General features: G+C 32.7%; 4 protein-coding genes across 4 annotated transcripts in view; 3 read left to right on the top strand and 1 right to left on the bottom strand.

The window, feature by feature from the left end:
* LOC133195668 (metallothionein-like) overlaps window positions 1-3,887 on the top strand; it is a 4,443-nt gene extending 556 nt beyond the window's left edge. The window contains exons 2-4 of the mRNA XM_061331561.1: window positions 945-999; window positions 1,406-1,528; window positions 3,705-3,887. Of these exons, the coding sequence (XP_061187545.1) occupies window positions 972-999; window positions 1,406-1,528; window positions 3,705-3,781 (228 nt within the window). The 5' untranslated portion in view covers window positions 945-971 and the 3' untranslated portion in view covers window positions 3,782-3,887. The remainder of the gene's footprint in view (window positions 1-944; window positions 1,000-1,405; window positions 1,529-3,704) is intronic.
* A 7,688-nt stretch (window positions 3,888-11,575) lies between these two features.
* Window positions 11,576-21,104, top strand: LOC133195045 (uncharacterized). The gene is made up of 8 exons (XM_061330930.1): window positions 11,576-11,670; window positions 11,811-11,861; window positions 11,960-12,076; window positions 12,551-12,619; window positions 12,732-12,792; window positions 20,196-20,227; window positions 20,354-20,470; window positions 20,960-21,104. The coding sequence occupies exons 2-8, from the start codon at window positions 11,834-11,836 to the stop codon at window positions 21,037-21,039; spliced, it is 504 nt and encodes a 167-aa protein (XP_061186914.1). The 5' UTR covers window positions 11,576-11,670; window positions 11,811-11,833; the 3' UTR covers window positions 21,040-21,104.
* A 6,997-nt stretch (window positions 21,105-28,101) lies between these two features.
* On the bottom strand, window positions 28,102-33,062 carry LOC133195667 (caveolin-3-like). Its single transcript, XM_061331560.1, has 3 exons — window positions 32,507-33,062; window positions 31,827-31,904; window positions 28,102-28,604 (listed from the first exon to the last, which is right to left on the bottom strand). Exons 1-3 carry the CDS (start codon window positions 32,642-32,644, stop codon window positions 28,338-28,340), a joined length of 483 nt encoding a protein of 160 aa, XP_061187544.1. The 5' UTR covers window positions 32,645-33,062; the 3' UTR covers window positions 28,102-28,337.
* Window positions 33,063-44,460: 11,398 nt separating this feature from the next.
* LOC133195664 (adhesion G protein-coupled receptor B1-like) lies at window positions 44,461-71,214 on the top strand. Its single transcript, XM_061331558.1, has 16 exons — window positions 44,461-44,530; window positions 48,758-49,387; window positions 51,749-52,036; window positions 56,025-57,443; window positions 63,553-63,684; window positions 64,077-64,279; window positions 65,130-65,270; window positions 65,391-65,485; window positions 66,940-67,099; window positions 67,536-67,757; window positions 67,874-67,913; window positions 68,063-68,154; window positions 68,257-68,381; window positions 69,435-69,703; window positions 69,811-69,883; window positions 69,997-71,214. Exons 1-16 carry the CDS (start codon window positions 44,476-44,478, stop codon window positions 70,667-70,669), a joined length of 4,617 nt encoding a protein of 1,538 aa, XP_061187542.1. The 5' UTR covers window positions 44,461-44,475; the 3' UTR covers window positions 70,670-71,214.
* The last annotated feature ends 875 nt before the right edge of the window (window positions 71,215-72,089 follow it).

Raw genomic sequence — 72,089 nt, 5'->3', positions numbered from 1 at the left:
CACAATACATACATTTGTGTTAAATATTAAAGAATTTCATTGAAAAATAAGAGAGATGTAACCCTTTAAGTATTAGCCATTCAGAATACAGCATACGCGCATGCATTGCCTTGCATTCAATTTTGATAGTATCATAATGTAGGAGCTCTATGTGCCTATCCATGTCGTAAATTTCATCCTGTTTTGTTGAAAACCAAGGGAGTTATGGACGTTCAAAGTTTCAACCAATCAGATTGCAGCACACCTGCATGCGCGTGTTTTCAAGAAATTTCCTATACAACATGTTGTAGCACCTTGTAATATATACTTATATTCTAAATTTCAAAGTATTTTGTCAAAAAACAAGGAAATTATTGAGATTTTTGTATCAGCCAATCAGAGAAGAGCGCACGTGCATGCGCGTGAGTTCACGCTAATTTGACCATGTTATCTTGTCTAGACTACTAATATATCTTTATATTTTGAGTTTCAAAGCAATTCTTCAAGGAATATAAAAGTTACGGCTTCATCGAGTATATCAGTCATTTCACTCATTGCACGCGCGCGCACGTGCATGCATGTGCGCGCAAAATGACCTTCGTTCCGAACACCTACACAACATGCCTATTAACCCTAAAAAGGTTTCATGTCAATCGGATGAGTGGTTCTATGAGAACACTCCCGGACAAAAAAGTACCGGAGAAGAAAGTAGAAAAAAAGAATAATAATAATAAGAAGAAGAAACAGAGTAAAAACAATATGTTCCCAAACTTCGTTTGGGGAACATAAATATCAGAAACACCATCCTCTGGTATCTTACACTAATGCCTGGTAAGATACCTCATTTTTTTTGTGAGGAACGTGTCGTCTGACCTTAAGTGAGCGACCATGCAGACCATGTGTATACATGTAGGAGTGTAATTTTTTATGTAAAAATTGAATGCTTAGTTTTAACTTTCTTTCAGAAGGTATCCACCAATAAAGAAGAAAAAATGTCTGACTCATGCAATTGCCGAGAAAGTAAGTATTCAATTTGATATTTCCAGCTGATTAGGACCCATGACAAAAAGATGAATGCACATATTCCTGTATACATGTATTTTTGAATATATTTTGTAGTAAATGATACATAAATCGTATCTCTAAAAAAAGAAAAAAATAATAAATGTAAACTTTTTATGATGTTCAAATTTCTTCCTTTCTGGCACCATCCGTATGAATCTATACAATTTTGTATCGCTTCATAGGACTTTTTTGAGAAACTTTGAATGAAAAATGAAAGTTTATGTGGTTAAATTTATTCTTTTTTACTTACATAAACATATATAATTTAGTTGTATTTTTAATATACGCAACAGTTAGCACACGTCTGACATGAAAATTGTTAGAGTTATCGCTCTTTGATCAAGGGTGTTATTTTTCTTAGGTGGAATGTGCCAGTGCTGGGCAAGTCAAACCTGTCCATCCAGTGTATGTAAATGTGGACCCGGATGTAAATGTGGAACTGGATGCAAGTGCACCGGATGTCAAGTGAAATGCAGCTGTAGCGGTGAGTTGAATTTTTTCATATGAATTAAATTGATTGATTTTGAAGATACATGTACATATGTATGAATTATTTAGATTTGCGCAACATGATTAATTTCTTTGCATCGTCGCAAACCAAGGCTAAAATGTACGATCCTCTCCCATTTTGGAGAGGGCTATTTGCAGACTTCGGACCGTGGCTCGAGACATTTTCCTTGATACTTAAGGTATTCGATACATAAATATCAAAACAAAGAATCAAATGAAGGAAAATGTATAGTGTTTCATAAATCAAAATACATGTAAAAGAAGCTTAACCAAGATATTTTTAAGTTTAAGATTTTTTTTATTCATTATATACAGATAAGAGATTTTTGCAACAATATCGAAAAATAGATAGACATGACAATTTAGCATAGAAAAGTCATTTTACAAAAACGTGACCAAATATTTTTCACGTGGCTAACACATTTTACCGTTGTAACATCATATCTATAATTTAAAAGATCGACTTAAATTCTAAACCTCTCTTTGATTTCGTATTAGGATATTAGCTGCAATAATGTAGCCCTCTCCGATTATTTAGCTCTACTGGTCAGAGACCGGAAGAGCTTATGGGATAGTAGGGTGTCCGTCGTCCGTTCGTCTGTCTGACCAGAGGCCTGTTCAACAGAGCGAACGTTCGCGAGCGCTCGCCTAAATTCCTTATCCTTTCAACAGAAATGTTGGCGAGCGCTCGCGAACGTTCGCACTGTTGAACAGGCCTCAGCTGTGTCTGTCTAGCCGTCTGACAATGTTAATAAACAGTTCGCCAGTGCATTTCCTCTGAAAGTGTAAATGAATGCGATTCTGGGGAGGGGGATATTCCATGTAATTCGGAGACCGGGAGTTATGTACCTTGTGTTACCATCATACTATGGGTTGAAAAATTATTACCGAAACAAGTGCCTGTGCCTCTCCTGAAAAAATCAGATAAAAAAATCGGAGGGCTACATTATTGCAGCTAATTTCGTATATACTTAGCCATAATATAATGTTTAAAAAATAAATACTATTTCAATGCAAATCGTCATGTCACTTCACTCATTCAGATATTTTTACTTCCATGCGTTTCAACTTAATGCATGGAATATTGAAGAAAAGTTCATTTTCCCGATATGAAAAGAAAAATAAAACCTCGCCTTTCAAAGAAATGCATGGTTCCCACTCGGCACACCTCGGCCAGGGTTTTTTTAGGGGTCGATTGTAGGAAGCCTGTATTCTGCCCTATTTTTCAATGGCAAAAAGTATGTTATTTTCCCCATTTCATGCAGAAAAGAAAATTCACAAAAAACAACCAAAACAAACAAATATCGTTAAAAAAAAATGTCCAAACTCGGTATAATAAAAATGATCGACTGAATTCAAAATAAGTTAATAACTTGAAAATGAAAAAAAAAACTCTTAATTGAATTTAGAATTCAGAAATATGTGAAATATTTTCCCAGTTTCAACCAAATGTCTCTATTTTTCCCAAATGGAAAGGCCCGGGCCCTTGATTTTACATGTAAGACCTTAAAAAAAACCCTGTATAATGTTCAGTTGGCTATTTGAAGCAACTTTTTGCATTTATATACCCTGAATTGGTTCTTTATCGTACAATGATAGAGATGCCTATGGGCAAAGTGTCATTTTAAAAAATAAAATTTATAGAAATTGATATTTAGAAAAGAAGCATTTGGTCTAGAGGTCCATAAAATATTCTTCATAATTTTTTATTAATATTGAAATGCATATGGGTCATCATGCAAATTTTAGAGAAATTTTTAAGAGATTTTTCAAGGGGAAATAACAGTACTAGTATACTCTTATAATTAACACTGAATGCTAATTAAAGAATTCTTTTAGATCCTGTTGTTTGTTCTTGTTATCCCCTCGCAAGGAAGTTGGAGGGGATACAGTAACGTACTTGTGGGGGTGGGGGTGAGTAAGTTCATGCGTAACGCAATAATAATTTATATAGGGATTGATATATGCTATTTTGCGAGGGGATGCTCCGTTTTGCGATGCAATTGTTGTTCATTCAATATCATTTCATAAGCATTAATTTAGCTGAAAATATATTAAAATTAGCAAATATCCCTCTGTTATTCATCAAATACCTTAATGCACGGTATTGTTTTAAAAAAAATGTTCAAAATTTCTTTCTTTTTTGGCAGGTAATTGCGGATGTGGAAAAGGCTGCACCGGACCTGAATCTTGCAAATGCGCAAATGACTGTAGCTGCAGAAAGTGACTAAATAATAGTCCTGAATAGTCAGGAATATCTCATGTTTCAAAACCAAAGAACAAAAGAAATAGATTTTCCAGTTAGATAATAAAATAAATAGATTTTCCAGTTACATCTGTCATGTTATTTGTAGTACTAGTATATGTACATGTGATTTTTCTGGAAAGGAACACTTCTTTATAAATAGAGTTTGGAACTTCGAGTTTGATATCTCGAAATGTTACTTGATTTTTCCCTTACTTTTCATTGTAAATAATGGTAATGTCTATGTGTCTTTTCTTGATATGTGTTAATTTTATACAACACATATGCATCTCTGTGAATATAATAAAAAACATGCCGTTAATGTATACAAAGGAGATGGGCGAACATAGCGTGCAGAGAGCCTAGAGCTTCAGATACATGTATATAAAAGTCATGTTCAGTTTGTGAATTTAGTATTTAGAGTACATTAAGTTCTCATTATTGAAATTTGTGAAATTATGATAAACAAAACTTTTCTGAGGAAAATTTTCTCAGCAAAATTTATTCTTTTATTAAAAAAATTTGTGTGGGGTTCGAACTCTAGCAATAAAAATCCTGAGTATTATTTTCTTTCGAGACTAGCACGCTAACCACTAGACTACACAAGTCTTGATGAAGAGTGGCATTTAAATCATGTTTGTGATATGACCCTTGACTTAATGGACTTAAGTATTTCTCGAAAAGATGCGAATGTTATGTCATAGAAGTATATTTTTAAGGTTTTGTGGGTCATTGCTCCAGATTTTTGGTAAACAAAAAATGTATATTTTTATGCAAACTTTGAGGATTAACTTTCAAAAAGGTGGAGCGAAGACCCACTCATATCGAAAAATAGTATTATAGTATGAGAAAATGACTCTTTTTGCCCTCTTTAGTGTGTGTCTAATATTTCACAGGCAAATAATTTCAATCTTTGGGGGATTTTTGCAAATTATAGAGATTTTACATAAAGTATATTTTAATGTTAAACTATATATCAAGGAAAATTTTAAATATAATTGAAATCTAATTTTTCATCTTCATGTTTGTCACACTATGGGCTTATCGCTCGTCATGTTCACCCATCTCCCTATTTATGAAATCCAAGGGAGTGCAGATACTGATATGTAATCCTCCTGTTTGAAAACCTGAGATATGAAATTAGAACATTGACTCAGTACATGTATATATTTCTAAATATATTAAACTCAGAAAATACAAGAAGTATACGTATACCTTTCAGCGCAATAATGCAGACGTGTACTAGTAGTGCAGGCGAGAATACAGGTTGTATCGAGTAACACAAAGTGAATTTATATAATACAGTAAATTTATGCTCGCCATTTCTCAAATTATTTTATTACAAATTAAATCAAAAGGTGGATAAACTTCCTGTCCCGCAGCTTTGGTATTTTTCTTTGCCATAATAAACAAAGAACTTCATGATCAGACTTGACTCTCAATGAGTCTTTACTCAATCACGGCCATAGACAAAGATAATGATACGTGACAAAATGAACAATTATAAATGGTTGCTGATGTTGACGTATAAAATTAACCTTGTAGATCCCGTAACATGATTGGTTAACGATTATAGAACAAGTACATACGTAACTTTAGATCCACCACATCGTACATGTAATCTTTAGATCAAATGCTACACAACTAAGCATGTATACATTTACATTATATACCTTGTGAATCGAAATGCTCACATAAAACATATTATTGAAAATAATAATTCTTTTCCTATACTGAGGTATAGTTCCGCTTGATTTTTACTTTTTAGTTACAATGGAATTTACTTTCTCTTTAGTGTCTTTTATATCAAGAATGAAAATGCGTAAAAGATAGATAATTGAAGGAGAATATTGAAAACCCTATAAAAATTAAAATAATCGTTGAAAAGGCAAGAATTTAAAACAAAAAAGTGTGGCACCAGGTGGATTCGAACCACGGATCTAAAAAAGAATCTGCTGTGTTAATACTTAGCTGTTTCACCAATCGAGATATTCTGGCTTTGAAAATAACAGGTATAAATGTGAGCCAGGTTTTCGAAAACAGGATTTCTTATTTTTTGTAAGTTTTTTTGTGGATTTCGACCCTAGGGCAGTGGTGCCTGTAAAAAATTCCTATCTTAAATTATTCCTTACATCACATACTATCAAAATATCATATGTTTTTAGGGGCAGACCTGCCCTGAAGGACCTCTAGGCCAAAATCATGCAAAAATCAGTGCTTCAACGGACAAAATGCTGTTTTGGCCAACTGTGAAGGTTAACTTTAAAATGGTAAATAATAAATTTTAGGTTTAAAAAACAAAATCTCTTTCCTTTGTGGAGTAAAAGTAAATGTCTCTGTCAATAATTTCCAAACAACCAGCGTTTGTATAGATTATACTCTATATTGAGAATTCAACGTACCGATAAATCCTACAAGAATAAAATTTAACAAATGTAATTAGTTCATTTTCCCCCTATTTCCTCGATTATCCTTTTTGTGTTCTCTGGAGTAAAACAAGTTCAATATTTTCGCCGACTTGATTCTCAAATTAATACGTTTTCTATTGTTTGCTGTTAGAGAAGAGAGTTTGAAAAAAATACTTTTGCATCTTTCGACTTGTTTAAGGTGCGTTTGAAGCTGATCTGCCTTAGGGTAATTGGGGTTTCCTAGCAGATGTGGCCATTGCTCACTTCATGTATAACTACTAGTATAGACAGTACTGAACTAAGTCGATGCGAATAAAATCACATTCTCTATCCAGAGTTGTCGCTCCTGCTACGCTCCCACATACACCTCTGTCAACTCTTACAAAATTTGTAAATGGTGAAGAATTGTATCAAAATCGTTTTTAATTATATTTATTTTCAGTAAAAAGGATTTATTTTTAATCTGTCATCCCTTAAAAGATTTTTTTCTAATTGTTATAAATTTTTACTCCGTTTTACTCCGCAAAATATTTCTTTTGAAAATAAATCGTTTTAAACAGTTAAAGAAAGATAGATTTATAATTGATAAATTATCATTTTTATCGATAATTACAAAAATTAATCATGATCATAATTTCAATTTTTAGCCGTTTAAAAATGCGTTGCCAGAGGTGTATGTGGGAGCGTAGCGGGAGCGACAACGATAAAATCAAAATCTATTTCATGCTAGAACCAAATTAAACAGAATCACAATACCTGGGGCCAACTTTAAAATGATGTTTGTTTGCCCTCTCCCGACTTAGGATGAAAAAAATTGGGTCGTTAGGTAGGTTAGATTTTTTTTCTCAGAAAATTTTAATTTCAAGGCTGAATTTTCAAAATCTGTTTTCAAGAATGCATATAAAAATAAGTGCTTCCGGAAGGATAAAGTTTTTAGTCAGGCCATTTTCAGCCAGTCGGTCGGGAGAGGGCTACCAACAATTATTTAAAGATGGTCTGGACATGAATTTGTGCATTCAAATATGTATTTTAATGGATACTACGGTTGATTTTAATATATTTGCCCAAATTTAAAAGAATTTTATAATTATTAGTACTTTACAGTTGAATAAGTTTAAAGACACTAGGCTTAATATAATGATACTTTTCCAATTTTTTTTCTCTTATATAGATCGTTATACAAAGGGCATTTCAAAATAAAATGAAATTCGTCTTCTACATCATGGAGATTACAACATATACGTAATCTATTAATCTTAGGTACATGTATGTTACGGTGTCGACCTATTTCAATATTCAACGTATGATTTGATAACCTAAATTTTGTTAATAATTGTTTAAATTTTTTGTCAATAGGTTTTGTTAAATATGATTGCAAACAGAAATTGCCTTACATTAAAACCATAAATAGAAAATGTCGTCTATTTATAAAGCCATTTTGGGTGGCAAGAAAATTCGGTCCAACACGCTTCGTGCAGATGTCAACTACGAGAGAATTTGTTAGAAGGCAAAGGAATTTTTTGAAGTCGAGCTTTTGTGCAGTTGAGGTAAGACTGGAGATTAATAGATTCAGAATCGAGCGCAACTTTTTGTGCGCAATAAATATACATTTTTTTATGGGTGGCACTGTAGCTCTCCGGTCTGTCAATTTTTTTTTGGAAAGCTACATGCTGCAGATACTGTTCGAAAAAACGGAGAATATATCACATATTTGTTTAAGAGAGAAAGAATGGCCTCTCTTCTCCTCTGGCTCTGTTTCTATTCGGGTCTATCTGAATTGAAAAGCAAACGAAGAATACTAGACACGTGTATAAATGATAATGACCAAGTTCCTTTTCCCAGAATAGAGCCATAATATAATTTTTTCCGAGGGAGGGGGGTTTTAAAGCCATTTCGAATTTTTTTCCCGCTAATAGATATATGATATACATGTACATAAAACTTATTAAAGGTTTTGTGGACAAAAACTTTGAAACCCTGGCATTTTTATAGTTCAAGGGGGAGGGGGGGGGCTTTAAAGAAATTTCGAATTTTATAGATATATGATAATAATTATTAATAAAACTTATTAAAAGTTTTGTGGACAAAAACTTTGAAATTCTGGCTTAAGGTATATTATTAAGCCTTTGTGTACTATAGGAGATTTTTAGCCAAAATAAGGACCAAAAGGTACTGGTCATAAATGTATTTGATCGAATAAATGTGTTGCATCCTCAGACACGTAGTATTTTGGGGGAGGCAGGGGTTGATTTTTTACGGTAAATTTAGTATGACTGCCCCCCCCCCCCTTTTTAAGCGGTTAGCGTATACGCTAATCGCTTTATGTCATGTAACCAAAGGTCTTACGCAATTTTTGTCAACACCGGAATCTTCGTCAAAGCGCTACCTATGCAACACCGGAAGCTTCGTCAAAGCGCTACCTATGCTCTGTTTACCATCGCTACCTCTACTGCCTATCTGACTCTGACAGGCTAACACCCGAGATAATCGCCCGGCTTAAATTTTAGGGGTTACTTGCAGAGTATAACTCGTCGGTAAATCCTGCAGTCGTGATTATTTTTGGGAGTTGAACGATTTTGCATCAACTAGGTCTATATAGCACCCCTCATGAACAATATGTAGACCGCCATAATTATTTGACCCAATTATGCCTCGATGGGCACTGGATGGACGGGTTCATTGCTGACTAAAGGGGTTAAAGGATATTACCGACTGCAAAACATCGGCGAGACTCTCGTTTGATTTTCTCATGCGAGTTTACCCTGAAGTAGTTATAGATATACTTTTTATTAAGTGAAGAAATATATGGGAAAAAAAGCTTTTATTAAAAGCATTAAATACATTTTAAGTTTTTCAAATTTTTTGTACAACTATTTTAATAGAAACAATGGAATTACTTTCATAATAAAAAGTTATTTCTTCTCTAATTAAAAGATAATAAAAGTTTAGCTCACAGGAGCACATTCTGTACTCTTTTTATTATAATCATAAACGAATACATACTTTTATTTTTGGGGGAAATTTTTTTTATCGGAAACTGAAAAAAGTTAAAATAAGAAAAAAAAAATAGAAAACCTCTAAAGGCTTTAATCGCCATTGTGATCCTCTTCTAAAATTCATCAACCTTTTTAAAATATGCAAAGATCTAGCTGAGAACGTTTTAAAAAGATATATAATGAAAGAGTGATAAAAAAAATCTTGGCAATTAACAAAAATTTTAAATAATAATTAATTTTTATTTCAGAACTTGTTAAATGTCTTTTGAAAAATATGTAAGTTGTAAACATATTTCTTTTTAATTTGTTCAAACTTTATTATAATTTTTATTTTGAATCTCTGTGAATAAAAAGAAAAATACAAGTGTAGGCATTTTAATAGAAATTCATACTGTTATAAATAAAAAATATCAAATTGATGTAAATTGCTTTGCTAACATATTAATTTGAACATTGAAGTAAGTGACATTGTTAACTGGAAAATTCTTGCGAATGACAAAATCTGTTTATCAAACAATGATTTTAAATGTACATGTGAAATAATAAATTCTAGTATAGTTGGATTAGATAACAACTTTACTTTTTCTTTTTACGTTTTCTTTGATATCAAGAGCATTGCATGAAAAGTATATGCCAATAACTCAGTATTGTCCCTATATATATTGTGCAAGACCTTTTTTTTTTAATTTTAAATTCTTGTCATACATACCATTTACTCATTTGAACATTTAAATGGTTTGCATGGTCAGTAATGTACATTTCTTAACACTTGATTATTTAGTTTACTTGTCCGTCTTCCAGTGAGGGTAGTACCGTAATAGCACATAATACTAAACGGAAGTACTCAGTACCTCAAAAATACAGAATCCCTGCAGTAATGAACCCCAACATTTAAATGTAAAAGGTAAAGATAACGAACAGTGATTGACCTCAAACTATCAACAATATAAACAATACAAATATGTTAAAATGGCATAAAACACGGACCTCTGAAAATTCCAGAGGTGGGATAAGGTGTCTAGGAGAAGTAAGCATCCGCAGTTGACCGGTCACACCCGCCGTGTGTAAAGTACTTGTTTTGTTTTGAACCGACTAGTTCAACTTTTCTTCAGATTAAAGCTACAGAACTGAAGGTCTCCGAAAAAACACTGACAAAATCTCTTCATCTATCCCAATTTTATTAGACCAGCGAGTTAAAGATCTGCAGCTACTCCAAATTCATATATCTAAAAATTTTGATTTATCACAAGTTTTTCTTTTTAAATTGTGTGCTAGCAACCTAACAATTACCTGATTTCAGAAACCATACAGCATGACAGGTAAATCTACATCAATTTACTTTTTTTTCTTACTGAGCACTTCCGGTCGCCACCGAAAGTGAATTTTAAAAATTGCACTTTCTGTCTTTCAAACTCAGGAAATCACGTTTTGATATTTTAAACATGCATTTGTGACATCAATCGATAAAAAATATGTCTAGGTGTACGAATGGAAAGTTATTGGTTTTGTTATTTAGTAAAATAATCCAAAGTTCGGAATGTCTGCTTTTACTCTGATTCTCTGATGACATCAATTGAACAACAGCTATATGTACTTTAATATCATTTCATGCAAAGTTTTTTTTTGGTCAATCTTGAAAGCATGCTAACCGCTTTTCAGTACTTTCAGTACTTTGATTTTTTATCGCAGCTTAGTCAAATTCTCCCATGGTAATGTATTTTTAAATGCCCCCATCCAAGAAAAAAAAAGCACCACGAAAGAATATTTCCGTGTTTGGGATAATTCTCTCTATTTTGTTTCTTTTCTTTTGTTTATTTCTTTTGCTGGAGAGAGAGAGAGAGAGAGAGAGAGAGAGAGAGAGAGAGAGAGTAAAATAAATTAATACATATAATACATGAAATAAACTTACTACAATCGACACGCGGTACACGGTTAAGTATATTTAACTTATTTCATGAGACATAATTCTGAAGCTCTTTACGCTTTATCATCATTTGAATAAAGTCCAAAAAAGAAATCAAGCTAAAAATACTTGTCTGGAGATTTGCCAAGAACAGGAAGTTGGTCACACCATGTGATTTCGACATTTAAAAAATAATTGATACAGTCAGTGAATAATTTAGAGAACGTCTTGAAAATATAATTATATAAAGTCCAACTTTTTTCCTGTTCAAATTTCAGAGACTATATGTAATTACACTCAATAAGTTTGCAGTAAGATATAAATATTTATACATCTCCGCTACATTAATTCTCATCCTCTTATCAACCATCATTGTATAGGCTCTATACATTTTGCACACGATGCTGTGTATATATACAACTTATTGATTTTTGCACACGATACTGAATATTTGTATAACGTGTGCATATATTCGTATTATATTCTATATTCAACTGGAGTGATATCGATACTCATTAGCGCTTAGAAATTTGTACAAGGAATATATATTTTTTCCTCAAGAAAGTAAGTTCTATTTTACTACTTGAATACGGAGGGGCTTTACGATACGGTATGTGTGGTGAAAAAATGTGGGGGGGGGGGGGATTAAATATTTGTTTCATTTCTATCATTGCATTAAATAAGTTATACTTTCTCCTTTTCAGACAACACCCTAAAACACAGAAAAATGTCTGACCCTTGCAACTGCTCAGAAAGTAAGTTATGTGAATTTCCTTGTATACATGTACGTTGTCCAAATACCGATTGTGAATAGTTCGAGTTGTCGTTCTTTATACGATTTACATGTTTCTAGCTGGAAACTGTTTGTGCGTAGCCACCTGCCCATCAACTGGATGTAAATGTGGGGGCGGATGTAAATGTGGACCCAGCTGCAAGTGTCCCGGATGTAAAGTCAATTGCAACTGCAACGGTAAGTTGGTATTCTCAATGTAAAAAGAAATATGCATATAAAAAATACCATATTCACATATATCTACCAGTAGGATTTTTATTGTTCTCAAAAATGTGACAAACGGGCAGTATTTCAACTGAAACAAAAGCACCAACAAAAATCATTGCCTAGCAATTTTTTTTCCAAGGTAAGCCAAAATTTCTTCTTCTTCTTCTTCTTCTTCTTTTTTTTTGAACCTACATGTAACTTAACACTGTACAAAGATTTTGGCGGGGGGAGGGCGGTTGTTTTCTCTTCACTGGTTGTGTTGCATTTATTTGACTATTAAATGTGTCTGTTATATATATATATATATATATATATATATATATATATATATATATATATATATATATATATATATATATATATATATATATATATATATATATTCTTGTCAAGTATTTACGATATACTCATTAATTAAATAAAAATGTTTTGTTTAATTTGCAGGACTCTGCGCTTGCGGAAAGGGCTGCCTTGGACCTCAATCATGTAAATGTACGGACAGTAACTGCGTCTGCAAAAAATGACTGCCTGGTCACGTGACAGAATTCCATTGTAAAGAACAAAATAATAAATGCATAATATATCGTAAATGGAGTGATTGTTTATTTGGTTTATTTTCTTTAAGGGAATGATGGTAATGCAACACAGCGAATCCCCAAAATAATTATGACTCCCCACTCTGACATGTAAATTTAAATGTAAATGATGGGAAGTATGTGTATGTGACATTTTTTTTTATAAGAAGTTAGATCTCACATTGAAGGGTAATATTTGTGTGCGTACAAGTATGTGTTGAATAGTATACTAGTACAAATGTATATAAAATTGATGAGGGATGCCACACAAGATGCAATATTGACAATTTTCAAAAGTGCCCACTTACTATACGTAGGGTATGAAGGAATCAAAGATTTTATTAGCTCTAATTTTGATAGATGATGCATGCTAGTGAACGAGGATCCGAATATTATAGAAGGCTAAATAAGCGAAGTAAATCCCTTTGGAGAATTTTTATTTCTTTTTTATTTTATTTTCTGGTCAAATAATTTTCTAAATTTTCAAGTCTTTTCTAAAGTGGTTATGGACCACACACAAACTTCCTCGATCCGCGCATGACGAGGGCAAAACAAATCTAGTAATACTCCACCCCCGCCTCAGCACAGGGACACGAGGAGGGCACTGATATAACTGGTTATTCTATAGCAGGAAATCTCTGAAAAATAACATGTATGAACACTGTATAGTAATGTTAATGAAAATTTGATATTATGAATCAGGTGTTATAATACATTTAAATCTGAAGTGAAGAATTAAGGTATCATTGAGTCATGTGCCACATGTAGTGAAAATCTTAAATCAAAGGATATCATAGATGTAAAATATATTACGGGGAAATGTATAAAAAAAAAATACACCTATATACTGACACTTCTAAAACGGTGGAATTATTTATTGTTTCTAGAATATAAAGTATAAAGCACATTGTTACTTAAATTCTATCATTTGCGCGGAGAGAAGGTATTTTTAACTACAGGGTAATTCTGAATTCTATTAAACTCTTCCATAATGTTGTAATTAAATTGTACAAGACAAAATATTACAGTTCGATAATGAGAATCGAACGTTCCTCGACAGGAAGTGGTACCATTTATGGCATGAAGTGTGGAACCTGGAAATTATGCGGTTTGGGGTGGGGGACGGAGGCTCAATTGAGACATTTCATTATGTAACTCTTAATAACACTAAGAATCATAGGGCGTCCGCCCCCGATAGCCCCCTCCCTGCTGGATCCGCCCTCGGGCCTTATAAGCTGTGGCGGAACACTGTACGGAAAAAGACACAGCATACATGTAGCACTGTATAAAAATTACTTGTATCCCTGCATGGAAACCTTTCGTATATATACTAATAAGCCCATACATTATATGTAAAGAAGAATAATATATGTATGTATAAATTGAAGTTGAATTTTACAGAATGAATGTACATGTACTCTCATAAATTTTACAATGTATGTGTCAAAATGGAGAAAAAAAGGAATACATAAAAAAAATATGTGACATTTATCGCACAGAAATAATTAATTTATTAATTCTAGACACTTAAGTCGCTTAAATTCTGATTATTAAGAAGAAAATGTAATTTTGTACCCTTTAACTCTTTCATACACCTTGTACCCATTTGAAGTTTACCTGTAGATCTCTATTATATGTAGAAATCATGCCTAATTTCTTAATATACACTTTTGAGTACATTCTTGAGCTTTTATTACAAAACTTCGAGATTCATAAGAATATTTATCAAAGAGTGAAAAAATAATGAGGAATTTCCTATTTACAAGATTATTGATTAAAATTTTAAAACGTCTCACATAAATAACTGCTAATTTAAAGAAAAGATATACTCTCCCTATACATATAAATCATCAGTTGAAATTTACACATTGTAAATAGATAGTGCCGTGTGCAAAGTGAATATACAATCATTTGTATATTGTTATCTCTTGTGATACTTCCCTACCCTGCTATAATAGAACCCTATACATTTTACACACGATATTAAGTAAACATCTTATGACGGTTTGCACACGGTACCGAATGTGTCTGTACATGTATAAAGTGTGATCATGCATTGCATACATGTATATACTTTATTCAATCAGAGAAACACTGTTTCACGTAGTGTGAACCTGTGATCTATAGCACAGACATGCAGCACAGTGAAGCCCTATGAAAAAATTCTGATTCCCCAATCTCCCGTTATTTTCAATCTGAATGAATGTAATAAATAAGTATCTGTGTGTGTGTGTGTGTGTGGGGGGGGGGGGGGGTAATCGTATACACATTAGTATATGAAATTGAGGAGAGAGACAAGTAATTCAATATTGTGAAATTTCAGTAGCAGACACTTTCTACAGGGTATCGAATACTTAAGCGGATCAAAGATCTAGATTTAATTTTAAGAAGGTCATCAATGTTAAGGGCGAGGATCCGAATGTTGTGGAAGCCTAAACATGCTGAGTAGATCCCCCTCCCTGCTTAAGGACACGAAATAAACAGATAAGGGTAGCAACCCCCACCCAGAACAGGGAGGAAATAAAACAGGTGATTCTTAGGAACATCTGAAATGAAATATCTTATATCTGAATGATGTTTAATCATGTAAGTGAAATTTTTCACATGGTGGATCAGGTGTAATATATTTTTATGCAAATGAATACCTGTATTTGATATGAAAAGTTATAAAATATCAAATATGTTAAATGTAGTTAAAATCTTAGATCAAAGTAAATCCTAGTACAATATCTTACAGAAAAATATGAAAAAGAAAAGTTAAACATGTACATATATACTGACACTTCGAAATCATAAAATCATTCATTGTTTAAAGATTGCACATTATGTAGCATAGTGTTACTCTAATTCAATCTCGAGAGAGAGAGAGAGAGAGAAACGCCAGTAGTTTTTAAACTAACTTAATTTAAATTCTATTAAATTCTTACTTACAACACAATATATTGAGAATCGAAAGTTTCTTGACAGGAAAGTGTATCATTCATGAAGTGTTGATCCTGGAATTTTTCCCAGGGTGGGGTGGGGGTGGGGTCTAGGCTTTTGGGCATTATAATTTATGGCAAAACACTGTAAGGATAAAAGACAGCAAAGCACTGTCTGAAATTACTTGTATCAGTGCAAGAGAAAACCTAAATAAATAAACAAACTACTCTATTAATACAAGAATGATATAAAGATGTCGTATGCCAAAATAAAAAATATGAATATTAATTTTCTTTTCAAAAATGGTGTGACATTTATCATTTAAAAATAATTTTTATTCCATTTATTGAACAGAGGTTTGAGTTCATAATTTTTTTTTCATTCAAGAAGAACACGTAAAAGTAACTTTCAAATGTATATACAGTATTTGACGTTGAATTATAAACGGTAGATATCAAATATAAGTAGTAATCAAGCCTGATTTCATATACACTTTTGAGTACATTTTGGCCTTTTATGAGATTCATAAAAATATTCATCAAAGAGTAAGCAAATGAGAAATTTCCTGTTTCAATATTATTGATTGATATTCTAAATGTGACATTTATATCTCAGCTTCATCTGTAAATTTCTTTTAAAAAATCAAAATTAAAATAAAAAAAAAAATATTAGCTATTTTTAGTGCTTTTTCAAAAATGTTTTACTAAATTCTCGTTGTATATGTTTCCACAGGAAACATCAAGTTGGAATTTATATGTTGAATAGAAATAAGCTTATTATGATTTCATTGTCACAAGATACAAGCACGAAGTCTTACGTTGTACAGATAAGGCCATGTGCAAAGTAAATATAAAATCAATATCGTATAGTGTTGCTTCTGTCTAAACATGATTAACATAATTCCCTTAATATGCTGTACATGTATACATATTGCACACGATTAATGGACTTATTATACATCTTATAATTGTTTGTACACGATAACAAAAGTTTGCGTAAAATGAGCTTGTGCATTGCATATACTTTACTCAGTCTGCATTATTTCTACCCAAACACCTTTCTGTCCAGGAATATTGCACAGTTTTGGGGAGGTATGTCCATTAAATACATGTATTCTAAGCTTCACAAAAAAACTTACTAAATATTTTATGGTGTCATTGAAATATAGTTTATAATAGTCAACATTATATTTTTACGAAATAGAATATAGTCTTTTGTTTAGTGAAATAAACAAATGCAGCTTTCTTGTATTTTTATTTTTCAGGAAACAGCATTAATAAAGAAAAAAAAGTCATTTGATCCATGCAAATGTCTAGCAAGTACACAATTTCGAATTGGTTCAGTGCAATTAGAGTTGTCGTTCATTGTTCTTAAATAACAAGATACAGTATAGATTTATGTTTAGAAATTTAGCATCTTGCAGGTTTTCCTGATGGTATTGGTGCAGTAAATGGTAATCAGATTAGAATAAAATTTAACAGATGTAAGTGGTTCATTTTCCCCTCATTTCCTAATATTCCGTTTGTGTTCAAGTTCATTTTGCATGTCTTGATTCTCAAAATATGTATTAAAATTTTTTTTTAAAAAATCCCTATTTATAACCGTTGTTATAAGCCCTCGTGGGCCTGACATTGAGACCATAGAAAATTTCACCTATTTATAAATTCATTTTGGGTGGCAAGACAATTCGGTCCGACACGCTTCGTGCAGATGTCAACTATGAGAGTACTTCACAGAGGGCTTTATAGAAATTTCGAGTTTAATAGATATATGGTAATAATTATCGATAAAACTTATTAAAGGCTTTGTGAACAAAAATTTTGAAACACTGGCTTAAGGTATATCGTTAAGCGTAAGTGTACTATAGGTGATTTTTAGCCAAAAAAAGACCCAAAAGTACTGGTCATAAATGTATTTGATCGAATAAGAGTGTTGCATCCTCGGGCACGTAGTATTGAGGGGGGGAGGGGATGATTTTTTTACTGTCAATTTAGAATGAAAGACTGCCCCCCCCCCTTTTATCGCAGCTTAGTCAAATTCTCCCATGGTAATGTATTTTTAAATTTGCCCCCCCCCCCCCCAAAAAAAAAACAACACCACGAAAGAATATTATTGTGTTTGTGAAAATTCTCTTTTGAGAGAGAGATAGGGGGGAGAGTGAGAGAGAGGGAGAGAGAGAGAGAGAGTACAATAAGTTAATACATGTAATACCGGTACATGAAATAAATTTACTACAATCGGCACACGGTTAAGTATATTTTACTTATCTCATGACATGTACAAATCTAAAGCTCTTTACGCTTTAACATCATTTGTATAAAGTAAAAAAAAATCAAGCTAAAAGTACATATTTCCTATGGATATTTGACAAGAACAGAAAGCAGGTCACACCACCATGTGATTTCGACGTTTAGAAAATAGTTGATACAGTCAGCGAATTATTTAGAGAACGTCTTGAAAATATAATTATATAAAGTCCAACTTTTTTCCTGTTCAAATTTCAGAGTCTACCTGTAATTTACACTCAATAAGTTTGCAGTAAGATATAAATATTTATACATCAACATTAATTGTTTACATTCATTCTCTTATCAACCATATTTGTATAGACCCTATACATTTTGCACACGATACTGTGTATATATATACAACTTATCGATATTTTGCACACGATACTGAATATTTGTATAACGTGTGCACATATTCGTAATACATTCTATATAATCTGTCGAAATCACATTTTGTGACCAGCTCCCCGTTCTTGGCAACTATCCATATATGTACTTTTAGCTTGATTTTTTTTTACCTTATACACCCCACCCCAATTAGTTTTTCGGCTTTGGAGAATTTTTCAGCTTGTCAAATAACTTTTGAGTATTTTCTTAAGTGGGTATGGACCATACACAATTCCTCCTGGGAAAAATTTCTCGATCCGCGCATGAGGAGAACGAACACATATTAAGCTAGTAACACCCCCACTCCACCAGCAGAGGGACGCGACAAGGGCTCTGATATAACTGGTTATTATGTAGCAGAAATGTAAAAAAAAAAAAAAAAATACGTATACTGACACTTTTAAAACGGTAAATCATTTATTGTTTCTCAAATGTAAATTATGCAGCGCAGTATAATTAGCGAGCGCGCGCACACACACACACCCTCACACACACAGAGAGAGAGGAAGAGAGAGATTTTACTCAATCCATTAAACTCTGAATTACAATACGTGATATCCCAGTTCGTTAATAAGAATCGTAGCTTCCTCGACAGGAAAGTCTATCATTTATGGCACGAAGTGTGCATCCTGGAATTTTACGCGGGATGGCGTGGGAGACGGGGGTTCAAGATTTTTTTCAGCATGGTGCACTATGAAACTTTTAATAACACTAAAAATCATAGGGTGTCCAGTCCAGTTACAACGTATGTGTCAAAAAATAAATAAATACGTTTGTAAATAAATAAAAAATTGTGTGAGAAATAATATTTTCATTCATCCTAAACGTACATACATCTTGTATACATTTGACGTTGACCTAAAGATCTCTAGTATAGTATGTCTAATTTTATATTCACTTTCGAGTACATTCTTGAGCTTTTATTTCAAATCTTCGAGATCCATGAGAATATATATCAAAGAGTAAAAAAAAAAAGTAATGAGGATTTCCTGTTTACAAGATTATTGATTAATAATCTAAAAACACCTCACATAAATGACTGCCAATTTAAAGAAAACGGTATGTACTCATGTTATACATATTAATCATAATCTTCGCTAGCCAAGGGTTTTCGGTCCACTCCGCTCCAGAGTGGACCAATAACCCTTGGCTAGCGTAGATGATTAATCGTCAGTTGGAATTTACACATTGTATAGGTAGTGCCGTGTGCAAAGTGAATATACAATCATTTGTATATTGTTATCTCTTACGATACTTCCCTGCCCTGGTACAGTAGAACCCTATACATTTTTGCACACGATATTTAGCAAACATGACGGTTTGCACACGGTACCGAATTTGTTTCAAATTGTATAAAGTGTGCTCATTGATTGCATATACTTTATTCAATCTACGTTATAGCAAGAGAAAGCACCCTTCTGTGCATAGTGACCTGGTATTACACGATTTCAAGAAGGTATGTCCATTTTATAAGTACGTAAAAGAAACCTTCTTAATACTCTGTGATGATACTGAAATATAGTTTAAATAATAGCCAACATTAATTTGACGAATTTAGATAAAATACATGTAATCTTACATTTGGCGAAAAAAGTTTAATAAAATAAGCTTTGTAATTTTGGGGAAAAAAATTGCATTTAGCTTTGTAGTTAAAAAATGAAAAAAAGATGTTGTAAACACAATCTTCGATGTGTCCTATCTATTTATGGATTCATAAGCTACCGGTATTTACAATGTTTGTGTTTACTTATTTATCCTGTACAGACCGCCATACCATACCATTTTCTCTGTTGTATAAATGTTACTAGTATATAATTGTGATATTACGTAAGTATTAAGCAAATGAAGAAAAATGACAGTAATTGATAATAAATTATAATAATTGATTTATTTTTTCAGGTAACAGCGATAATAAAGAAATATGTCTGATTCCTGCAACTGTCTAACAAGTATGTTCTCTATTTCGAATTAAATCAATGTACTCTCTTTGAATTGATTCAATGTTCGTAATCTGAGTTGTCCTTTCTTGTCTGTATGAAAGTTTACACTTTAGATATCTAAAAATTTTCTTTCAGCCGGGAAATGTTTGTGTACAGACTCCTGTCCATTGAGTGGATGTAAATGTGGAAGCGTATGTAAATGTGGATCCAGCTGCAAGTGTCCCGGATGTAAAATCGATTGTAACTGCAACGGTAAGTTGTTATTCTCACGGACAAATACATGTACAGAATGTTTGTTAAAATGAAGTTGCTTATAAAATACTATAATACTGCATATAGAATACTATAATACTGCATATAAAATACTATAATGCATATAAAATACTACAAGACCCATGCATAAGATTTTCTGAAAGCTTACTGTGTTAAAATTTTGGGAGGAGCGGTATTCCAAAATCTTGAATTCATACAAACACACAAACAAAAAGTATTGCCTACCATTTCCCCCCAAGAAATCCAAATTTTATTTCTTTTTTATTATAACTATGATCTTTTTGGCACATAACATTACTCTATAAAAATATTGAGGGGAAGAATCTTCCTTTTCTTTATACTGATTGTGCTACAAAAATATTTATCGACTTTAATTTTTCTGTTTCACTTTTATATACTTTATATTTTTGCTGTCAGTTATTTAGGTCAAATTCATCAATTGGATAAAAATGCTTCTGAAATTTACAGGAATCTGCGCCTGCGGAAAAGGCTGCATCGGACCTCAATCCTGTAAATGTACCGACAGTAACTGCCTCTGCAAAAAATGACTGCCTGGTCACGTGACAGAATTCCATTGTAAAGAACGAAATAATAAATGTATAATATTCCATAATTCAGGTGTTTGTTATTTCTTTTTAGGGGGATCAAGAGCTTCCATAATTATTTATTTTCCAGGTATTATAATTTAGGAAAAAAACATCTACATTCCTTGATTTATAACTGAAGCACAGGCACTTATTTCTTGTTTCTGTAATAAAAGTTTATCCAAACAAGATGTATTTGTGAAACACTGATGCCCCCGTATGGCAACTTATAGCGAAGGTTAAACTTTCTCAAATGCAAACCAAATACGTTGGTACCCAAAGTAAGGTCTTGTCTTGAGGAATATCTATACTTAAAAATTAATAAATTTTGTAAATAAACTCCGAAACGGGTGCACCAGAGTTTTATACTCCGCTAAGAATACACTAGATACAAGATGATGTCCGTAAACTATCATGTTATAAATTTTGAATTTACATGTACTAGGGGGAGGTAAATGCAAAATTTACAACATGTTGTAAGTTTTTCATTTACCTCCCCCTAGTAAATTCAAAATTTACAACATGATAAAACTATATTTAGATTTCACTCGCATAGTAAGTATCGTACATTAAATTAAAAATCTACTTTCATTTTCTATAAACAGCCATGAAATAGCAAAAACGTGTGTACGGTGGCGGCTCCGGTTGGCGGATCTAAGTTACAGGCAATTTTTAATGAAACTGACAATAAGCGATTTTAGCTGCATGAATATTAAAAAAAACTTTTGTGTGAATGCTCAATGAAATAATGGTAAATCATTGATAACACTATAAGTTGTGAATATTTATATTTATATATCGAAAGACTATTAGTAGGTTTTCCTAATAAATTTATCGGTAAAATTTGTATATTCCTCACTGAGAACATCGTGGCAACGAACCCGAAGTACAATTTGTACTTCGTAATAAGCTTGCTTAAATGAAAAGAGAAAATTAATGAATAAGGTATTTTTCAAATACAATTAAAGCTGTAAAATTTTGTGCTTTAATCAATGCATTTTAGTTTTTTCCTGAATACAATCTTTTGTATCAAACACTCGCCCTATTCATAGGGCATTAAAAGCTAATTTTTACCCCCCCCCCCAAAAAAAAATTCAATTTATCAGTAAAATGTGCATATTCGATGCTTTTATCCTTGACGGAAATGAAATAAGAGCACCTGAAGTACAATATCCATATAGTATGACATGTTTCATAATAAACGTCAATGAATGAAATAGTTTGTTTTTCAAGTTTTTACAAAAAGTGGGGGTGGGGGAGGGGGTGGAGACGTACATCTACTTCATCCGGGATTTTGAACAAAGTTTTTCTTCCTGCTATGAACCTGTAGGTTTTCAGTAGAAACTACAATATATATTATTGGAATTTTTCTGTCGGTAGTAGTATAAATTTAATTCCCCGCGCTTGCGCGGGATTTCTTCTAGTACCTGTGAGAATATGAGAGCCCTAGCAGCATCCATTGAAAAGATATGGAAAACGTCAACGTTTTTCAAAAGTACGTCAAACATCAAGGTCAAGGTCAAATGGTCAAAATAAAAAAGGTGAAGATAACGGACAGTGATCAATCTCAAAAATCTTTTAAATTATAAAATTTGTGAACAGATTATAAAACAGGGACTCTTGGAAATTTCATAGATGGAATCAGGGGTCTAGGAGGAGTAAGCATCCCCTGTTGACCGATCACAAAGGAGTTCTTATTTAATAGTGATTTTTCAAAGAATTTTACACAACATGTATGAAAAGTTGAAGTGGGCGACGGCTGTGCACACTATTTTGTTAAGGAAAATAACCCTGAAATAAGTCATTTTGAGGCTTTTTCTGTTTAAAATGGAGAAATGTTTCAAATAAATGACGTCATATTTCCGGAATGGTCCTCCCTCACCCCATATTCTTTCATGATTTATCACATCACATTATATTTTAGCCAATTTTAAAACTGTTTGAAATATCAAATTTTCAGGGCACAACAAAGCCAAAATCTTTCCTTGTGTCTCGTTGAATATTTAAAATTTGCATAATGTTACTTCTGTTGTAAAGTTTGATAAGTCAGATTATTTCCCTTGGGGTTTTTTACTTTAAATGTCATAATATACTGTCAAGGTCTGCTTTCAAAGTTTCAAAATCTCCTACACTATTAGATATTTTGTTATTCATATCCAGTATCTTCAAAAAACAATATAAAAATATGGCATCTTGGTCTCTCAGAATTAATTTTTTTGCACAATTATTCATGTTTGTCATTCTATTGCTATCTGGTGATATTGAAACAAACCAAGGTCCACCTGCTCCAAACTCTCTTGATATCCTGCACCTTAATATTAGAAGCATCAGAAATAAGATTGATTCCCTAATGTATTTAGTTCAAGATTTTGATATACTATGTTTTAGTGAGACTCATTCAGACACACATTTTACAAATGAAAGTTTGTTCATAGAAGGTTTTAAGAATATCTTCAGAAAAGATCGCAATTCTTATGGTGGAGGTGTAATGATTTATGTTTCAAATTTAATTAAGGCTAGTCGAAGAGAAGATTTAGAACCCATTGACACTGAACTCATTTGGATAGAAATACCACAAGTAAAGGGAAATCTACTTATATGCTGTATTTATCGTCCACCACACACTAATAGTGTCTTTTGGCAAAAACTATCTTGGTCCTTTGAAAAAGCTTGTGATATCTCCAGCAATATTGTAGTACTTGGTGACCTTAACACTGATTTCTTAAAAGTTAACAACTCACATGAGATTCTTACAATTATGAACAGCTGTAGATTAACAAATATCATACATGAGCGTACAAGAATTACTTAAAATACAGAAACCCTTATAGATCCTATCATTATTAGTGACAATATACATGTACATGATTCTGGAACATTAAAAGTTAGTAATACAGTTAGTGATCATAAAGCAACTTATATATATATATATTCACCAGAATACCAATGTTAATGCGGCATATAAACGTAAAATTTGGAACTATAAGCATGCAGATTTAGAACTTCTTAATGATTTAATCCTACAATGTGACTGGAATAGCCTTATTGATGCTACAGAAAACATTAATACTGCAATAGCAAACTTCACGGAAAAGTTTAATTCTATTATTCACCAATGCGTACCCGAAAAAACTGTAACCATAAGGCCAAATGATAAACCATGGATGGATTCTCTTCTAAAGAAAACTTTGCGTATTCGCAATAGGCTAAGAAAAATAGCACAAAAAACAAAAAGAGAATCTGATTTGGAAACTTTTTGGAAGGTAAGGAATAAGTTTAATAGCATGAAAAAATATGCTATCAAAAACTATTATGACAATATAGATTCTCATCTTAAGGATGCTAGTCTGAACAATCAAAAACTATACTGGAAGTTACTGAAAGACACTTTTCACATTAAACCAACAAATGAAATTCCACCTATTCAGTTTACAGCCAACAATGGCACTGAAAGTTTTGCATTTTCAGACATAGATAAAATTGAGCTATTGAACAAATATTTCACATCAATTACAGTCTTAGATGACAGTAATCAGGAGCTTCCAAATATAGTGTCTAGATGTAAGGATAATTTTCCGGATATAAAAATACAAGAACAGAAAATTATTGATATAATTTCTATTATTCCTGTTAATAAAGCAGTTGGTCCTGATTGCATCAGCCATAAAATGATAAAATCTTGCAAAGACGCTATCTCAAAACCTCTTTGTATACTTTTCAACAAATCCCTAACATTAAAAACTTTTCCAGACTGCTGGAAACTAGCACATGTTCTTCCACTATTTAAGAAAGATGACCCGTCCATCACTACAAATTATAGACCCGTTTCCTTGCTGAGTTGTATAAGCAAAATTTTTGAAAGAATCATTTTTAAACATGTATACAATTTCTTGTATTCACATAATATATTTTATAAATATCAAGCAGGTTTTTTACCAGGTCATTCCACAGTATATCAACTTTTAGAAACATACCATTCTATAGTAAAAAATATTGATGAAGGTAAATTCTGTTGTATGGTGTTTTGTGATTTATCCAAGGCATTTGATAGAGTCTGGCATAAAGGCTTAATTTACAAACTAAAAATGTATGGAATCAATGGTGATATGCTAGATTGGTTTGATAGTTATCAAGGGCTCAGTACTCGGTCCCTTGTTATTTTTATTGTATGTAAATGATGTGGCTGAAAATATGATATCTGTTTGTAGATTATATGCTGATGATAATTCCTTACAACAATGTTCAGATAATTAATCATATTGAGCAAAATCTTAACCATGATCTTAGAATACTAGATGAATGGTCAAAGAAATGGTTATTGGAATTTAACCCACAGAAAACCAAAGCTGTATTTTTTAATTCAAAAAATGTGCAGCAGTTTCCTAAATTATTTTTTGACAATTGCCAATTGGAATATGTTACAGAACACAAACATCTTGGGATACTTCTGTCGTCCAATTTAGGATGGTCTGATCATATTGATATCATTATAAAGAAAGCATACAAAAAACTGGGGCTTCTTAAAAAACTAAAATTTACTGTGTCAAGAGATATTCTATCCCAGATGTATATATCTTTTATTAGACCACTACTTGAATATGCTGTTGAAGTTTGGTCTGGATGCACAAAAACAGACATTGAGAATCTTGAAAAAGTACAATTATTTGCTGCAAGAATAGTTACTGGGCTTACAATTATTGCTTCAAGAAATTCATTATATTTGGAAACAGGTTGGGAACCATTGGAATACAGAAGAAACAGAGCAAAACTAATAACAATGTATAAAATGCACAATAATTTAGTACCTAATTATTTACAAAATTTAGTACCTGATACAAGAGGCAATATTTCAGGATACACTACCAGGAATTCCTTAAATTATTCTTTGCCAAAATACAGATTAGAACTGTATAATAAATCATTTATTCCTGATACTGTTAGAAAGTGGAATTCTCTTAGTCTTAAAACAAGGGAGGCAACTTCTATCAAAATCTTTAAAAACTATCTGCACAACAGTATTGTAAAACCTCAGAAATATTTTTCATATGGAAAAAGGTTTTTGAACATAATTCATACAAGATTAAGACATAATTGTATTTTAAATTCTGACTTATATCGCTGTAACCTAATAACCAATCCTAATTGTTCTTGTGGACTACTAGAAGATGCATATCATTTGTTTTTTGCTTGTAAATATTATGTAAAAGCAAGGAATTCCTTATTGAATAAGCTATTGTCATTTAATTATTTATATGTTATAGATGTACATTTAATGCTATGGGGCGATGATTCTCTTACTATTGAACAAAATGCTGAACTTTTCAAAATTATTCAAACTTTCTTAAATGAATGTGGTCGTTTTTCAAAATAAGCTTACTTTTTTCTTTTTTTTTTCTCTTCTTACCAATTCAAATTATACTTGTACACTTAAAGAACTTATTTTTGTTCTTTCTATTACTACGATATATATGTAGTATAGACCATATTATGTATATATGTTTTTATTTTGGCAATTTTACAAAATGTTGTACCAGGAGAAGACTATCTAAGTTTCTGAACTTGTGTCCGTTCCATTTGACTTTGTCAATAAAATATGTTCAATTCAATTCAATTCATTATTTCCCTTTGAACGACGTAGGCACAACGTCTCTACATTATGCAAATATTCAGTTCTCCTTAACGAATAGCGAGCTTGTATCCTATATATATCTAAGACTTTAGAGTGGATTATAGGTCAAGCAAGCTTAAGAGTAAAATTCACAATATTTAACGGGAAGGTAAAGTTAAGAAAAAAGATAAGCAGAAAAGAAGCAACTGAAATGTATAAAATCATTGTTTCCATTACAAAAAGGGGTTTCAATACATTTGAAATTATACTAGGATAAAATTACCAGCATACTCCATATCAGTCAGTATCGTGCAAAAACTGGAAGCTACACCAGTTTTTATTTCCCTCTTTATAATGTAAAGAATAAATAAAAAAAAATAATAATTCAAAGATATAATATAAGGCTTAAAATTCCTCGCTTTGTTTTTTTTTTCGCAATCAATTGCCGTTGTTGATGCTGAGAAATGTCAATAACCGTGGATTTTTAGTATTGGATGAAGAGACATCATGTAAAAATGAAAGCTTTTTTCAGTATTGTTCTCCCTCCAGTATATATATCTAAAGAATAAATAAAAAAAATTGATATACACCTTAAAGAGCTTCATTTGTTTGTTTTTGTTTGGAAGGGGGGGGGGGCATTCATTAGCAGTCGTGAGTTCTATCATGAAATATTCTGGTACATGTATTTAAACCCAGAGACATGCCACAGAAGAGACAAAATAAGAAAACAGCAAAAAGAAACATCATGCCCTTCTCCATTCCCTGCAATTGTATGTTGTTTTACGTCCCATTTGAGAAATTGCACTCATAAAGAGACGTCATCGTATGCTGGTGAGGGACTTCAAATTTCGACCTATACTCGGCACCCAGTGCCTTTGAGCAATGGGGATTCTTTATCCTGCCAACGCCTACTATGACACGGGACCGGTCTCGTCCGAAAGACCCGTGATTTTCACTTTTAATTCTTGGCGAAGAAACAGTCACTACCTATGTTTACCCCGGCCTCCCGATCACGAAGCGAACGCCCTACCACTCGATCGGCTACCTTGGCTTGTTCCATTCCCTGCCAAGTGAGATATAATAGTTTCACATTAACTCAAATATTGAAATCTTCTAACCGCTCTTTTCCCCAGAAAAGGACAATTTATCATTCATGGGATAATAAAAAGTGAGAAAACTCATCCAAGGAGAAAGAAAATCTACGATTGTCTGCTGAAATCCTCGATTGTGTGAAAATAGTATAGATGATAAAGGATATATTATTTTAAATCTTAAATAATTTAAAAGGGGTGTCCTAAAGATACATCAAATAAAATGTTGGTGTAGCATTCCACCTTAAGAGGGTTTACGCCAAAAAAAAAAAAAAAAAAAAAAAAAAAAAAAAAAAAACATATGTAGCTGATTAAAATTTTGTTTATTTTCACGTATATTCCATGCATAATTCAGTATCACACATGTAATATCATAAACTTTATGATACATGTGTTTAAGTAAAACAGTAAACATACAAAGAAATTCACTAAAAGTGTACAAAATGCGTAGATGATGGTGTTAGTGCCCTGTTTCGTATATACAAAAGAATTAAAACAAACGAGTATTGAACAGTACAATATATTGTGCACATATTTTGACCTATTTTACAAACGTCTACCCCTCAGTCACCACTCCCCTTCGTTATCCGAATATTATAGAAAATATAACCGGCCGCCAGATAGCAGGGCTTGACGAAGGTCTCTATAATACTGTTGAAGCAGGATCTAAGAATACGGAGGTTCATTCCATAGGCTTTCAGGCAGGGCATAAGGATCCATATGTTATGGAAGGCGAAACAGGCGAAGTAGATCCCCCAACAAAACGACACCGGGAGGGCACAGATGACGCTAGTGATTCTGTAGCACCAAATCTTGGTGTTTGTGAAAATCTGAAATCGAAAGATAAAGATGTTATAGTTACATGTCTAAATGTCTTTCTGACATCTATATTTATCAGTAAGAATCTGCATTATGACTATGCTTTTTAAAAGTCTGGATAAATTTCTGAAATCAATAGAATTGATTTCATTGTACCGTATTTTATTATTAGTGAAAATGTTAAAACGGGAGCCATATATAGTATTCTCAGTAAAAATCCGAAATCAAATAATAAATTTCATTGCATCAGACCATATAGTGTAAGTAAAAAATCTGCCGGAAATTAAAAAAAAAATCTTAGTGCCAGTCAAAAGAATGAAGTGTACCATTGCACAAGTTACTGATTAGACGTATGTATACGCATTGTGTACTTTTAATTATTCAATTTATCTGATAACACTACCTGAAGCAAGCATTTATACAAGTGTTATTGTTAATCAGGGGAAGTTCTTTTCAATTACACTGTAATTAAACACATACATGTACGTACAAAAGTACGTTTTTGTAGGAAAATAAATCATCGATTGAAGGAAAATTAATCATTGAAATTCCCTGGTGAAATAATGTGAAATATTGTTGAAAACAAAATAATTCAATGATCATATATTATTTAACTATCTTCAGATATTTTCTTAGGGTTTTTTCCCTTTATTTCAAGGAACGCCAAGAAAGAAAAAAAGAAATGTCTGACCCATGCAAATGCCTTGAAAGTAAGTACAATGTACATCACATTCAACTGTTTGTTGTTATGAGTTGTCCTTCTTTTGGAATCATAAGAAAAACCTGATTTCTTTAAGGGGTAACTGTCTTTGCTCGGGCGCATGCCCATCGACTGGATGTACAATCATTTAGACACGGATGTAAATGTGGAGACAGCTGCAAGTGTCCCGGAAGTGAAAGTTTTCTTAACGTTTCATTTAGCAAGTATTAAGCGTTTTCCCTAATTACGTGACTGGGTGTTATTAATTTATAATATCCTTGTTAAAGTGAAGATAAGGTTCACACAAACAATCATTAATTTTGAAAACAAGAAAAAAAAAATAATTCTTAATCATAAATGACAGTGAACAAGAGTCTATTCCCTGCGTCTATGCATAGGCGTCGGAAGCAAATTAAAAGGAGGGGGGGGGGGAGGGGCTAAACTAACATAAAAGTTTCTACGTCGAACACACCACAAGTCCCAAATTCCATTGCCTACATGTATATTATATGTATCTTTGCAATATTATGTCTATCTTAGCAAAAAAGGGGGCCTATAGCCCCTACCCCCACCCTCCGGTTCCGATGCCTATGTCATGTGTACATTTTCGAACAAAATGCAGAATATCGAACAACATGTTGCAATTAAGGTCCATTGACCCTATGATAAGTGAGATAACTCTAGCTGGAATTACTCACTCTGATTAGGACTACCATTCCCCTAAAAAATTGTGAAGTTAAAAGACAAGTTTTATTAATATTTGCACTGCAAAGTATGATAAAATTGTTTGCACTTCATTTATGATTTAGATTTCTTTTGGAAAATAATTGATTTTGAGAGCAAAAAAAAAAAAAAAAAATTAAATGAGAGAATAAAGAGATGATGAACATTTGCTACAAATATAAACATTTACAATGTATAATGATTCACAGTTTGTTGACAAGGAAAGAGATTTTCCGAAATAGTTACTTGTAGTGTTCAACAAAATAAAGACATACAATTTGATATAAGAAATATCATTCACTAACACATTCTTCGATGGGGATACATGCCATACTTTTTTTGGTGGGGGGGGGGGGTAAATTTCACAAGAATGAATGATAATTACGTGTAGATTTCTGTTTGATTTTTTTTTCATTTACATACCATATTACATGTATAAAATTATGTACAATATATGGTATTTATTAATAGTATACATATACAGTTACATATCTTCTACTACCGACAATCAGAATGAAAATGTATCTTTACACATTTTTTTCTATTATTGAACTACGGTCTGAATAATCGATCTATGGATAATTTATAACAGGCAATTTTCCTTATGTATATGCACATGCAGAATAGGTTGCATTGGCCCGAAATCGTGCAAATGCACGTACTGTGGCTGCAAAAGGTGACGACATCTCGCGTGACATAAAGAATTCAGAACCAAAAAGATAATTTAGCATAATTTTATGTAATAATTTCTAGGTGTTTGTTTTTTTTTATGTTCATATGGATTAATTTCAGCAGGCATGTACATATATTATGATTTATTGGCAGTATGTTATATGTGTTCTTTGATAAAATCTAAAAATTTGAAACATATTTTATTAGACAGTACAACACATTGACACTTCAACCAAATTAAGCTTGGCCTAGAAAGGTAGAATGATATCTATTTAGAGTATTCTTGTGCGATAGAGCTTAAAAATTTTGACAGTCCCGGGGCTATATCATTTAAGGTTTATTGCGTTCAGATTCAGTAAGACATAAAAAAATGTATTCGGTATTTATGTTTAGATTCGGTGAAAATCAGATGTAAAAGGAATCAATGTCACAAGTTTTAAGGTTTTTTAAACTACTAACGATCAAGAGTTAAAATGACCTAGTTCGCTAGTATAAAGTGTAAAGTGACGTCGTTCGAGACACGGATAAACCTGCGTGTTCTGCAGACGTGTATGTATTCATATCGTAGTTGTGTTGCTTCCCAAGAGGTGGCGCTATCACCGTCCGCCATTTAGTAATTTGTGATGGGGAGATAGACGTTTTATTGATGAAATGTCCCACGCATCCTCATGCTGAATATTAATACGTAAAATAAGAAAGTAGTGAAAAACATGGCGTCCACGGCGCTTTTCTGCAGCTGTCAACAGAAAACTTTGTGTATTCAGAGCAATTAGAAAATTTAGATGTTACCCTCAAAAAATGATATACCATGTTACCAACTGATAGTCAATAACGACTTTTAACGCGAGCAGCACATTTTCCCTTTAAACCGAAGCCAGCTGATGCTAATGTAAATAATTACCCTAGTCAGTTACACAAATAAATCAATGGTATTTCGATTATACCTCACAAGCAATTCTACTGTCGAATATCTGGAGGAAACTGTATTAAAGCTGAATAAGAAATTGGACAAACAGGTTTATTTAAGGAATATTGGGTTTTTACTGACATGTGTATGTCCACTTAACGGCCAATCAACTGATAAATAATGAAATAGCTGGTCCCTGGCTTAGAATACCAGAGTAATGGTCGTACAAACCTTATAACTGTTGACCCATACACAGTCAAAAGAGAACACATCTTCATGAGGCTCGCCTATAATTTCGTGAAACTGGATCTGGAAAGAATGTTAAAATGTAAACAATTTACACAGAAATGAGAGGAAAAAGATCCCTAGCCGCAAATAGATCAGATTATTGGAGATTGCTGGTAGATTAGGTGGTCATTTTCTTCAAGAATTCAAAAGTGGCAATTCAGTTTTATATTACGTGACTATTCGCTTTTTATGCAGAAGAAAAATTGCTCGTGTTAGCGCACAGATAAATTATAAGATAGTAAAGCGGTTTACGTTGCATATGCATGCACTTGCATCAAAACAGAAAGATAGCTATATTCTTGTTTCTAAATAAATACTCTGTTGTTTCTTTTCGCCTTGAAAGTATTTCAGTTATTGGGGGGGGGGGGGCAAGAGACAGCATATTAAGCACAACATCCTATGTTTATCAATAAGAAACTTCCCGTGCTTTTACTTTTTCTTGGACACGCACGTCAATTAACCTGCATTCTTAATGCTTAAATTATTTTCAAGAAAATATTTAAATTTTGCAAGAAAAAGAAGAGGAGTTTTCACTAGGAGAGCAAATTGAAATCAATCAAGCTATTTATCTGCAGTATTTATAGAGCTTAATTGATATGCAGAAATAGTAATTCATAATTTACCTTGAGATCTTCATGTAAGTTGTTGGGATCCCTTTCATGAAGGTCAATTTCTTCTCCCTCCGTAACATCTCGGGTTTTAACATTTTCATTTGTGATGGTCAATTTCACTTCGGACGATTTGGTTTCAGAGTCCGCCATTGCTTAAATTTCCTTTACAAAATTCAAAATAACTTTTTAAAAAAAAGAAATGATTTTTTGCAAAAAATTCACACGATCAACGATGCCTTTCAAAATTCAAATAAAGCGGTCACAAATACCTCAGCTTGGCTTACACACGTGCCTGAATTGAACAAAGTCGCCTACAATGTTTAAAGAACGTATTTTTTCTCCATTCACTAAATATTTTCCCTGTTTAAACGTCCACAGATGAGTGATTTTGTGCGCGGGTATGTTTTTGTTGACAAACGCCGCTGTCTGTTCTTTGTACAGAAGGACGCGCCCTCTTTATCGGTCAGCGTGGTAGTAATTATTCCAATAATGTCCAATCTGGGCTAGCCTGGATCTTTTTATTTGTCGAGGGATTAAGAAACCTTGATAATAATTCTAATGAAGTTAGATATGAGTCTGTAGAAGGCTGGTATAATTGACCCTGAAGATAAAGATGGGGGAATGTAAAATCCATTATCATTAAATGTTCACGGTATTTTAACAATTGGGATCTTTTTTTATAATCTTATAAAATCACACGGTGATTAATTGTAAACTTCTTGAATATCAGTGAAAAGGGTTACCCAATGTCCACGGAATGACAGAGAATTGCCCAAAAGCAAAATACTGATGGTTTAATAATAGGATTTGTATAACTATGTGTACTTATATATTGTAATAGGTATGTGACATGGTACATGTACATGTACGAGGCCTTTTTTTTAAAATCTTTACATATAAATTGAAAATCTAAGAAGGAAAAAGTGTGCACTTAGTCTAAAACATATTCTCAGTACCTATATATATATATATATATATATATATATATATATATATATATATATATATATATATATATATATATATATATATATTCTTACTTATTATCTAATTTATCTACATATACATCTTTATTCCTCAGGTCAGATGGTCAGTGTATACGTAATACAAACTTCGATATCAAGTTCATCTTGCGAAACTCATTATCTCTGTCCATATCATTATGTGGTAAACTTTATCGCTTGTATTTTGCAGTCAACACTCCCAAAGAAAAGTAAACAGACAGACATTCCTCTGGATCATCACGTTTAAAGACCATTTTCTACCACAAGGGAAGTCAAAGGTTAAGTGATCGAACGACTGAAACGAATAAATGTTTCACCGAGTCAACTTTGGTCTTACATTGTACATGTATACTCGCATTTGATGGGGGGTAATTTGAAAGTAGAGATTTCCTAACGAGACAATATCGATAATGAAGTGGGAATATGCACTCAAAAACAAATTATTTCAAATACTGCATAGATAGAACTATCCGCAGAAGTTATGTTAAATTAATATTGTATATCTCTTATAGTTACATGTAGCTTAAATTGATCTACATGTAACACACAGGCACCTAAATTTTATCAGAAAATTACTAATAAAAGTCCTAGAAGGAAAAACCCTGTCCAGAGGTGGGGATTTTTTGATCTTGGACTTATTTGCAACTTACTGATAAAATTACAGGTGTCCGTTATCTAAATCTTGTCTTATGTCACTGGAATGAATATGTAGGTCAGATGCAGCATGCATTTCCTGCATGTTAAACTCAAAAATGTTTAAATTTGCACAAGATTTTATATCATTCGAGATAAGCTAAAAACATGCCTTAAGGTAAACCTTAACCATAGCCACGCCAGCATGATATATCTCAGTCAGAGACAGCATCCCATGCTATTAAACTTCTTGATGCATCACGAGTGCATATTTGGTTTGTGTATCTCTTATGTGTTAAGTTGTAAACTGGTTTAAATATATCGATTTGCTCAGACATAGAATGTAGGTCAAATGCAGCATCAGAAGCATACGTCAGACTATATAAGCATCCATAGATGTACCATATGTTCACACTGACGAACAGAGGAACACGGTGATTCCAGGTTAACGCTCACACATATTCCTTTACTGTTTATACTATATTACATCAACCCTATACATGTACAACATACCCTACAGCAGTTCTTCGAAATTGTCATTACCATTGAAAACGAACTTAATTTTGATCCTTCTAAGCTATAAACTTGGTACAGAAAATAGCGTCTTAAATTTTCAGAATGAGAAAAAAAAGTTTACTACCCAAAACTCTTACTTCTTCCAGCAAAGTCAACTAGAATTCGTTTCCTCATACATGTATAGACATTTTAGGGATTATTTTTCCTCATGATCTTAGTTGGTCTACACAAATTGATACATGTATCATTCTCTTTAGCAAATGAAATTGGGTCTCTGAAAAAAACTTAAATTATTAGTAAACTGGAAATGTACACAACCTTCCTTAAACCACAATTAGAATATGCTTCTTTGGTATGGGGACGATGTAATATGGGTGGTAGTGAAAAAATAGAAAAAATTACAACTATGTGCTGTCATGGCCTAACTTTATTTGCTGCTAAAGATTCGCTTTATTTTATAACTGGGTGGGAATCTTTACAAGAAGGAAGAAAAATTACTAAATTAACAACAATATTCAAAATTTATAAACTATTTCCTGATTATCTGAGTGATACATGTATGCCCCCTGCTATGTGTTGTAATTCAACCAACTACAGTACGAGAATTTCACAAAGTTACAATATACCTATATTACAAACATAAGTCAATGTTTGCTCCTGTAATTATTACTGATAAATGGAGTTCACTCCCCATGACTGCAAGAAAGTTTGCATTATCTATTTTTAAAACATCGATTTCTAGTTTCTACTAAAAAAAGCAATGTCACTCTCTTCCTTAGATTATGGAAATGTTATACATGTACATACTAGGCCTCGTCACAATTGTGTGCTTAATAGTGACCTCTATCGGCTAATATAATTTTCAGTAAATTAATGCTAACTGAGAAATCAAGCTATTAAGTGCTGCTTAGAGATAAGTGAGGACAGATGAACAGTGCATTTCTAATATTTGACACTAATAGAGTTAACACGTGACTTCGCTTTTTGAGCAACGGCAAGAAGGACTTGGAGGCAATTCAACGGAGAAGAACTTCCCAGTGTAGGAATACCTACACAAGACCATAAAGTTACAGCGTTCTTTCCCGAGGATCGAACCCTTGTCCGAGGAACCAAAATATGGCTTTAGTACATTGAAGTGTCCCCGACAATAACAGACAAAACTCAGGGACACGACATTTTTCGGGGACCAAAGGGGTTCTGTCACCGTGTGAAAGGGATAGATTTTTGAGGATATTAGTTCTTTTGTACACTGTATATTCTTTTGATATTGCTAATTGTTACGTAAACTTGACCATAGGACCTGTAGCCTAGCTAATCCTTTAATTATAATTCCATGATGTCAATTATGTCTTTTATATTCAGAGTTTCTTGCCATTGTTATTGATTCTATTATAATTGTTATAAATTTGTTATTTACTACAAGATGTCAGAACGTGTAGAAAACACTAAATTTTGAATGTCAATTAAATGCTCAAAGAATTGTCGACTTGAGTTTTTCTATCAGTTACAATTCCTCAACATTCTGACTGATGAAATTGGCAAAAAGTGAAAAAAAATGTTGAGAATTTTTTTTATATTTGGAATGGTTAAGCAAACAAGTGGGCATGTTCATGAAGCAAGCTATCTTTAATATAATTATATATTTTGCTTTTTTTAATTAAAAATATGTGCTAAAAAATTGAAAGTTTCGTTTAAGATTAATTCTCTTTTTAAAATCTAGTACATGTATTTTGAAAAGGCAAAAACTCAACAAAAGACCTCATAAGAGATGGCTTCTATTTACATCCGAAGATAAGGTTTCGAGTAAGACATGTCTTAAGATGCCCAGTTTTTGTTTCAGGGGCTTCTCAGTCACAAGAAATTTAAGGTAATACGCACCCTTTTATCCAATCCTTTAAACGAGGACTTACACGTAAGGACTCCTCCTAGCCAACCCCTTTGTGACGTTACAAGCAGAAAGGTCTGATAGACAAAAAGGATTGATGGATGTACGTATTGTATGTTGTTTTACATCCCATTCGTGAATTTTTCACTCATATAGAGACGTCATCCTATACCGGTGGAGGGCTTCAAATTTAAACCTGTACTTGGCACTCAGGGCCATTGAGCAGAGAGGGTTCTTTATCGTGCCAACGCCTACCGTGACACTGGACCTCGGTTTTTAAGGTCTCATGAAAAAGACCCGTGACTTTCACTTCTAATGCCAGTCACTATCTATGTTTACGTCTTAGGTTTGACGCGGCGAACGAGAATCGAATCCGGTCCTCCTGATCACGAAGTGAACGCTCTACCACTGGTCAGACATTAACGAAGAGAGCAGGGAAAGTGTCTTCTCATTCACGCGACAATCGATAGGCTACTAGTTTATCAAATCAGAACTTATCCATTTATAATTACAAAGTTTATGACTATCAAGTAAGGGATTATTAAGATATTGAGTGGACTGTAGTTGAAATGGGTTTAACACAAAATCAGAGGTCCTTTAACATTTTCAATTGGAAAAGAGTCATTTACATATCATCGCCAACCTGTTATTGAAGTTTGATTTATAAAATAACGAAAACTTGATGTGCATAGCAGTGTCAATCTTCTTCAAAGGGAAAAGGAAGGAGCATAATTTTTTTTCCCTAAAGGAACGTATAAGATTCCTCATACATACATGCATACGGGCAGAACAGAAGAGCTTTAGAAAAATACTTTTAAAAAAAATTATCAATGCAAGTGATACACCTGTCTTTTCATTGCACTTTTAATATTAGTACGGAAGTGAAACATCCGCCATTTTCTCTGTACCTATGAGAAAAATCGAAAAACAATTTTTAGATGTCCAGATTATAAGGTAAACAAGTAGGATTTCACAATTCAATGACATCATGATTGCACTTTATATCCGTCAAATTTTGCACAGTTTTGATGCAAATTGCTGCATTTTAGAAGTTTATTGATAAGCTTCAGAAATACGTCACGATTTTTATAGTCACGTGACTGATGGTGAACGCGTTATCAGAGGAAATGTTAAATGTTTTGAAGAAAATCTAAATTTGACGATTTGAGCGTAATGGCATTGTTGACAATAAATTTTATACACGGTCATTTTCAATTCAGCACGCTAACACCAAGAAATAGAAGTCACCAGAAAATTCCGAAAGACATGAGGAACAGTAAGTCTCAGTTGCGTTAAATATTTAATTTATATGTCAAATTTATTTTTTTAAAATTTCTTAACTGTCCTTTTACGACCTAAATTTTCCCCCAGAGAAACTTCCCGAATAGAAGCGCAATGTACCTGTATATTGATGATTTCAGTTATTTCTCATTTAAAACTTCACAGTTGTACAACACAAAATTAGTACGTAGTGTTTTTTGTTTTTTTTGTTTTTGAAGCAAAGAATTCTAAATTCATCTTTCTTTTTTTCTTATAAAACCCAACGCTAGAATAGAAAAATAAATTTCAAACAGAAAGATTTTTTTCGGGGGAGGGAGGGGGGATGTGAACCTCTTTGTTCCATCATATTCTGATAAACATATTAAGAAGTGTTACTTCTCAGAAATATTGGGCAGGTGCATAGTAACAAAGATACGGGTTTAAACATGATTGATCCACCAAAACAAATCATATGATTGAAATCTCATGGTGCGAAACGAAATTCCAAAATTCCATGAAAACAAGGTATACATTTTAGGTTTTTTTTCTCTCGATTTTCTCAGGCTTTTCAAAATTATGCTTTTTCCACTGAAAGTGATCATAAAATTAATCAGAAAATTTTGAAAATCAAAAAATATATATGGCATTGTTCAATAAAAAGGATCTCTTCAAAATAATTCAGTAAGAAAATGCTTAACCTTGAATTGTTTTCTTATAATTTACTTTTTTTAAGTATATACTTAACTTGTTATTTATCATTTTCGTTGCTCATTGAGAATCCAAACAGATTAAAAATAATTCATCGTATATGAGACTGAAACACTTTAAAGTGGAGATATTTTCTTTAAAAAAGGATTTAATCGAGGTTGATTTTGAAAGAGGTTTACATCGTGCTAGAGCACCTTTCAGGTCACTTTCATTTTCTCACGATGACCTACTTTCGTGTTTGATAAAACAAAACAGACGTACACTTAATCTAGGCAAGTTTTTCTTCGCCATTAATCGACTTTGGGAAATCAAACAAAGAAACAACGCCACACTGAATCATATCAACCGGATCCATAGCTAAAGAGGGTTGAAACTCCCCTCTGCCAATGCTTTCATTACGTCAGGGGAGTGTTTGATATGAATTTCCTTCGCGTCCAAGATCTCTGACATGAACTTCAACAAATCATTTCAATGGTCTCAATTTGCAAAGATTTCGTAAGAAATATCTAAACAGCTGGATTTCTGGTATTGCTCATGATCAGCAGAATCGAAGTAGGGGCATACAAATTGTTGAAGAATCTAAATATTAAATGAGGCCTATTTAGACGTCTGCTGGCATTTTAACTCAATCAGTTTGCGACAAAATATATATAGTTCCTGATGCAGTCTTTTCTGTAAATAAGCTAGGTTACATGGTATTAAAACTAACAATTAAGGATCCATAAAATTGATATGGATGGTCAGCCATCAGAGCGTGACGACTCCAGAAAACACTAATTCTTGGTGATTGACGTTTATTTCTATGTTTATAACCGATTAATACTTCTTCAACATAAACGCCTGACAGTCAATAGACTATCTGATTATGTGGTTGCGCGTCACGGGACTTCTCCATGCTAACATTGTAACCATTTCTTTCACAGGAACCGGACGTAGCATCGTAAAGTGCAAAATGGATATGGTCAACTTTTGAGGATTTCATTTCAAACTGTTTTTAAAATTTTGTTTCTTACTGGATTATGACTTAATGTGTAATACTGGTGAGTACTTTTTCTGCAATATTGTCGTCCTTTTTTTAAATTCTAGTTTGTTCAGATGTACTACATAAGAAAAAGTTTTCATTAATTTGAAAGCATTTCTTAAAAAATTCCCTAGGCTCGCCTTATATAACAAGATCAATGTCACAAATTTGTTTATTAAAACTAATATAACTATGCAAAAGGATTTCAAAAGTAGAAAGGAACATCATTTGAAAGTTCAGTTAATCTAATGCTAATGTCACATACATGTACATGTATTTAGTAATTAGAAAATCTTAACTTATTAGTGCTTAATTATTGTCATTATCATATTGCATTGCTTTATTGCATGGATCTTCTTCGAAAATATGCAGAACTACATTGCAAGACTTCCATGACTCCGATTTTTTAAACTATAAGAATAACTTTACAAAAGCAAACATATTTTTAATTGCAGCGCGTTTCTAAGAATTCATTGGAATATAAATTCCCATCCTCATTGCGGTATCCTTATAAGAATGGCCGTATCTCCGGGAGAATAAATGTCTACAGGCGTGAAACATAGGTTACCTGTCAAAGCTAACAAGGTTTTACTTCTCCAAAAACTGACCACTATCACTTAACGGGCGGAAATGACCGCTTTGTGGGTTTTTTCTCTTCTTGTTTTGCTTTCGTCCAATCAAATCAGATTTAACATCTGAATGTTGTGTAAATGGTAAATCTCAACTAATGAATATTTGTACATGCACATTTTATTAGCTATAAAAAGATGTACAACTTTGTAGACAAATTCCTTTATCCCCCCCCCCCCCCGAAAAAAATATTAAAAATTATAATAACAAATAAAGTAAATAAAAATATCTGACGGAAAAGACTGTTTACAAAGAAGAAAATCGATTTTTTTTTTAAATATACATATGCCAGGTTTATTGTACAATTTTGACATATCCTATCAGATTCAATTTAACTAAGACAGAGAATTATACGTTTTCGCATATGCGAACACAAATAGAAAGGAACAAAAAATTCATTAAATACGAACATTGTTAATTAGTTTCCATAAATCTCTGAATTTAATCCCTACACAAATTGTGGGATAGCGATGGACATTAGCCCACATGAATCACTTTATTGAACTGATTTAGTCGCTACACTTACAATTCACTACGCAGCGAGATTCCTAAACCCGATAGAGCAAACACCGAAAAACCATTTTACTGAAATAAGCACGATTGATTTGATTTTAAAGATAATTTCTTTTCATTTAAGTTTGAATTAATGTTATTGATTACCATTCTTAGCGTTTTTTGCACACCTCGGTAATATAGTTTTTCGATTAACGGTACTTTACACACTTTTAATTGCTAGATTTGGTCACCTATACGAATTGAAATGACGCAGTATATGTCGTCCACTAATCGCTCTAATTCACATTCAAAATTTGCAAATAAAATTCATGAAAGTAACATCCGGTTGCGGAGGAGAGAGAGAGAGAGAGAGAGATTTGCTTTTTTCCCTACATCTTCACAATACCCCATCTTATTTAGAAACATACTTTGTCATTTTATTATTGTTAGGTTTTATAAAAAACATTAATTAAGGTATTTTAAAAAAATCATTGACATATATACATATATAAAAAGTGGTTGCAATCAAATTACATTTTGATTGATCAAACTTTTCGGTTGCGAATTAAAGCGATTGGTATAGCCGTGAGTATGCCTCTTCAAAAATTAGTATATAATTGAATACAAATTTCAACATGAATTTTGTCTGCTGGTTTAACAGGAGATCAATTCAATGGGCCACGACGCTCAACTGAGTAACTTCTCTGTTCTTCACTAGCAGATTCTTTTTCCTATATATTCTTATATAAAATTTGATCACATATTATGGCCCCACATTACCCCCAGGGGGTCACGATTTGAATAAACTTAAATCTACACAGCCTGTTTCCATACAAATTTGACCAATCATGGCTTTGCTGTTCTTCAGAAGAAGATTTTAAAAGATTTTTCCCTATGTTTCCAATGTTAAACTTTGATTGCCTATTGTGGCCCCACCCTACTCCCGGGGGTCATGATTTGAACAAAATTGAATCTACACTACCTGCAGATGCTTCCATATAAATATGACTAACCATGGCTTGCTGTTCCTTGGAAAAAGATTTTTAAAGACTTCTCCTATATATTCCTATGTAAAACTTTGATCCCCCATTTCTGCCCCACCCTATACCCAGGGATCCTAATTTGAACAAACTTCAATTTACACTACCCGAAGATGATTCCATATAAATATGACTGATTATGGCTTTGTTGTTCTTCAGAAGAAAATTTTTTAAGATATTTCCTGTATATTTCTATGTATAAATTTGATCCCCTGTTATCGCCCCACCCTACCCCAAGGGGTTATGATTTGAACAATCTTGAATCTTCACTACTTGAAGATGCCTTTTGATGAATATGATAATGATGAATTTGTTGTTCTTCGGAAGATTTTTAAAAGAATTTTCCTATATATTCCTAGGTAAAAATTTGATCCCCTGTTGTGGTCAAGCCCTACCCCTGGGGGTCATGAATTGAACGAAAATGAATTCACAGTATGTAATGAAGTTTTCAAATAAGTTTCATCTTTTCCAGTCCAAGTGGTTCTTGAGAAGATTTTTAGAAGATGCCACCAAATATTCACGAATTCTTAATATCTCTTGAAAGAGGACGCACGTGGCACTTCCTGTGAACAAACTTAAATCCCCTTCACCCAAGGATGCTTTTTGGCATTTTGCTCGGACACTTTTCGATCAGATAAGCTCATTTGAGCCTTCAGCTCATGTGAGCTAAAAACAATGTCTTTTGCATGAGAGACGTTCACATTGTATGCATATAATTTAATCCTTTATGCAAGAGGCAGACACCTGCTGAACGTGTAAATAAAATATTTCTGTGACATCATTGAAATATCTAACTTTATTGACAATCTCATTCTATATTGATAATTGAGGTACATCATACAATGAATTCTTTGGCCTAGGCTGATAACAGGGGACAAGTTGCATCCAAACTGACGCACCGTTTTAACGGTAAAACGCTAAAGGGATTCCCCCAATTTCTTGTTTTTCATACTTGTAGTTCTGCACAAAATTAAAGGGGGCACTTGAATCTTCAGAAAATCCATATTATACTGAAACTATTAAAAAATTTTAAAACTGCATACTTGGGACTTTTTTAATATTAATCTTCAAATTTTTTTTATTTTCTTCTAGTTTATATTTTTAACAAATAGAATTAAAACCAACGTGTATATATAATGGTATAGTTCATAATCTTTTTTTCTGTTTGTCCTTTTTACTTGACAGGGTCACACTTGTTAAAAACAAGATACTATAAATTCCTTTCCATTAGGGACTACAATGCACTAATTATAAACACTCAGCACAAAACATCAACGCTGTGTTAACCTCTGCATGTTCAAGTATTGCTGGGGGTCACAATAAAATCATTAGGTGTCCAAAACTGTACTAAAAAGACAATTAAAAACATACTGTCATGCCGTAATTAGATAATCGATCGATTTGTTTTGATGTATAATTGTCATCGATATTGTTTCTCAATAGAGAACTCCACGCAGAGCAGCACAGACATTTAGGCTTTCGGTCGTTTACTGTCAATGAAGACTCAACGTGACCGGTTCTTTTCCTGGTCGATATTGAGCTCAAAATATACCGATTTCTTGGGAAATATCTTAATTTATTACATAAAACTTTCAAAAAGTTTATATATATGAATCATTTGTTCATGTGCAACCCCCCCCCCCCTTAATCAATTTACAGTTTTAAAAACTAGATGATAAAACAAAAAGAGCTGTATTAATATGGGTAACTTCACAAATTTTCTTTGTTATTCTCTATAAATACAATAAATTTTAGTTAAATAGAGGTTCATCAGACCCCCCTCCAGTAACAATGAAAAGTCTCAAAAAAAGATCGAACCGTCAGAAAGGACGCATTGTTTTGAACATATTTTATTGAGCACATGAAAAGGATTGGAAACAAGTTCTATACAACTTACTAAGTTCCTCTCTTTCGCATGTATGTACATTGTCAATTAACCTACACAGATCCTCTCACTGCCCATTAATATTTTTCTAATATGGATAAAAAAAAAAATCGATGTTACTACACTTTCTTAAGTGTATTAAATTTTGAATTTAAAAAAAAAGACAGATAATGACAGCCCACATATACACAAAGGCTAATCTGTAGACGTCAGGGAACTGCATTTACGCATCTATATTGACAAAACTGAGGACTTTAAAAACCAAAGGGACACCATTTCCTATCATTTTTCATTTTGTCTCCTTAATACACAAAATACGTGTTAAAATCCCGACCGTGATTAGGGGAACGGAATCAATACTATGGTGTTTGTTTTGTGTTTACTTCTTATCTGGGTGTCGGGTGGTCCATGTTAGCTGACTTTCGGGAACCCGGGGCATCGATAAAAACTTTAATTTAAAAGATGGGAGATATCTATTATAAGCATGTGAATATGTGAGTACTGATATCCTAACTTTTTTTCAACCTGTTAAAATTAAATTAAAAAAAATACCTTATGTGTATGAAAAAAATCGACAAATTGAATATTTTTCATTCTTATTAGATTTCCAAGAAATAATAAAAATGATGAACATCGTCTGAGAGAAAATCGTAGATACTTTGTTATATATTCCTATATCTATATGGACATATTGAAAACTTATTTGAATAGATATAAAGAAAATAATTAAAATTGCACATCAAAAGATACTTCGATCGTATTCCTGGGAGACATTGTGTTAATTAAAGCCAGAGATATAGTTATTCAAACAATAGGACGAAGAATCGATTTAAGCTTAGTTTTTTTTTCTTTTTTGTTTTAATAATAAACTCATCAAATTTGTAGGTAACTCCACAACCGAGCCATGTTGACTTTCCTCAGCTTTTCCATCATAGCAGCACTTCTCCAAGATACTATAGGTGAGTACATTTCTCTCTTCCCTTCCCTTTATCTCCCCCGCCCTCTCTCTCTTATGATCCCACACACCTACAGATCGAAGTCAATGTATTCAAATTACTAACACAAAATCCTTTTTTTGAATATTTAACTTATTCCATAATATGTAGCTTTGTAGATAATTCTATTTTTAAAAAAATTCAGAGACAAAAGATGCGTGTGATAGAAATGGAAAACAAAAGATTTTCTTTCTTTTGCAAATTTCATAATATGCGTTTTTAATGCCGGCCTATTGTGTATTTGGGCGAGTCATGTTCTCTTACAATTTAAAACATCCTTACAAAGTTTTTGTAGACACGTGTAATATCAATGTATAATGTACACATGCGAATGTATAAATGTACCGAAAAACAAAACCAGAGGCATTTCAGAGAAAACCGGACGCATTTCAATAGTAAATTGATGACTGACGTCCCAGAAAAGTTTCGGAACTATTGGAGGGAAAAGGGGGTTCAGCCCCCCCCCCCCCGAATTCATGTGTTGTTAAAATTCTAATTGTTAAAATTTGACCCCTTTTGTTTGCTTGCTTCGAAATTAATGAGAAGTACTTTTTAAAAAATAAAATTCATATCAATCCCTCTCAGAAAATCTGTCATTCAAAGATTTGTAAAACTTAAAATATCTTTAACCTCTGATCCTGAATGGCCTTTAAATATCAAAATATACATGAAATGTAATCCTTTCTACATGTGAATTACAGTGAATCTAATTTTAAGAGATTATTCCCATGCTGTACATACATGCACTTAAAATGCTTTTGGCGATCTGCTGTTTTAATTCTGTATAAATATGTCTTCGAAAACAGACACATGCAGAGACCGAGGCTGTACCTGCTCTTGGTTTCATGTTTATCGCATGTTCCTGGATTTTTGAGTTTATCCATCTCGATGAAGTTTCTGTTTTTTCGTGGCCATCCATTTAAGCCTTCGGCCGTTGGAGTGTGTTTATCTTCTAAAGTCAGGCGTTGCCAATGTTTGCCCTGCTGAATCCCATGAAATGTTTGTAAAAACGAGATTCATCAAACTTTTTTGTCAGAGAATTGTTGCCCACTGCATTAACGCATACCAAGAGTGATAAAATTGCCCTGGAGTCTGTCAAAAACAGGCTTCTATGTGTTTGTACTGTTTATAATACACAATGATACGACGGTAGATAAACGACTCAATTTAACATATGTTTGTTTGCAAATTAATTGACAACAAAATAAGATTTGTACTTTTGTACTTGTGTAGGAAGGTTAAAATAATATATATATATATATATATATATATATATATATATATATATATATATATATATATATATATATATATATATATATATATATATATATATATATATATAATTGGTGTCTTGTGCCCTTTTCACCCGAGTCCCGCAGTGTGTGTATCTAAAGACGTAAAACGCTTTAAAAATCTTTATTTGTGCATGTTTATTTTATTTTGCTATTTTTTATTTAAACAAGTATATTTCAGCTTCAGTGATTTCGCCATATACAATGACATTGTAATTTCTCCAATGAAATACTTAGTTGTGTAAAATAAACACAAGAATTTTTGAGTAAAGAGAGATAACTCTGTAATCTTCGCATAATTTTTGGCGCAATTCTGTCACTTGACACTGCAACCGAACACGCGCGAAACGTGAGCACCGACACACTAAAGTTTCCAAAATACATACACACTTAGTGTTGATTACCCCTCATAATGAACAGAAAAAGGAAATATAAACTCGATCGGTATGCAAAATTGCTTTTAATTAATGACTAATCGACACCAGAGTCGAAATCAGTTTCAAACACCGCCGGTTTTAGCAGCCCTGGAAAACGATCCCACTCGTTTGAAGACATTATAGGCGCGTGTTTCTGTATACCTCTTCACATTAATAGCCCGGCCAAAAGCTCGAGGAAGATATAGTTTTAGATACAGAGGCAGATACGATCTCCTAGAATAATTGGAAACTGCAAGTGATATTTCAAACATTATCACTGCGCATCTAACTGGAATAGTTTAAATAATCTTTAAGCGTCCGAATTTTTTCTTTTGTTTTTGTTTTTCCTTGATAATCTTGTGCACAAATGTGAATGAATTTTTAGAATTGCATGGATTTATATTTGAATGAAGATATTAATCAATGTCTAATTACAACAAACTTATGCCAGATGGTTAAAATTCCTGGAAGTGAAATAGTTATAATTTTTTCGAAATGTTTGTGAAAATTATTGAAAAAATCTTGATATCACTTTTAACTTGGGTTAAAATATCAGAGAGTGACATTATTCATGATCACGAACATCACTTGGGGAATCGGACTTCAGAAATAAGTTTAAAATCCGGAAATAATTCACTCGCCCTATATGGTATTCTGGTTAATAGTCGATGGACCAGACCGGTTCCTGATACTTTTGTACCTCGTAAGTATTTATATGTAAAAATATGTAAGTGAAAGTTAAATTGAATTTGAAAAATCTCCAGTTGGAAAATTAATTTAAATGAAAATCTCCTGTAAATGAGATGTCTTATAAAATAGTCATTAAATTTAAGAAGAAAATAAATATAAATGTTCGATCTGCAATTAATCGCAAATTCTAAATGAAGGACCAGAAATAGCTTTCGATAAGAAGAATTAAAGAAAAACTCCATTTTCAAATATTGTTAATTCCCTTAATTCTTAATTTTCGTCATAGAACAAACGACCTCCCCTCGCAGCACTAAAGGAAAAAAAGATCATAATGATAATAATAATGACGATTAATAATTACAAAATCTGGTTAACTGCAATTGAGGATAACTTTTTAAAAGAATGTGCTGTACGGTGGCGGATCCAGGAATCTTGAAAAGGGAGGGGGGCCAAACCAGTTTGAAGTCAGGGTAAGGGCCCACGGCCACACACAAAAAATTGATTTATTAGATTTTATGTATATCTTGGACACAAAAGGGGGGCCCGGGTTCCCTCTAAATCCGCCAGTGCTATAAGTATACTTGTGTGAAGTAAATGCGACACATGTACATAAAAATGGGTAAAAAAGTTTTGTTATTGTTTATCTAAAATTCCCCGACACGTAATAATATAAATATTTCTATTTCTAATTGAACATTTTCTTTTAAAATAAATTTTACATGTATGGAAATGGAAAAATTATTAATTGTGGTTAAAAATATTTATTTCATTATATGCTGTGACCCCCCCCCCCCCCCGCCTTTGTTATAAGGAGACAAAATGGACAATTTATTTAGCAGTTCCTTACTCTCCACCGTTGCGGAGATCTATTTGGTAAACACATCCTCCCTCTAGGTACAAAATATTTGGATAAGTCGTTTGTTTGGTTTTATCAGCAGAATCTTAAACAAGGATGCACTATCCCCTATAAGTTTGTTTATTTGTAATATCAGACATGTCAGCTGCCCAAACTAACAGGTTACACGAAATCAGAAAAAAAACCTACGTCATTCATCTTTCCCATTTTATTTTGTTTGTTTAAGTGTTTGTTTAGCTTTTATTATTTTTTTTTGTTGCAGTCAATTATTAAATATCTATCTCAATATCTATCTCGATATGTAAGAAAAGAGAGACCAATTGTCTCGGATGAAATACACCTCTTTCCAATAATTCAATGGCTTTTAAAACACTTCAGAACGTGTAACTTCGTGCTGTGGCTTCCATGTTCAAAGAGGCACGTGTTGCAGAATTTTCTGTTGCATCGTTGAGCAAGTAAATAAAAACACGATTCTCTATAGTCACTACAAGTCTTTCAATAATTCCTTGATAAGCAGTAATTAAGGGTCCTCTTTGAACTCATTGATTATATTCTCAAAGACAGTTAACAAAAGATACAAGAATCGTGTACTTCTAGTTCCTTGAATGAAGTTTGGAAAAATAAAGGATGGAAATTACCAGGGTTATTATTTTTTTTTAATAAGTTGGAAGTATTAGGCTTTCATGAAGACTACAAGTTTAAAGTGATGAGCTAATTATAATTATCTCGAATAATTTTGTGTATGACCGAGAGCATTAAAAAATGCATTATCCTGCATGTCCAAATTAAGAATCAAAAATATTATATCTCTAAAGGAGAGCAGATAGTTATAATATTTTATATTGCACAAGTTGGTTGATCACTTTTAGGAAATAAAAGATTCACCTCCCAAGTTGTGTTAATCAAAAACTGAGCTGTTTTTTGTACATTTCAGCCCGACCAGAATTAGTGCTGGACGCCTTTCCTGCGCGGATCCACGAGAATTCCCCTCCAAACACTCTCGTACTTACAATAACCGCATATGACAATGCGACGGGTCAACCACTACAGAAACTGTCCATGGAAGACAATGAATTTACGAGATATTTCAAAATTACACCAACTGGAACCCTAAAATGGTACTTGTCAACCCGAAAGATAATGGACAAACCAGAAAACTACACTTTTGAATTCCGAGTTTTAGGATCGTATGGCGGAGTAGTAAGAGATACTGAGGTGAAAATTATCGTTTCATCAGAAAACCTTTACGCGCCATACTTTTCCAAGAGACTTTACAAGTTTGTGGCACTTCGGGATTCTCTTGACCATGACCTAAACACTCTTGGAGCTGTTTCTGCAACAGACAGGGACCTAAGGGGATATAATGCCATTTTCCGGTACTTTATATTTGAACCTGAAGCATCCAAGTATTTCAAAATTGATCCGGAAAATGGACAGATAGGAATAATATCTAATTTTCCAGATAATATGACTTCCATAGCTTTCAATGTTACAGCCATCGACTCAGGATCGCCAATAATGTCCTCGAGTTCCCAGGTGTACGTGGAAATCACAGACTTAGCACGTATGTAAAATCTTTTACTTATTTTTTCGTAAACTTTATTTAAGAGTTGGCAAAATTAATAGTTTAATGTGTCCGTGATACTTTTCTAGTTAATAATTTTGTCTTGTAACCGTGTCTTGATTAATCGTATATTTCGTTGTTGCAAACTATAAAATGAAACCAAAATGATATCAAATTGAAAATACGTGGCGTGAATTTTCTGATGTAAAATAATTGTTGTCAAATTTTCCCATTTCTACATTTGCAACCGAGACATCTGCAACAAAAATTGATGTCGATGTTTTATATAAAACACACAAAATACTTGATTATATATGTACGTGCGTTGAATAGTTTTGGAATGGTTGTATTCTTTACTTTGTAAAATATCAAATGACAGAAGCAGATTTCCTCCCTCAAAATTCCTGTTTGAATGTCAAAGAACTTTTCATCATAGTTCAAGTCAAAATTTAAAATATATATATATATATATGCAAGCTTTAATCTTCTCATGAAAAAATTAATATCATTTTTTGTTCTTAACAATGAAGTCTTCATTACTCACTTGTTTTGATATTAGTGACTAAGCTATTTCCCCTTTACTCGACCAACCAAGTTTCCTTATTTGGTAAAAACAACTCACGTGACAATAAAACATGTCAACTTCGTACGAGTTAACCAATTGCTTTTATCGCTGGAGGGTTCGACAGAAGAACAGAGAAAAGACAGTTGTCAAAATCAGTGCATGTTTATGATGAAATCAATTATTTCAGTGTACTTCCGACTCGTAAACTCGATTGTTAAAATGCATGTCTTTTTCAACATTCCAGAGACATATCATTGCGGTTTGTTTAACAAATAACTGGACATTTACAATGATTAAGTCTCTTGGTATCGATGAGTTTTATATACAGTCAAGTTAATCTTTTATTCACTAAGAATTTCAGTGTTCAAATATCAAGGCTGATATAAACTTACATCCGCAACTTTTATTAACATAGATTATTCATTTTTAAGCTGTCTTGACAATAAGTTACAAATTAGTTTCAGGAAGACAAGAAAATACATATATTTGTATCCCTAAACTAACGAGTATTATAATTATAATTTACAATCTATAGATAAAAAAGAATTCATGATAAATTATTAACTAAAAGAAGTATTCTCAGTATTAACAGATAAAACACGTAACCTATGATGATCATTTATACAAAGATTTACAAATAAACTAAAAAAAAATCTATGTGGAATATGAATGGTTCCTTGAAAGTTTCAGCAAGAATTTGGTAGGTCCCTATATTGAATACTGATAAAAAAAAAAGAGGCATTGTTGGTATTGATTCTTATCCATCTCCATGAACTACGTAAATACTGCGTTTGTCTGTCCAGTGCCTGTCCGTAATTAAAGATTCCAAATCTACGATCTGACATTATCTTTGGTAAATAATGGAAACCAATCAACGCGTCTTTATAAAACGATTTAGCTAGGACTTGGCATTTGAAAGCGGCAAGAAAAGGCCAGAACATAAAGTTAAATCCTAGTGGATTAGATTGTCCGTCAATCCATTTGTTGTTGGCATTTTAAAACTTCTCTTACTTTGCTAAAGCAAACTTCTTCGGAATCTCAGTTGATAAATCACCACGCAATTGATAATTGATCTTCGGAAATCAGAAAGATCGGAAAGACCAGCTGAATAGACCTCTACGGTCCGTTAGGTTGATAAATCAGTATGTTATTGATTATTGATCAATAAAGTAAAAGGGAGTTCCGAATGCTGAAAAAGAGCCCCCATCGAAACAGGTGCGACCGCTCGTGCTAAGTAGCCGAACACGCTTAGAAATATACAGGTAAAAACTCCGCACTCTAGAGTCGTCATCAAGATAAATGGTCACTCCAGGGCAGTGCACAATTTTATCTGTTCAGATGTGCGTGTGATGAATTTATGCCTTTCTTAGTGATTCTGTGATCTTTTTCGTCACTTTTTGTCCTTGCTATTTTTTCTCCATCTTTTCGTTTTTTCTGGATAAATATTTTGTGGTCCGTAGAAGTGTCATAATTTGTGTAGTTCAGTTTCGAGCTCTTCAAAATGAAGGGAATTGCTTTCTTTGAAGGAACAAATATGTTTAGAAATGACGGAAATGATTAATGATAAAAAAGGTTCCAATATTTTGGAGGATTGTACGCATTTCATAGAGGAAAAAAAAAGTGACGACAAAACTATTTCAGTAGCTGCGAGGATGAGATCGAGACCTTGATTTAAATACCTAAAAAAAGGGAGTGCGCGTGTGAAATCCTTAAATCGTGTCTTCAGAGTTTTAGTCCAAGTTTTTCCCCCAACATGGATGTGATCTCAGTTACTTTATCATTTTATTTCACTATAGCCCCTGAAATATTTTGCGTGTCCGTGGAAGGTACCACAGCTAGAATATGTTGGAAGGACAACACCAATGGGTCAGTGGTGGATCATTACCAGCTTCAGTTCGCCATTAACGGTCAGAATGTGACCAGTCACCCAGTGGGAATTGTGGGTAAGAGAGATGAAGTCTGTACCCAGGTCAGGGCCGGGAAACTGGAGGCCGGAAACCGTCTGAAATTTACTATTAAAGTCTTCAACAAAACACACTGGAGTCCCGAGAGTGTGGAACGATTCGTCAACATTACCAAGAACGGTAAGATTTAAACTTGACTTAGAATACAGTAAGTCTTTCACTTGAGCCTTTCATACGACTTATTACCATGAAACATGTTTTAATCTACTCAGAGATCATGCAGGCCATTTCAAATCATGCACTCTTTTAACTTTGTATCAGGTCTTTAGAATCTTTGGTAATGAACCAGTCAACAAGACTAAAAGTTATTCAGTTCATGTGCGCATTGCTCCTTTGCCGTAAAGAAGAACATTTGAAAATGTATTCATGCATCTTATTATATTATTACCATATAAAAAAAAAAAATTTTTTTAGTTAGATAGCAAGTTTCTAATATATCAAAATTTTGAAGTTTTAGATTGAGTTAAGTATTCAGTTCGTCCATTGTATGCGGACATGATTTAGAATGTAGACAACAATTTGATCAAGCCGCTTTTGATTTCTTTTTGAACATTTAAAGATAGAAACAGGAGGCTTTTGAAGGTTAATACTTTTCTTGTTTTTGGTAACCGGTCATGGATACTTTCTGGCAAACCGACATGAAAAATTGTGTAAACATTCCGGAATTACAGAGACTACACGAATCGGTCTCCGTCGCCTACCGGAAGTGAGAATTTCATATCTATCCAACCAAATAGATCGTTCATGACTTATTTGTCGATAAAAGATCATTCTTTCATGACTTTAAGCAATGTACTGATTAACAATCACATATCGCTAAAGCAAAATTGCTTCTCAAAAAATAAATGGAATCAGTTTGAATTGTATACCAACATTACAATGCATTTGCTCCAATCCAAACGCACTGCACCGATCTCAGAATTAAAGTTTCAGAAATCATTACTAATGAAGCCAAAATCTTTCCCCAATTTTTCTTTTCGTTAATCTAGATTTTGCACCTCAGCAGATTCTTACACATTTAAATCGATTTCTAGGCCCACCCACCTAACTTGTTCGCATTTTGCACGTAACTCAGCCATCAACCGGTATCCTACAGGTCGTTCCATAGTCACCGAGGTATTCAAAGGAAAGATTGTTTATTTTATGTTTTCTCAATGATAAATCTTTTTAAAAAAAAAAAAGTAAGGCTATTACCTTTACGGTGTCTTAACGTATGTTCACGGATATCAAGAGATAAAGTACCTTAATTATGCTTTTCAAATAGCAAAGCGCTATCTTTAATAAATTTTCAAAAAAAGATTCAACGTGTTATTTCATTAACGGCAACTTCAATTAAAAAAAAAGTGTTTAAAACTCTGCTAGCTGCCTACAGTAAAATATGTAATTTTGTATTTTGTTTTCGTCCAACAAGTGCTTATAAAAATGAAGAATTCGATTCAAGTGCAATACATCGTTCAAGAGTGTATTTCAGCCAGATATACAAGTATATGTACAGTGTTTTTCTCACTGTTAAAAGTGCTGCCATTTTGGACCGGTGCACTTCAACTATTCTTCAGAACGGTATAGAAAACATGGAAAAGCGGTGTTTTTATTACAAGTTATTTCATAAAACGGCAATAACCATTATTCAAGAGACATTAAAACGCTAAGGTGGCCACCGATCATTTGTCTTCAACCTGTATCGTAAGTAAAAGGGAAGGCAGGTTTGTACACAGCTCGAACCAGGAAAACCTCGTGTTACGTGTAGTTTCTCTTCATTGTGACAGGTCACTAAAACAAGTGCGTGAAAATTTTTCAAATTCTTTTATATTTATTAATTGGTACAAAAACATACTTGGAGAGTGCTGAGTTAATTATTTTTTTCAAGTTGAAACTTTCAGTTCAGATGTCGTTATTTTCAAATTGAGAGAAAAAAGTAAAAGACAATTTCCTCATGTCTGAAAAGAAGTTTATTAGAACATGACATGGTTGCATGGTCTAAAAATTCCGACATTAGACGAAAAATGTAACACTGATTGTACAACATTCACGGCTTTCAAATACATTACATTAACTTATTGATGGGCGAGGTTAATCACACCATACCCACTACCTGGAACTGATTCCGATTCAATCTTTCGATAGAAAACAGATCACTTCGTTTTCATCAATCGGCCAACAAATTGACGCAATTCAATTTCCTTCCTTGTTAAACACGTGGTAGATAATTGAATTATTTCTCGATTTACACAATATTTAGGGCAATATTTAACAGTTTGATGATGTTAGAGTATAGATACACACTGACGTTATTTCGTCTTCTTCGAAAGAATTGCTCTCAGCAGTAGCTTCGCATACAGATAGATAAAACCGGAAATTTTGCGAATCTAGCTGTTTCTCAACACATTAAAAAATACACTATAAAAAATGCCACACTTCCTAATTTCGGACAGTTACACCAAATACACGTGTCTTAGACCTTATAATGACATTGTATACATTATAGAACTGACCAGGTGTTCTTTTTATATATCTCATTCATCATGTATAATGATCATCACGTGTCAATGAATATGCATTTAGCTATACATGTAATTAACAAAGAGACAACAAATGCCAGAAAGACATTATTAAGAAAAGAGAAGAGCACACTGGTGTAAAACAAATAATATCTATATTTGGACCCTATGCGTTAGATAACTCTCATAGCAAGATAGACTTAAAATTTGTACAAAGCAAAAAATTATTAATCGATTAATAATATATGTTTTGGATAATACTCGGGTAGAAAACAAGGTCAATCACCCCCCCCCCCCCCCAAAAAAAAAGAAACAAACGAACGAACAAACGAATGAACAGTTACTTGCGAGTCTAATATTCATTCTGTGATAATGAACTACGAGTGTTCGATTCGAATCTGAATTATCGACGTTTACTTCCGGTCTTGCGTAATGAGGCGCTAATTCGCTTTCACTGAAAGTAGATTTAATTCTTGCATTAAAAGCAGAATAATTGTTTTAAAAATCCCAGACATATTTCATTGATGAAGATAGTTTTACAATCTAAATAATTTGTTGAATATGATAAATGAACTTTTCAAAATGCCAAAATTTTGTTTAGATGTCAATTAGAAAAGCCGACGTTTTGGCCATTTACATTTTAAACAAACAAAAAAAAAAAAACTAGTTATATATCCTAATCTACACTCTGACGAATTTCCTACTGAACAGTAGACATAAGTTGTTAATACGTATCTTGATATTTATACTGCAGATGAAAATTCAGGTAAGTTGAGATACTCTGTGTTGGACACTGGTGATATATATTTCATTACTTACATGTATATATCATGTAGTATTGTCTTTTGTCTTACAACTTGTTTTGTACTGTTACAGTAATAAATCCAATCATAGTAAATTATGTCTTCAATGTTTATCCACGTGTCCATTTTTAACACCATTTGTACATTGCTAAATATACGCTCACTAATGGTAGATTATAATGTACAGAAAGTTTTTGTGTACGATAAAAATAACAAATTGGGGCATACTCGTTGAAATTATTAGTTGTTTATCATATTCATGTTCAGTGATGTCAAAACGATTATATCTTTCAAAGTTTTTTTCTGTTAATGTAAAATCGCAAATTTGTTCTCATCTTCATATATTTTATGAAAATTCTACGAAAATACAGTCAAATCTCGTTATCTCGAACTAGATGGGACCAAGAAAAAACTTCGATATTCTTGGATTCGAGATATCAGGGGTAAAATATTTGAAGAATAAGTGGTTATGACTTCCAAATCACTTTGACATAACCATGATATTGGAGATACCAGCGTTCGAGATACCGAAGTTTAACTGTAGTGTATACTAGCTACTGAAAGCAAGACCTATTCACTTTTCACTATACTTTCGGTTGTTTCTGATAAATAATGATATGACGTAAGTTTAATTGTGGAAAATACTCTATGTACCTAGCATATATATACTTCATATTACATCTGTTTGACTGTTCTTTATGACGTCAGTATAGCTATCTCAGCGCCAAAGAATGACCAATCCATCGAAAAAACTGTAATACTATCACACTATTTTTTTTTTAAATTATAGTATTTGTATTTTTTAAGGGTTATATGGAGACTGTCCAAGGTTTAGCAACTGCAGTGTATTTCAGCCTTGCCAAAACAAAGGAGTTTGTTTGACCGAACCCGATCTGTCTTATAAATGTGACTGTGCAGATGGTTGGGCTGGGCGTAACTGTACGGAAGTAGATAAGTGTAACACGAACCCGTGCTTAAATAATGCTAAGTGTGAATTTGTATCCAGTAACAATTTTCGTTGTAATTGTCCCTCTCATTATTATGGAAATCTGTGTCAATTTCATGATAAGTGTGTTTCTAATCCGTGTTTGAACAGTGGAACTTGTTTTAAACAACCGAATGGAAGTTTTCATTGTCAGTGTCCAGAACACTTTACCGGTAGTTTATGTGAAACCGAAATTCTATGCTCACCAAATCCTTGTGAAAATGGAGGAACATGTACTTCCGCTTCCGGAAAGTTTTCTTGCAGTTGCCAGGATGAGTACATGGGCACAACGTGCAATATTCTTAATATCTGCAAATCCAACAACCCTTGTGAAAATGGGGTTTGTAGTATGTATTCTGATGGTACTTATAAATGTTCGTGTGATGAAGGTTTTACAGGAGTAAACTGCTCAGAGAGAGATGCCTGTCAGCAAAACCTTTGTGAGAACAATTCAACATGTTTGAGAAATGAAACAACGACACATTGTATGTGTTTGGATGGTTATTACGGGGATCTCTGTCAGCATTATGATAAATGTCAGAATAACCCCTGTGATAATGGCGGAACATGTAATTCGCTTTCAGATGGAAGCTTTGAATGTTTATGTGAAACAGGCTTCAGCGGAAAACTCTGTGACGAAGCAGATCCTTGTTCGTCTAATCCATGTCTGTATGACGGAACTTGTCAGAAGAAAGAGAATTCTACGTTCTCATGTGATTGTGTCACTGAGAAGTACGGCCCCATCTGTGAGCATACAGATGGATGCAAGCTTAACCTGTGTCAAAATAATGCCACGTGTAAGAACATCTCAACTAATGGTGCCATCAATTGTACGTGTAAAGACGGGTTCTTTGGTACCTTGTGTGACAGATTTAATCCCTGTGACTCCAGTCCATGTCAGAATTCCGGAATTTGTCAAAATCTCACCAACAATGGCTACGTCTGTCATTGCCACAGCGGCTGGACTGGAAGTCAATGCCAGTACAAAGACTTGTGCCTTGACAATCCTTGTCAAAACCATGGGTCGTGTCATCCGCAAAATGATTCCTTTCACTGCGACTGCAAACCCGACTTTTACGGAGAACGATGTACCAAATACCGATTTTGTACCGCGGGAAAACTGTGTAGAAATGGCGCCAACTGTGATTTACTGGATGTTGACGTTCGCCAGGTGAAGATTAACGGCAGTTCAGCTAACGTCACCAACTGGTACAATTGTAGGTGCCCTGACGGGTTTACAGGTATGATCTATGTGATCTACGAAGTATCTACGAACTAAATTAAGATCCCTGTTCTCTGTCGTAACTGATTAGTTTTCCAATTTATCTTTTTCATCTAAATCCATGAACAACTAACTTAGATTATATATATATATATATATATATATATATATATATATATATATATATATATATATATATATATATATATATATATATATATATATATATATATATATTATATATATAATTAGAGAATTTACTATTAACGAATTAATTAATTAAAAGTAGGAGAATTTTAAATGATATATTTGTTTATACAATAATGTATTACGTGTTTATATTTAACACTTGAGAGTTTTCCTACAAACCAAAAAGGGCATCTGAATGACCGTATTAAACCCCTAGAAATCGCGACAGTAATTACCTAGACAACACTAACAGAGTATATATCGAAACATTTGAGATCTGCTCTTTCATTTGGGTTTGTGTTTTATGTTGACCACAACACAATGTAAGAACAATAAATGTCAACTCAACTAAGAATTAGCTGTCCAAAACAAGGTTCCTCTCAACGTAATCATTTCCTGTATTGCTGTATGCTTTATTTAGTACTAGTTGTACTTATCTGAAACTTTAGTAGAAAACATTTCTCTTTGTTGAAGAGCTTGGGATCATTTCCAGGTCTCGGCATTTGTATGGTGAATTGTCCACTCTCTAAGCTATACGTTCTCATTTGATTAATTTGTTGTTGATATCCTTGGGTTGGTCTTAAACTAGAATGTTATCAATGTGGAAAATATTTTTATTGTTTATCATAATACACCGTCTACTTTACATGACTTAACACTAGAACATTTTTAAATTGGGATATGGAATTTGGTTTATTAAAATTTTTACAAGCTTATGTTGAGCAAATTATACATAAAAAGAATTCATCAGACACTTTTACACAAATGAATTACGCCCTGTCGAAGATAAGAAGGAAAGATGTCAAACCTCATTATTAATGACACCATCACATAGTTATATACTGTATATCTTTTTGGGCAAACAGTTGATATTTTCTTACAAGGTTTAAACCAGTAATTTATCTTGAACCCCTGAGATGTGAAATGTTAAGTTCATTCTAAGAGATAGAGACATCATAACATAAAACAGATCGCTCAAATGTTCAGAAAAATTTACAATGATCATTATGTATCATAGATATAGAGAGCTAAAATATACATAAAACTACAATTAATATTGTACACTGTTTGTAATAGAGAGCTACACTGTTTATGATGAAAAAACAGAGAGCTACACTGTTCATAACATACAACATAAAGCTACAATATTTATTGCATTAAACAGAGAACTACAATATTTATTACATTAAACAGAGAGCTACAATATTTTGTGTACATTAAACAGAGAGCTACAATGTTTATTACATTAAACAGAGAGCTACAATATTTAATTTCTTACATTAAATAGAGAGCTACATTGATCATTATATAAAACAATAATCTACAATATCTATGACATAAAACAGAGAGCTACAGTGTTGATTGCATAAAACGATGAGCTACAATATTTATTTCATAAAATAGAGAGCTTCAATGTTCATTACATAAAACAGAGAGCTACAATATTTATTACATAAAACAGAGAGCTACAATATTTATTACACAAAACAGAGAGCTACACTGTTCATTACGTACTACATTGAGCTATACTGTTTTGTATTACAATGGTCATTACATAAGGCGATGAAGCAACATTTAGTACATAAAACAGAGAGCTATTCAATGCAAAAAGGGGGCCACAGTGTTCAAAATATAAAGCAACAGTATCCGTTGCATAAAACAGAGAGCTATAATGTATAAAGTGTGATGTTAAATTGTCATTACATAATAAAGCCAAAATGTTTAATTCATATTTAAAAAGTATCACTCTACAACTGAGTACGTGTATTTCTGTCTGTAGGCATAGCTATTTAAGAAATCAAATTACCAATTAATTGGCTAAAATCTCGGAAGTATACAAATTCAGAAGATAAATATTGAAGATAAGATGACATGAACATCGGAAAAGGTGAAAGGAAGTATGTTAGATTAAATATGATTCCCTATCTCAATCTTGTCAATATAGACAGATAAACTGTATCAGACTTGTTAGGAGTTAATCAGTAAATTAACGATTAGGCCAAACAAAAAAATATGTGTGGTTCCGGTTACACTTCCAAAAAAATTAGGGTAGGTAGGTAGGGATTTTTTTTTTTTTTTTTTTTTTTTTTTTTTTTTTTTAACAAAATGTTTTTCTTAATTTTTCTAAATAATACCTATCACTGCTTTGCAAATGGCATTTAGATGTGATGTTATAATATACTAGTCAATATTGGTAGGGGACACCTACATGCTAGCTTGCTTTGGACTTAATACTATTAAACACTTGCACTATGTTTTGCAAGGAGGCCGTCATTGCTGAAACTAAAACTTAATCCGGAGCCATTGACGGAAATCGGGGCAAATTCCGGAAAAAATATGAAAATTGCCAAAAAAAAGTTTAGGGTCGGGGGTATAAAATAGGGAAGGTCGGGTAACCGGAACCACACATATTTTTTTATTTGGCCTTAGAGAGGAGATTTATTTTTTTTTTCCTTTAGACATACTTATTAATCAACATCCAAATCACTCAAAAACAGTATATGTTAGGAGGAAGTTCTAAGCTGATCAAGAGATTTGACCAAGTGTTATAACACTCTGTGGATATAAAGATATTTTCGCTGATAAGGTTTAGGCGGCAGGTTAATCTCATTTTATATGCCGATTGTGAGATTTGAAGAGGCACACAAAATATTGTCAGTGGAAAGATCAGCAAGGCTTTTTCTTCTTATAAAGTCTGGTATTTACTAATCATATTTTAATATTCATTCTTAAATGTATGACCCCTTCCCTCTTCCTTTATTTTCCCCTTTTTGTCTACTCCCTCGGAGTTTTCCCTTCGCTTTTGTTGCATTTGAAGACCGTATAAAAAACTGAAGAAAGTTCTGAACAACATTTAAATTTTACCTCAAAGACATGCAAGATTATAATCTAGGGACTTGATTCAGAAACGGGCTGATAATTTCTAGTCTTCAGATTGATTTAAATTCCTTTCCTTTTAATTAATGACTTTCTCCAGGATTGAAATCACCTAAAAGAAAAGAAAACAAATGTTTCTTGTGTAAAACATTATGCTTTGTTGAATATTTTCTTTACCTTGACAGCTTATAGTCATTAATTAATGCACAGGTTTCAGCAGCTCAACCCAGTTTTTGTTTACCTACTGACAAAACATAAGAAGAAAGTTAATTTGCAATTTATCATCTCTTCTATGTTTATTTTAAAAGAAAGAAGATTACTTTTTAGGAAAAGTGAAATTAACACATTTATACAAACTAGTAGATCACTTTGTAGTATAATCTTTTTAAGAAATAAATTTTAGATTAATGAAAAAAATTAGATATCCTTACTTAGTCGCTAGCTTTAGGATTTTTTTTTTAAAAATCTGAGTTGAGGCAATTTAAACAATAATTATAGGGAACATCAGAATCATATTCTTTACCTTTCAGATAAGATTTATTATTTGAAAAATTATCGACTTAAAATTTCTTTCTAACAGTCTAATTAAAGGTACTTTTTAATCACTTATTTTACACTTTTGCGACGATGTTTTATATTTTCAATCGGTCAAAAATAAGAAAATAAATAAATAATGCAAAACAGCTGGATGTTTATATTCTGATGAAATAAAACCTTATCTATTATTAATCTTAAGTTTATATCTAAAGTTGAAAGTTTCTTTTCTTTTTATCAATGAAAAATTAAAATTTCCTATACTTATATTGTCCTCTATCGAGCTATCTTGTTCTCTATATTCCATCAGCTTTCACCGACATACTTTCTGGTATTAAAGTACGCTCGTGCGGCTTCATGCATTGTTAATTGGTTAAAACTTATCGGAAAGATAAAGAATATAGATCCGATGTTCTCATTCTTAATTGACTTTTCATTCATATTGTAAACTCAGTTTTCATGTCGTGTGCATTCAAGAGATTTGCACTATAAAATAAAGAGCGAGAAAAGTACAGAAACTTCGCAAATGTGCAGTGGACTTCTCGTAAATGCTAGTATATGAATTAAATAAAAGAAATCAATAGAAAGGAATATATAATGTAAGATACTTAGGTATTTCCTTATTTTTTTTTTTTTTTACTTCTTTTACTTAATATAGACTTGGTTACAAAGAAAAGTTTGGAGAAAAAAAAAAGAAATTCGCAATAAGACGTAAATAAAACGTCTTATGTCATCTGAAAACTAATTTTATGACCTGTTCCTAAATCTTTTGCCGGAAGTAAAATTCATTAAAACGTTGAAAAGTGCAAACTTTATGAAGAATGCACTGAAAGAGACAGAACACACACTTTCTCTGGAGGGGTGAACTGTTGTACTCAGATACTTGCCTGAAGCATCCAAAAAACTCTTGCAAACTGTCACTCTGGGTGTTTATTTCAAAATTTAAACAATTTAAATCTAAACACTTTATCGAAATGTTTATCTCTAAGTCAGGCGCACTGATTACTCTTTTTTATCGAAGATAAAATTTAGATGAAATCCAAAGAAAGAAAACTTTTTAAAGATTTTATTTATTTACGTGCTTTATTTGATAAATTGTTTTACTTTGGGCAAATTAAACCTGATACATTTACCATATGTACTTAATGCAGAGTCAATCTGTATTTTGTTATAGACAGTCGTCTTTTGAAACGGAGATACAATCGGAGGATTGTAAACTGAACACTTAGAAGATCATGCAGTGACATTTTACAAATCAGAGAATATTTACATTTGCAAATGTTTTTCCTTATATAACACTATTTGAACAAGGCGTTTTTACACCTGTGTAAAACACGTTCGTCATGTGACCATAAAATGATTGTTTAGTCATAAACGATCCACGTAATTTCATAGTGACGTCATAAGTGATCTACGTGTTCAACACATTCAAGTTATACCGTTGAATTTTGAAAAAATAAGTCATTTATATGTTTAAAACTTTAGTACCTTACTATTTGTAATAAATCAGGCACAAATGTAAATATAAGTAATAAGGTATCATTTTAAAAGTTTTATCGGGATGTAAATACGGGTTGGCATGTGATCAAATCTACCATAAAGCCCTTCGGGCTTTATGGGATTTGATCACATGACCAACTCGTATTTACATCCCGATAAAACTTTTAAAATGATACCTTATTTCTTAATTAACATTTGTGCATATGACTAAATGTTACAAATATTGATTAAAAAAAAAATCAGTACAGCTTTCTTTTCAGTAGGCTAAGGGCTACTTTTAAAAATGCCCAATTATTATTTTTAAAAAAATGAATGTAATAAAGGCTTCGCAAAAAAATTCAATAGTAGCAATATTAGTTATTTAATGCAACTTTTAAGCAAATGTTATCTTCATTTTTTTTTCATGCTTTTCTGGATTGAATTAAATAACCCTCTTCACATGAAATTAGGACACGTTTTATTTCAAGCATAACTTGATTTTATTTTTCTTGTCACCAGAAACTGTACATGTTCATCGAAATTTTTATAAACGGCGACATGGTTATTCAGATGCCGCATTTCAGGCAGCCATACAAACATCAAGCATTGACCTTTAAGTCATGAAGGTCGTCTAATTTTGCGCTTGGAACTGCCTTTTAAACATTTCCTACATGGAGTATGAAGTGTTGAAAGACCACTGGCCTGTATTTACTAATGAGGAACACTTGATTTATCCAAAAATGTTAAGTTTAATTATCAAGTCTAAATTATGTAGAAAATATATTATGTTTGTTTATTTAAAGTTCTATGCACAAATACAGATTTTAAATCAAAATTTCAATCAAAATAATTTAAAAAAAAAAAAAAAAAAAAAACAAATGAAAATTCTTTAAGAAATAAAAGGTAAAAGAACAATAAACATTTTTTTTTTCAATTCGATACTCGTTACAAAGTTAAGAGGAATACTTGTAACTCTATTAGACGTCTATGATTTTAAACGCTTTGCATCTTTTTGCAAATTTAATGATTTTTTTTATATAAATTTACAGGTATTCATTGTGACCAAGTAGCCAGAGCGTGCGAGGGGGACCCATGTGGGTCTCGTGGAGTATGTCAAGAGCACGGTTCCGACCATGTCTGTTATTGTCTGGATGGGACCAAACGTCGGACATGTGTCAATGGTAAAATTATATACAAATTTATATAGAAATAAAATATATTCTTTAACAATATTTATATAAACAATAAAAAAAAACAAAAACAAACAAACGAAAAATTAAGGAGAAAGGGCCCTCTTGTAAGAGAGATAACTCATATACTGGTAAATTACTGAGTGTTTTCTTCAACAATGCTAGCTCACCTATAACAATGATTTGCCCCCACTTTGCCCTGTACGGTACACAAACATTGCTTGAATTTCATTATTTATACCCATTCTGTGTTAGAAAATAAATTGTCCTCGTTATTGGCAAATTACAATTTAGTGAGCGTAGACGATCTTATTAAATACAATATAGATAAAATTTTAATAAAAATGTAATATCTATGAATTGCGTTTTATTTTTTCAAACAGAATTCTGTCCCAAACAGGACACTGCATTCGACCGCACTGGTCGCCATCACTGGCCGAAGACATTGGCTGGAGTTGAAGTTTTCCTTGAGTGTCCACATGGTACACTCAACAACTCTCCCAATGGTTTTGCATCTCGGAAGTGCGAGACCGACTCTGAAGGAAGATATAGATGGCTACTTCCAAACACCAAAGATTGTGTTAAGGTATATTATCTTTCTTGAAGTATGTTTTATAATATAGTTACACAATGATATATTATTGTTAAAAATCAGTAGTAAAAACCCGGATATTATATGAAATATGAAACCGTTCCTGACAAATCTTGAAGTAAACGCTCATATTTAGAAAAAAAAACCCTTGAATTGGGATAAAATACAATCTAAAAAAAATCAGAATAAAATACAATCTAAGAAAAAAAATCAAAATAAACATGCGGAACACTGACTTGTTTAAAACTGTGTAACTTCTGAATTCGAATAAATGTACCTGAAATGTATGCAAAAATATTTTTAAAATTGATACTGGATGTTAACACAATATTAAGGTCAATGATGTTCTGACTTGCTTTATATTTAAACCTGCTGCACGTGATTAAAGATATAGTTACTTTGAAGTTTGACATTAAGCCAGGGATATCTGATATATTACCTCTTTAACAAAGAGTCAAAGCCGTTATTGCTTGAAAGGGAGGTAATTTCAAATGATGCATCGTAATTATGTCAACAAATTCATTTAACTGTCACTCAAAAAAAAAAAAAAAAAAAAAAAAAAAAAAAATCCAGCATTGGCATTTAATTACGTACTTCCACATAGTTATGTCTAATTGTTTATGCTCTAATTAAATACGTAACTGATAATGTATCACAAAATTTCAAAGCATATAACAAATTATGAATATGATAAATTGCATTAAACAAAACTCAACCTAATTCAGACTAAAGTGTGTTATAAGGGGGGGGGGGGGGGGGGTGTGAATGCATTGTATATGAACTAAAGCACCCATATTTTATTTCAATTGTTAAAATGTATTATTCGGTCTTTTTCGTCTTTTAGTTGTCTCCTGCAGAAGCTGACGTCAGACTCCATGACCTTGTGTCTTTTACAAAGGACGGTAAATCTCTCACATCAGAAAAGGTGGCCTCCGTCACTAATGACCTTGAAAATCTCGCAATGTTTGCCAATGAAAATGAAGGTGTAAGTGTGAAAAAAGATACTTATACCCAATAAGTGAAGTAAATTGAATAAAATTAATGTCAGAATTCTCTGAAATTTTAAAGTTCTTATAAATCTGACCATTTTAAATTTTTTTTTCAGATTGCAAAGGAGATGACGATTGTGATCAGTAACATTCTGGAGGCAAAAGAATCAGTTCTAATTGAAAGTGACCACAAAAATCACTCTAGTAAACGGTCAGACATATTGATTAAAAAGAATCCTAAAAATATTAATTGTCAGATCACAAAAAAATCTTTCATTGATTACGGAATAAAGTGTTTTTTTTTAAGGGGGAGGGGGTATTTATCTTACTTACTTTCTCAATCCACAAAATGTTGAGTCGGCAAGATTTAACAGAAAAACATTTCTTAGTCTTTTTATTTAACTCAACACATTTTCCAATTCATGTTAATATATTTAAAACCTAATACTTAGAACAAGACATAGAAAAAAAACTTCGATTGGTTATCAATTTTATAATGCTTTTGAAAAAAGAGATTTATTATTCAACTCGTGCACTTTCAACAAATTGACTACATTGACACCATATCCAACTATGGTCACAAAGTAACAGGGCACAATCGAACTGACCGCGTCAATGAAGTCTTTTTCTTGGTCATCTGTCAAAGTGGAAGTGACCAAGAGTAATCTATTTATAGACATGATTAATAGCCATCCAGAAAACGCAGGACGCAAAAAAATTCTTAAAAGCAAGTGTACAAGATCATTCGTACTTATTCTAATTAACTCAGAGACTTTTTAAACTCCAAAATAAATAAATAAATATAAACATTTATTATTGAAAAATGCTTGTAGTGTGAAGAATCGTCGGCCGGCGTCTTGGACATTTCAATGCCAGTTACAAATACATTTTACGTTTTCTATGTAGAAAAAATCCAATTTCGATTAGTAGTATAATACATAAGCGTTCATTATGTGTCTAAAATTGAACTAGTTTATCTCACCAAAAATCTTTAATTCTGGAAAGAATTTAAAATGAAATAATTCTTTAGCACTTCACTTCAGTTCTACAATCTATTACCCTCCGTGTCTGTCCTGTGAATACAATGTCAGTGACTGCACTAACTTCACCTATTTGACGCTTTCATTCTTATGTAATTGATCCAACATCTCTATAGACTCTCAAGACTGCGATTCATAAAAATAAGTACAGTTATTTGGGAAAAAAGAAGTTTATTACATCGCATTGGCACTTCCGCCCACCTGCAATAGATATGTAGATAGAATAAGCAGAAACAACACTTTCGTAGACGTTCTTGAAATTATTGCCTCTTCAAAAGCTCTCTAGTAATAAATTGTTTATTGCATTAGTATTTATTTATAAACCGTTTGAGAACATTTAGAACGTGTATATAGGTGAATGTTTATCTTGAATCTTAACTTTCTTTTAAAACATTTAGGTTTCTGTTCTGTTTATATAATTGTTTTAATCTATACAATATATTTAATTTAGAGAATTGTCTTATCATGCCTTGAATGATACAAAACCAAGTCTTTCATATAAAAACATAAAATAAAATGTTGTTGTAAAACGATGGAGTTTCTTACGAAATATCAAACTTATTGTTCTTTAAAAACATTGTAATTCCTTTTGAAATATATCAACGGTTAGATTTCCTGTTTTCAGATTGGTTGAATTGCTGACGGAGTACGCAGACGCAGTGATCACAGAAAACACTTCCTCTATAGCCACTGACAACATTAACTTACTAGTTGTCAACATTACTGACAAAGGGGATCAGGATTTCATCTACAAACCCACACTGACAGATAATAAAACAGAGGATGTAAGCCTACATACTTTAAGCTGCCAATGTTTACTTTAATTCCTCTTAATGTACTCATATAATCCTCATCTCTTTGCAAAGAATTATAAAGAACTGAAAGATGTTGAACATGGCTTGTTTTCTTTGGTTTGTTCCCAAAGACAGTTATGTTTTTGAGGGAGAAACTGTTGTGTACAGTGTCCATATACAAACTTGCTTCTTGTGAATTGATTCCATAGGTACATCGTATTCTAATTTGATAATCAAGTTATAATATACAAAATTTAAGAAAGTATATCACAGATTGAATTCTACTTATACTCCGATGTATGATATATATTGTAGATTTATACAATAATATTCTTACACCTCGAAAGGAATTGGTCAGTTGTATACCTAAATCACTTTAACGTTTCCTTTTTAAAACACCACGCTAAATTATTTTTAATTTGGACAGACGGGTGTAGTGCTGAATGTTCCAAAGGAAGTCATGAAAACGTCGGCCAAAGCCAGCATGAAACTTCAGATCATTACTTACCGAACCTCCGCTTTCTTCATACCGGAAATCCCTACTCCTGAAGAAATAGTTCTCAAGCAGAGAGTTTTGTCGGCGACCGTACAAGGAGTGAAAATTAAGAATCTTTCCAACCCAATCCACTACACGATTCCAAACATTGAGGTAGCTCTGTTTGAAATGATGTCATTTGATATCTCTTTTATCACATATATAAAAACTAAAGCTAAAAAAAATAAACAAACTAAAAACATTATTTTATATTTTCCTCCTTTTTATAGTCAGAGGCAAATCATACGTGCGTGTACTGGGAACAAAACAGTAAGCTATCCTTATCAATAGATACATTTTTTATGTCAATGATAAGTTAAAATATTTTGAAAAGTGAAAATTCCAATATAATGTTTATTACAAGCAAAACATCAAATGTAGTTACATGTATAAATTGAAATATTCCAATTCCTTCCTAGGATGGTCCACATATGGCGTCACCACGGTATCCACTGGAGGGAACGAAACTCATTGCCATACAACCCATCTCACTAGCTTTGCTGTTATGCTGGTAATATGATCAATATTTTTTTTCAAGATAACACCACTTTATATATCATAATGAGAAGTATGTATTTTATTTCGTTTAAACAAAATTCAATTTTAATCACAGGACCCTACTCCCACTAGCATGTTGTCTGACTCCCATGAAAGGGCTTTGACATACATCTCCTACATAGGCTGTGCTGTTTCCATCTTTGGCCTGGCCTTCACTATTGTAACCTACTCCATGTTCAGGTATGAGCTAGATTTTTGATGTTGTTTACCTCACACACTTCCCTCACAATCAATCATCTAAAAAGCAAGAAATTCCTCGAAATCACCTTGTCTGTAATTGAGTTAAATTACTAGTTTCAGGGCTCGGAAGAAAATAGCATTTTACTTGGAAACTGGTGTAATTTATACGATATATAAATGAACGTTATTAATTACCTGGTCATATTCATTCCAATATGCTGATGTACAAAGAGGGCTCAAGGGTTAATGGTCATGATTTAGCCTGATTTTGTTTGATCTAATTATCAATAACAATGATTACTTCCTTCTAAGTCCCCCCTTGTTCCTGTTCTAAGAGGTTTCAGACACCATATACATCTTCCCTGGCCAGTGCGTTTTTGTGTTTCACACATCACCTGTTCAGTAAACAAAGCAAAAAACACCCCTGTCTATTTATATGAGAGAATCAATCACATGATCTACGCTGTAGATCACAATAAACTTAAATCAGAACGCAATTCTTGACAATTTGATAAATTGATAATTAACCAGGCGATAACCGTGTAAATAGTTAATGTGTGAATTCAAAATGATGGAAATCTTGTTATTAATGCGAAGGGAATTTCCTAGAGTGTTATTGTACAGAAGATAATCCATAGATTCTGAAACAAACTTAATACTAGAAATATTACACAATTTTAATATTAAGAGATTTTATTATGTATGGATTTTCTCTGCTCATTGCCCTTAGGAAATAAAAATTGTATCCACTTCAAGAATTTCTATCTTATCCTCTTGGAGTGACAGTACGTGTTAATATAATTTTGCTTCACTGAAATAGGCATGCTTGCAAGTTTTATTGGCAATAATGTATGTTTTTCTTGTAAAAGTAAATTATGATTTATTTATCTCATATTCTGCAGTTAAGAACAAATTTCAGGAAACCAAATCACATAATATTATTTCTAAAGCATAACATAGTCACAGTCTTCAAATCGTGGTATATTAAAATATTTTCTGCAACAAAAAAGCAAACAAAATAAGCCTAAACCCTTAAACATAAAAATATTTCAGATCACTAAATAGGGAGAGGTCGGGAAAGATCCTGCTAAATATGTGCGTCTCTATGCTTCTTATGAATGCAACCTTCATTCTAATGGCGGAGACAACTAGATCTGATGGTATGGTTCTCTGCACAATAGCCGCCATATTGCTTCATTACTTCCTGTTGACGTCACTGATGTGGATGTGCACTGAGGCTGTCAACATGTACCAAGCTCTAATTAAAGTCTTCACCACTTACTCATCTTACTTCATCCTAAAACGATGTCTTGTCGCTTGGGGTAAATTTCACACCTTTTTCAGCGTGATATCCAGAAGAAAATTTCAATTGTTTCATGAAAAAGGATTCTCTTCTTTTTCTGATAAACCTGTGTTCTTTATTTAAAAGGTCTTCCATTGGTTGTTGTTGGTATTACAATGGGAATTAATAAACTTGACAATTACCAGACCAAGACTAACTTGTAAGTAATCCTAGTAGCCATGCTTTGCTTTTAACAGTTATTAATGCATGCCTATTTTCAAATCAAATTGCAACATTTTTCAGTGTCTTAAACAGACTTCCTCAATTTTGTAGTTGTTTCATTTCGCAAGCCAACACAATCGCCTTTTACGCTGCTCTGTTGGGCCCGGCCTGCGTCATCCTCGTCATCAACACCGTCGTTTTTACGCTTGTTGCTCGAGTCATCATGAAACCGAGGTTCAGAGGGAGTATTGGAAAGAATGAAAAAGAAAAAGTGTCACCTGCGCAGGTGCGCGGTGCCTTTACTGTCATGGTGCTGCTGGGAGTCACGTGGGTTTTCGGTCCAGTAGCAATTAATGAGTCTAAGATAGTGTTCAACTATTTATTTACAATACTGAACTCCTTACAGGGCTTTTTAATTTTTGTGTTCCGGTGCCTTCTAAATACAGAGGCCCGATCCGCATGGGTGCTTCTGATCAAAACCGGAACATTCAAGAGAAGGCGAGGTCCGATCGTATCGCAGCACGATACGTGTTCCAAGGGAGGTAACGAATCTCGAGGAAACATGGCGGACAGCACGGTTCACACTGGACGAACCACAATCCAAAACAGTAACGAGAATCTGAACATCACAAAGAATGGAGGAAAACATGAGAATGGTTTCCACTGGAAACACGGAAAGGCTGAGGGAAAACTGGGACATCGCAGTCCAGGATTAGGAAACGGAAAGCGCCATAGCGATGAGTATGAACTCAGAAAAGAATTCGATGACCTCACAAAGCTTTGAATGCTAGTAAACTTTGATGAACTCTTTCAGGGTACTTTGCTCCTAGCAAATAATGTTCAATACAGTATTGGACTGCTAAAGTGATCTGCTTGAGCGATCCACACTTGACTAAATGTGGAGTCAGATCCAAGTACATATGAACACATCACTGTTCACGTGTTTTCATGTCAGTCTTTGCTGGATTAGCACGGGGTTTTCCCTCCGGTGACTGCCGTGTACACATTATATATATTATATAAAATAACGTAAAATATTTCAAGAATAAAATTTTTGAAAGTGTCATTTCAAGCAATATATTATTAACTTCCTTTGGATTAATCTTTTGAAGAAATAAAATTCTTGATTTTGGAAGAAAAAAAAGAATTGTACTTAGTAGGGTATAGTACATACTGAACATCTATAACGTGTGTACGATTTATGTTAATTTACCAGTACTAGACAATCATTTCACAGCTACGTATAAGCTTTATTTCTTACATTTTGATTACTTAGCATTGTTAGTGAAATTTCATAAGAATTTTTTTCTCTCTCAAATTGTTTTTTACCATTCAGTAGGACTTGTTTAAATTAATACATTATTTTGCTTTTTTCGCATAATACTGAAAACAGTCTACAAGTTACGTTACTTGTCCAGGTTTATCATAAATCATATCACTGTGAGTTATATAATAGTTTCACTTAATTTTGGAGCATTGCGTTTGTAATAATTGTGTTTGATGCATTATTTGAGAAAAATATATCATATCATCTCGCCATTTACTCGTCTCATGTTGCTTTTTTTAATAGAAAAAAGCTTTCATTTATTAATTGACAATATTAAAACAACCAATTTTGAGATCTGTAAAAAATTAATTATGAGCATTGTCTGTTGTAATTTTTTTCGATTGACATTTTTGTTTTGAAGTTTTTTCAATTATTATAGCCTTGTTATAGCCTTTAAAAATAAATATGTTTCGCTTCAAAAATCATTATTCGCCACATTTGGCAATGAGTGTTTTTATTGTAAATGATATTTGGATTTACTTAATAATTTCATAATTCATAACTATGCAAACATTTTATGAGGTAATTCACAAGGCTATGTGAAACTGTCGATTTTCAAAATGCATTTTCTTTAAATCTGCATATTCTGCTATTTTGTATTACAAATTAATAAAAGCAATAGATACACTTTGGTAAATCACTGTTTAAGGAGTCACTGAAATATCAGTGTTGAGCCTTGTTGATAATTCCCACTATTATTTATTATAATAATTACATGTAATGTTACGTTTTAAATACTAGTTATGTAGCGTTATTTCGTAAGTGTTCAACTTTTATCATGAATCATTATTATGCATTTGAATAAAACAGTTTCCCTATTTTTGTGATTGGAAATTTGTTTCTATATGGTAAAATATCAAGGTAGAAGTAAAAATTG

This window comes from Saccostrea echinata, unplaced genomic scaffold (assembly GCF_033153115.1).
Source record: "Saccostrea echinata isolate AGI-Se365-2 ecotype Australia unplaced genomic scaffold, CSIRO_AGI_Sech_v1 ptg000029l, whole genome shotgun sequence".
Classification (NCBI taxonomy): Eukaryota; Metazoa; Mollusca; class Bivalvia; order Ostreida; family Ostreidae; genus Saccostrea; species Saccostrea echinata.
Note: the sequence above shows the minus strand (reverse complement) of the source record. Positions and strands in the feature narration are given on the sequence as shown.

Excerpts from the sequence above, each read along its gene's own strand:
- LOC133195045 (XM_061330930.1), top strand. The coding sequence starts at position 11,834 with ATGTCTGACCCTTGCAACTGCTCAGAAA. Across the intron at positions 12,793-20,195 it reads ATGACTCCCCACTCTGACAT|AAATATGTCTGATTCCTGCA; the intron begins GTAAATTTAAAT and ends GCGATAATAAAG. Across the intron at positions 20,471-20,959 it reads AATCGATTGTAACTGCAACG|GAATCTGCGCCTGCGGAAAA; the intron begins GTAAGTTGTTAT and ends TGAAATTTACAG.
- LOC133195667 (XM_061331560.1), bottom strand. The coding sequence starts at position 32,644 with ATGGCGGACTCTGAAACCAAATCGTCCGAAGTGAAATTGACCATCACA. Across the intron at positions 31,905-32,506 it reads ACTTACATGAAGATCTCAAG|ATCCAGTTTCACGAAATTAT; the intron begins GTAAATTATGAA and ends CATTCTTTCCAG. Across the intron at positions 28,605-31,826 it reads TATGGGTCAACAGTTATAAG|ATTTTCACAAACACCAAGAT; the intron begins GTTTGTACGACC and ends TTTCGATTTCAG.
- LOC133195664 (XM_061331558.1), top strand. The coding sequence starts at position 44,476 with ATGTTGACTTTCCTCAGCTTTTCCATCATAGCAGCACTTCTCCAAGAT. Across the intron at positions 49,388-51,748 it reads GGAAATCACAGACTTAGCAC|CCCCTGAAATATTTTGCGTG; the intron begins GTATGTAAAATC and ends ATTTCACTATAG. Across the intron at positions 52,037-56,024 it reads CGTCAACATTACCAAGAACG|GGTTATATGGAGACTGTCCA; the intron begins GTAAGATTTAAA and ends GTATTTTTTAAG.